This window comes from Thalassophryne amazonica, chromosome 16, assembly GCF_902500255.1.
Source record: "Thalassophryne amazonica chromosome 16, fThaAma1.1, whole genome shotgun sequence".
NCBI classification, from domain to species: domain Eukaryota; kingdom Metazoa; phylum Chordata; class Actinopteri; order Batrachoidiformes; family Batrachoididae; genus Thalassophryne; species Thalassophryne amazonica.
The window spans coordinates 5,166,638-5,238,726 of NC_047118.1; the positions used below are offsets into that span (position 1 = coordinate 5,166,638).

The 72,089-nt window shown below is 40.5% G+C and overlaps 1 protein-coding gene across 1 annotated transcript; it reads right to left on the bottom strand.

Annotated features, from left to right (window-relative positions):
- Positions 1-24,006: 24,006 nt before the first annotated feature.
- On the bottom strand, positions 24,007-39,765 carry LOC117528621 (metalloproteinase inhibitor 2-like). The gene is made up of 5 exons (XM_034191244.1): positions 39,534-39,765; positions 26,178-26,269; positions 25,981-26,077; positions 25,071-25,195; positions 24,007-24,976 (listed from the first exon to the last, which is right to left on the bottom strand). The coding sequence occupies exons 1-5, from the start codon at positions 39,661-39,663 to the stop codon at positions 24,791-24,793; spliced, it is 630 nt and encodes a 209-aa protein (XP_034047135.1). The 5' UTR covers positions 39,664-39,765; the 3' UTR covers positions 24,007-24,790.
- Between the last annotated feature and the right edge of the window lie 32,324 nt (positions 39,766-72,089).

A 72,089-nucleotide genomic window follows, 5' to 3' on the forward strand; every position in this document is an offset into this window, starting at 1 on the left:
GACTTGGGTTATTGTATTATCGAAACTTTGTAAGAGGTCAAGAATCTAGATTTAAGACCCAGCTCTGAATCACATGTGCACAACAGTGTGCAGCCAACATCCCTCATTATCACATCAAACAGCAGGGGAGGAGCTGTCTAATACACAGTGGTGCTGAAATCAAAAATCATTTTTTTTTTTTTTTTTTTGCAAAGTCAAGAGTGGATGATAAACCTTATGTCAAGAAGAGATGATAATAAACTGAAGCCTATCACATGACAAGATAAAAGAGAGATTTAACTGTTTTGTTTTGTTTTCTTGACACTTTATTTAAAGATCTTCTGACCAAACAGCAACCGTGTAACATGAAAAAACACAGACCTCTTGTGAAACTGGTGCACAGCGGTGATCAAACAGGGAAGGGGAGTGGCAACCCACCACAATCAGGTTATTAAGATACCCCAAGTTCCCTGAAACATATTTGGCTCAGTTGAAGTTCATCTTGTGAGTCTTGTGGTGGGAAAAGTCCTCTATAACATCCCCAATGTCCAACACTCTGGCTGTTGAGTTTTCACTGGAGAGGAACGCTAAGCCACTCAGTCGCTCCTGCCCCACGGAGCTGCTCAGGTAAGTCTGGATCATTTTTAATTTGGAAAACGATTTCTCAGCTGATGCCACTGTCAACGGCAATATCAGACACAAGAGGAACAACCCAGATCCGGACACGTCGGTGGGCTGCTGCCGCTGGCTAAAGACCGTGCTGGAAAATCCAAAACTGTCAAATTTCATCAGCTTTGCTCTCTTCTTTTCTGTCCTTTCTTTATTATTACTGTTCATGCGTGTAGGAAGACGGTTTTCTGCAAGGTCTTTGGTTTCGTTACCTGTCATAAATCTAGCGACGTCATTTGTTGACATGGAGGCAGCGTATAGTTTACCCAGCATACATCACTACAGAGCAATTTATGAAATACTCCAACAGACATTACGCTATTCTTTTAACTGAGTTTTTTTTTTTTGTTTGTTTGGTTAATTGTAAATTTAGCCATTTTGGATTATATTGCGCTTCAGTATTTCACCAACTGGGAAACCATGACAGAGAGGTTTGCTTCAAGGCTACAAGGTAATAAATCAGCTGTGTAACATGCATCGTGTGCCTGAAAGTGCGATTCACTATGATAATGTAAATTAGTCTAAACAAATTCACAGGTCCCTGTATGTCTCAGGCCACAGAGCAATGGCACGGAGAAGTGGTCAGTAATCCCAGCTTCTGACAACACCACAGAGGAGAAGGCCGCCTCTGCACCTGATGATGTCCCCGAGGACAAATCTGTTCCCCAGCTTTGCCTCATTGAATGGTAAATTCTGACTTTCACCTCATGAAATATTCATACCACTGAACTCAAACATTCATTATTTGTATACAATGCAGCAGCTGACTCAATAATGCAATAATGGACATCAAATTGAAGAATGTGAATGACTGCTCAGCTGATCAGAAGCTCAGCAGCACTGTAATCTTTGATAAACTGTCATCAGAGTTCCAGTGATCTCAAATTACATTTTAAGACCATGTATTCCAGTAAAGTATCCATTCTAAAATCATCAGATCTTTTTCTTTTTCTTTTTTTTTCTGTGGAGTGATGTCTTCTAAAAGCAGATTGCAGTGGCTCAAAAAGGTCATTTGTTATGGTCTGGACACGGGTTGAGGAGCGATCCAGCGTCTGATTGAACCCAGCGCTAAATAACCAGAAGCAGTTCCAAAAGAAACAAATTTTATTTCTTCCCCCTGTGCTGTACATGAAATACTAAATAATTAAAGTCTGGTGAGGTGAAGAGGCGGCGCGCTCTCTCAGCGCCTCAACAGATCAGAGCCCGAACGTTCTGGACTCAGGAGTTCCGCCGACACCCACCCAGGTGGCTTTTCCCAAGACTGTACTCTGTGAAGGAGGAAAAGAGGTGAGGTTATTCAATACTGTTACCAAGAATTACTATTTAGAGGCACACTTATCAGCTACACGTTCAGGTCTGATTTCGGACTTAATTCAAAAGGACAGCTGCTCACAGCTAGTGGAGGATCATCAATCCGCACGCCACAGCCGTGAGGAGCAAACGAGACAATTTTCTTCAATACTTAAATTTAGCTGCGCAAAAACGCCACATTATATTCACAGATGAGCTTTTAAGAATAATCACCTCTGACGTGTGCTGACAGCGCTTGCCTCTCACCCTCGTTCTCCTTCACAGGCGCAATGTCAGAATCTGGAGCGGCCCTCAGCGTCCCCAAACGGTCATCACAAGGTCGTATTCTCCGGCAGTTAAGCCCAGATCACTGCTGGCTTAAATGCAGTTCTTCATCTCTTCATTGGTACCAGCTGAGAGTCCTTAGAACTGCAGGTGAATATCACAGGTGTCGTAGATCGTCCTGATTAGAGAGCCGCACGTGAGTGCAACAGGTGCAGCAGATCACCGTGACAGAGGTGAGAGACTCTTCTGCAGCACATTCTCCCCAGAGATCAGCCCCAAACCACCTGGGAAGGAAAACAAACACAAAAACCGCAAAACAGTGTCCAGCCAAGCCCCCCAACACACAACATCATTCTCAGTAAGATAGTCCCCAGCTGCCGTGAAACCACCTTTTCCAGAATTTTAGAGCAGAATGATAGATTTGATATCGGCCTATAATTTTTCAATTCACCAGGATCAAGATTAGATTTCTTGAGTAGTGGTTTAACCACGGCATATTTAAAACAATTTGGAACAGATGCAGAGTTTAAAGAAAGGTTAACAATTTCCAGCGCAGTCGGCCCAAGAATGGGCCAAAGATCCTTAAACAATTTTGTTGGTATAGGATCAAATAAACAAGTTGTGCTTCTAGTAGACATCATGAGTTTCGTCAGCACACCTTGTGAGATACTGTTAAATTCCGTGAATCTAGGTAGCACCTCAGTGGTAGTCCCCAGCTCAGTAGCTGAATACAATGACTGGACCAAAGTATGCTGAGATGTGCTCAACCTAATATCTTCTATTTTCTTTTCGAAAATTCCAGAAAGTCCTTTGAGAACTTTGAGTTATGCTTGTTTTTGTTGATCAATTTAGAGTAATAGGCCTGCTTCACGCCACACAAGGTGGAACACCTTTAGTTTGGAACTACGCCATTTCCGTTCCAACCCTCTAGCCTTCTGCCTAAGGTCATGCAAATAACTGTTGAACCAGGGTGTCTGTGCTTTGGGAAGACATGGCTTTAATAGAGGAGGCGCAATCTTATCAAGTGTGGTTTTTAGCACTAAATTCAGGCTATCCGCAAGACTGTCTACCGACTGAAATTTCATCAAGCTTGAAGTTAGGATTTCAGGTAGTCTCGCTTCGAGTTCAGTCAAAGTTGAAGGTTTAATTTGTCGCCGCAATGATAGGCAAGGTTGTTGCTCCACTAAATGCGGCAGCGTAACTGTAAACCTAATAAGCGAGTGGTCAGAGACCGCTGATGCAAGAGGCAGGATGTCGATATTTGTGACAGCAAGGCCACGTGCAAGAACCAAATCCAGAGTATTACCACTGATGTGCGTTGAACCATGAATGAACTGCCGAAATCCTATTGCATCCATGATTTCCATAAATGATTTACTGAGGGGATCAGAGGGCTTATTTATATGAATGTTAAAGTCACCAATAATCAAAATGTTGTCTACACTAGTTGAAAGACTAGAGATGAACGTGCCAAATTCATCTAAAAAATCAGAATATGGGCCAGGAGGCCTATAGACAGTGACAATATAACATAGCTGATTTCCAGTTTTATGACCTTGAGAGTACTTAGCATCATGGGCATAAAGGAGAATCAGATGCTCAAAAGACCTCTTGTGAAACTGGTGCACAGCGGTGATCAAACAGGGAAGGGGAGTGGCAACCCACCACAATCAGGTTATTAAGATACCCCAAGTTCCCTGAAACATATTTGGCTCAGTTGAAGTTCATCTTGTGAATCTTGTGGTGGGAAAAGTCCTCTATAACATCCCTAATATCCAACGCTCTGGCTGTTGAGTTTTCACTGGAGAGGAACGCTAAGCCACTCAGTTTTTTTTTTTTTTTTTTTTTTTTTTTTTTTTTTTTTTTTTGGAGCACTTTTAAAACAGCAGGTGGGCAAAAGGTATAATATAAAAAGATAATATATTATAAGAATTATTAAAGAGGAAAAGAAACCGAAACATTTGAGATACAAAAGACAAGGACATCCTGTACTGTTGGACAGTGATCAGATACAGACCAGCAGACCTGTGTGAGCTTACTAAAGTGTTTGGACTAATTCAGTCAGTAAGGTCACTACAGTGTGGTACAAGTCTTTGTTAAAACATTGAAGGTCAACAGGGGAACCTTAAAATTTATCCTAAACTGACAGTGGAGGGTGGGTACTGGAGTGATGTGGTCTCATTTTGTTGTCCCTCTTGTCATGTGGACACATTCTGATCATGTGTAACCAATGAAAATATTTGACTCCTGTTTCCTTTATGTCAGTGTGGGTTGATGCAGCCTTCCATCAGTCTGCTCATTTGTTTTCAAGAAATTTCACATATTTTGTCGACAGCATCTCTGGTCATTCATTGATTTTGTATGATTCCAAAATCAACTGAATCTGTCCATCTTCTAATCACAGATGTCTCTACGCTCAATCAAAGTTGCATGAACAAACCTGCATTTGTTATCACTTCTTGTGAAGAGCTGCACCTTTTTTCATGAAATGTTCACATAAAACCTCTACCTCTTATAAAAAAAATTGCCTGCCCTCAGAGTATTAATTCACTGTGTCAGTTCCACTGAACAGTCACACCTTTTTATACAAGAAAAATATCTTGTGTTTTATAGGACTGTGCTATAAAATGAGCAACACCATCTGTTAAAAAAAAAAAATCTTTATTTGCTGTAACATCAGGACAGAGACTTCGCTGGAATAGATGACGCCATCATTCATAGTTTGACTCGAGTGTATAAAAGGGCCCGTCCAGGCTGCCCCACATGATTGATTCAATTGGAAGGGCAGGGTCAGCTCAGTCGGCGGGTGTTAACCGCACGTTGGAATCCATCTCGGGGAGAATGGCTGCACTGGAAAACCACTTTGATCGTCAGTAATGACCACATCTCTTCTCCTCTATTCAGATGTATTTGGGAGCCACTCTGAAGTTCAGACAGTGGAATCTTTCAGGCATCTGTTAATCTGGATATCTATTTGGTTTCCAAATACCAGCTGCCCTTCAAGGCCGCTGGGATAAAATCCTCCCCCCGAGGAACACTCCTGATGCCTCGCTCCTCGTCTACCCCTGCCTCTCTGTCTTTTCCCTCCCAGTCCTGAGATGTTGACTGGGGGACCTTGATACTCTGGTGGACTGATTCAGGCCAAACACTTCCTGGATTGACACACGAGATCCCATGGAATCTCGTGGGAACTCAGTGGCAAGGTCACACTCAAACTGGAAGTGTCAAATTAGCAGTCACTGTGAAACAGGAAATGTTCAAATGTCAAACTCTTCCTGGCATGGGTGGAGCCAGAGCGGAGGCCGGGGTTTCACTGGACTCCCCTGAAATCTGATTGGACACAGATCAGAATCAGAATCACCTTTATTGTCATTGCACAGCGATCAACACAACAAAATTTGCTTGTGCATCCTCAAAAACAATGACCACCCTCCAACACACTCACCCATACACATACTTCAATAAATATTGGAAAAACATCAGGAGATTTGGGGGGGGGGGGGCAAACTCGGAGACAAACATAACTCGTATTGCACTGATGCCACATTGTCATTATCCCATATTACACTTATCCCATGCTGCACATGTCCCATATTGCACATATCCCTCTAAAACATCAGTTAACAGTAAAACATACCCAACTTAATAAATCCCTTAAATAGCTTAAAAACAGTAATAAATATACGTAAAATTAAAAATAGTTAAAAACAATTATTGCACATGTCCATCCTTATTTTAATTAGAAAATGATTGACATGTCACGGTACCACATGTCTGGTTGAAAGACCTGCATTTTCCTCCTGTCCAGTAGTTTGTGCTGTGTACCACAAAAAGTTCTAATCCACCTTACTAGAAGAAGAAAAATGTTTGCTCTACATTTTAACTGAACATGTCGTTTGAACTATGGACTTCTAATCACACCAAACTTATATTGGTGAGTAAACTACCATATTTTATGTCATAAATGAGGTCCAGGTTGTTAAAAGCAGCATTTCTCCTTTAATTCAGGTTGGCTTATATACACATTTAAACCATAGATTAAAGTTCTCCACAGGGTCGGACTGGGAACAAATTTCGGCCCTGGCATTTTTCCTCTGGACCAGCCCACTATTGGCCCGACGACTCCACCCCCAAACACGCACACCCACCCGTCCATACGGAACCCCCAATGAACAAATACTATTAATTTAATTTTTAATTTAATAAGCTTATAATGCGCCAAATCACAGCAAAAGCCGTCTCAAGGCGCCTTACATAAAACAAGTCAACATAAAATTGAATAAATAATTAAAAATGAATAAAACAAAATTCACATACATAAATAAAAACAGAAATAAAAGAACAAAACAAATAAAAATAAAAACTATCCATAAGAAAGAGAATAAAAATAGGTTTTCAGCCTTGACTTAAAAATGTCCAGATCCAGGGTATTTCCACTAATGTGCGTCGAATGCATTGGCGAAATCCTAATGCATCCACAATTTCCATAAATGATTTGTAGAGGGGAACAGAAGGCTTATTTATAAGACACCCTCTCTACTTTTAAGATTAGGCTTAAAACTTTCCTTTTTGCTAAAGCTTATAGTTAGGGCTGGATCAGGTGACCCTGAACCATCCCTTAGTTATGCTGCTATAGACGTAGACTGCTGGGGGGTTCCCAAGATGCATTGTTTCTTTCTCTTTTTGCTCTGTATGCACCACTCTGCATTTAATCATTAGTGATCGATCTCTGCTCCCCTCCACAGCATGTCTTTTTCCTGGTTCTCTCCCTCAGCCCCAACCAGTCCCAGCAGAGGACTGCCCCTCCCTGGGCCTGGTTCTGCTGGGGGTTTCTTCCTGTTAAGAGGGAGTTTTTCCTTCCCACTGTAGCCAAGTGCTTGCTCACAGGGGGTCGTTTTGACCGTTGGGGTTTTACATAATTATTGTATGGCCTTGCCTTACAATATAAAGCGCCTTGGGGCAACTGTTTGTTGTGATTTGGCGCTATATAAAAAAATTGATTGATTGATTGATATGAACGTTAAAGTCACCAATGATCAGAATGTTATCTGCTCTCGTTGACAAGTTAGAAATGAACGCACCAAATTCATCTAAGAATTCAGAATATGGGCCAGGAGGCCTATATACAGTGACAAAGTAATATGGCTGATTTTTATTCTTCTGACCTTGGCAATGTGTAATATCCTGAGCGGAGCGGAGAATCAGATGCTCAAACGAGTTATATTTGTGACCCCCAACCGCTAATAAGCTAAACCTAGATTTATAAATAAGAGCTACATCCCCGCCTTGCTTCGCATCACGAGGGACGTGACTAAATGTATATGCTGGTGGGCAGGCCTCATTTAAGGGGAGGACAGCTGTAGGTTTAAGCCAGGTTTCACATAACCCAATCATATCTAAGTGATGATCAATAATTAAATCATTAATCAACAATGATTTTGAGGACAATCTTATGTTAATGAGACCCAGTCTAAGGACCTCAGTGGGGTTGACAGTTGAGCTGTTTGGGTTTAGGGGTGGTTCCAGAGTGGCAAATATAAGATGCCTAGAAGTAGGTTTAGGTTTGAGACATTCCACACGCGTTGTAGGTAGCAGACATGAAATCTTTGATATTGCTGGAACAACCATTGGGCCATCCTCAATGTCAACATGATCCAATATAGTGATGGGTATTAAGTTTGCAAAGCATATCCCTCTATGATTTTTATGGACACGTCTACGGGAGCAGGCCACAGTCTCAACTTGTTGAAATTCCCTCCCTGGCAGATAAACTGCACTATCACCATAGTGGATTTTCTGCACTAATTTCCCCACTAAACTAATGGATTCCACACCCACATTTGTCATAAGCCTTGCAGGGTCTCTAATCACCTGCTCCGTGGCCTGCTGTAGATTCCTAATGTTACCCTCCCTGTAGAGCTCTATCTATGTTCGCAGACAAGATGGTGGCGCCTTCCCCAGTAGGGTGGAGGCCGTCCGGCATCAGCAGGCCCAGAACGAAGGCCAGTTATCAATAAAGCTAAAGGGACTGGGAACAAATTTCGGCCCTGGCATTTTTCCTCTGGACCAGCCCACTATTGGCCCAATGAATCCACCCCCAAACATGCACACCCACCCGTCCATACCGAACCCCCAATGGACAAATACTATTAATTTAATTTTTAATTTAATAAGCTTATAATGTGCCAAATCACACCAAAAGCTGTCTCAAGGCACCTTACATAAAACAAGTCAACATAAAATTGAATAAATAATTAAAAATGAATAAAACAAAATTCAAATAAATAAATAAAAACATAAATAAAAGAATAAAACAAATAAAAATAAAAACTATCCATAAGAAAGAGAATAAAAATAGGTTTTGAGTCTTGACTTAAAAATGTCCACGGACTCAGACTGCCTCACGGTCACAGGAAGACTGTTCCACAGGGTGGGTGCATCGATAAGAAAAGGCTCTTTGACCTGCTGACTTCTTCTTCACCCTGGGAACACAGAGAGGTCCCACATCCTGCGACCGCAAAGCCCGGGCCGGCACGTAGAGTTCCACCAGATCAGCCAGATAAGATGATGCCAGTTCATGAACAACCTTATAAGTCAACAGCAAAACCTTAAAATCTGCTCTCACAGAGACAGGGAACCAGTGCAAAGACACCAAAATGGGTGTGATATGTTCAGACCTTCTGCTACGTGTCAGAAGTCTGGCAGCAGTGCTCTGAACCAGCTGAAGACCCCTAATGCTTGGGGCAACTGTTTGTTGTGATTTGGCGCTATATAAAAAAAATTGATTGAAATTGATTGAATGCTGGACTGTAGTAACCCTGAAAATAGAACATTACAATAATCTAGTCTAAACAAAAGCATGAATCAGGGTCTCAGAATCAGCCATGGACAGGATTGGGCGGATCTTCGCTATATTTCTCAAATGGAAAAAAAGCAGTCCTAGTAACATCCCTGATGTGGAAGTCAAAAGACAATGTGGGATCAAAAATTACCCCAAGGTTCCTCATTTTGTCCATATGATGTATGACACAGGAACCCAGGCTGAGCGCCAGCTGGTCAAACTGATGCTGATGTCTCGCTGGACCAAGAACCATCATTTCAGTCTTATCAAAGTTGAAAAGTAGGAAGTTACTAGACATCCACTATACACCTAAACACCAAAAATCACTCTCAAAGATCATTTGTAATATTCCGCTTTTTTAATAAGATTGTTTTCAGGTCATAATAATAATAATAAAAATATTAACCCTCAAAGATCATATGTAATATTCCGCTTTTTAATAAGATTGTTTTCAGGTCATAATAATAATAATAAAAATATTAACCCTCAAAGATCATATGTAATATTTCGCTTTTTAATAAGATTGTTTTCAGACAGTGGTGGGCACAGATAATCAAAAAATTAACTTCGATAACATAATAAGATAACTGATAAAGATAAACCAATAAACCACCCAAAAATGTATCGGAAGTTACAGATAATCGATAACTGATAAATTCGGGTGTTGTCTCCGGTACATTTGCAATTAATAAGAAGCTGAAATTGATTTTTAACAGGATTGCTTTTGAAAGCATCAAAAGTGACAAAAGACCCAAAGAATGAGCCAGAGTATTTGACTATGCTGCCCCCTGTAGGAAACAGCACAGACAAATCTTGAGAGCACCCACGAAATTAGTCTCTACTAATCATAATCATAATCATAATCATTTTTCTTTCAACATTCTGCCCCGGCTTGAAGCTCTTGTTTACTACAACGTTCTCAGCTCTCTATCAATTCAGCACTCCGGTGAGGCTGTGGTCTTGAAAAATAAAGTCATCCTAACTTATGGTTTTGTGAAAATACTGATAGAATAACTCCATTAATGTCAATTCTGTCATTTGTACAAAGTTAAAATATAACATATATCTTTTAATGTTGAATAAGGCACTAATTCTGAGGTTTTGTAACAAACACAGACCGCAAAGCATTCTGGGTAACAGTGTCTCTGCTAAACACTGATTGGTTCAGTCATTCATTATGCAAACCAACACGTTAATGTGACGTGTGTCGTGTGTTGGTTTAAAGATAAATCTGCTTTTGTAAAACATTCCATTTTATTTGTAAACCAGGCATTTTTACGGAGCCCTGGAAGTGTCATCGCAAAATGTTTTGCATGTGGAGAGAATGCCGTGCGATGATGTGTGCATGTTATGATGTTGTAAAACGTGCACTCAATATTAGTAAGTAAGTAAGTAAATTTATTTATATAGTGCCTTTCACAGACATAAGTCACAAAGCACTTCACAGGTTAAAATGCAATAATAAATAATGAAAACAGATAAAACAAAGGACAAGGTTAACAATTGGTCAGTTCTGAAAAGCCTTATCTTGACACATAAATGTTGGCTTTACACTGTGCGTGTTTTGGCCATTTTTCAGATGATTTTTCATTCGTGCGAGAATTTTTTGGACCGAGTTTCAGGTTAATCGCGCGTCCTGCATCGTGTCGTGGAGTAACAAGCTTTAACATCTCACGACCACCTCCTGCTGCTAAAAGCTACAAGCATCCAACCGCAGAGCTGTCTTGTAATGTTTTTCTGTTGTTGTTTTGTTTTTAAACTTAAATTGTAAATAAAAAAATACTTGGGGCAAATACTGCCATGAACACTCCTGCCCAGTAGATGGCAGTAGCGGCCTTGAAAACTTGTCAAACAAAATTCCAGATAATCCGTGTCTGCTACATTTAAGATGCATGGAATTTAACAACCGCAAATACACTAACGTCTATAAACCCAGAGAATATATTCAGGAGAGTTTTAGGCACTAGAGTTTAATGCTGTTGTCCGTGGAGCCTGAACAGAGTGTTTGAAATGCATTTGTCCTGTCGTGAACGTCTGAGATTACCTTATGCTACCCATAATGCATTGCTGCCTGGAACAGCATGTGCTCACAAAACCTTAAAAATTAGCACATTACTTTAAAACGAAAACATATATCTGATATTTTCACTTTATAAACTTCAGACATGACAATAATTTTAAATAACTTGTCCAAAATTAGTTGGATACATTTGAACTATAAGTTAAAAATGTATGTCTCTGAGTGACTTGGTGATTTGCGATTATATCAGTACAGTGTTAATGGAAATTTTTTTTTTTGTCACTAGTTCTCCTTTGTTTACAGAGGATAGAGTGGTTTCTGTTTGCAGAGGGTATAACAACATACCTATTAGGAAACTTTTAACAGGTGGGTCTCAACTGCTTTTAGAGTTTTAAAAATGTTTTTCACTGTTCAGCTTAGTTTATTACGTTATCGGTCTAAAAGTTATCGGATGGCAATTCATCAGAAGATAATTCGTCTGATGATGGTTTTTAAATTTATCTAAAAAGATAATCCGATAATGAAAACATTATCTTTGATAATTATCTGTTATCCGATTATCGGAAGTGTGCCCACCACTGTTTTCAGGTCATAATAATAAAAATATTAACCCTCAAAGATCATATGTAATATTCCGCTTTTTAATAAGCTTGTTTTCAGGTCATAATAATAATAATAATAAAAATATTAACCCTCAAAGATCATATGTAATATTTTGCTTTTTAATAAGATTGTTTTCAGGTCATAATAATAATAAAAATATTAATCCTCAAAGATCATATGTAATATTTCGCTTTTTAATAAGATTGTTTTCAGGTCATAATAATAATAATAAAAATATTAACCCTCAAAGATCATATGTAATATTTTGCTTTTTAATAAGATTGTTTTCAGATCATAATGATAATAATAAAAATATTAACCCTCAAAGATCATATGTAATATTTTGCTTTTTAATAAGATTGTTTTCAGGTCATAATACTAATAATAATAATAAAAATATTAACCCTCAAAGATCATATGTAATATTTCGCTTTTTAATACGATTGTTTTCAGGTCATAATAATAATAATAAAAATATTAACCCTCAAAGATCATATGTAATATTTTGCTTTTTAATAAGATTGTTTTCAGGTCATAATAATAATAATAAAAATATTAACCCTCAAAGATCATATTTAATATTTAGCTTTTTAATAAGATTGTTTTCAGGTCATAATAATAATAATAATAATAATAATAATAATATTAACCCTCAAAGATCATATGTAATATTTCACTTTTTAATAAGATTGTTTTCAGGTCATAATAATAATAATAATAATAAAAATATTAACCCTCAAAGACCATTTGTAATATTTCGCTTTTTCATAAGATTGTTTTCAGGTCATAATAATAATAATAAAAATATTAACCCTCAAAGATCATATGTAATATTCTGCTTTTTAATAAGATTGTTTTCAGGTCATAATAATAATAATAAAAATATTAACCCTCAAAGATCATTTGTAATATTCTGCTTTTTAATAAGATTGTTTTCAGGTCATAATAATAATAATAAAAATAATATTAACCCTCAAAGACCATTTGTAATATTCTGCTTTTTAATAAGATTGTTTTCAGGTCATAATAATAATAATAATATTAACTCTCAAAGATCATTTGTAATATTTCGCTTTTTAATAAGATTTTCAGGTCATAATAATAATAATAATAAATATTAACTCTCAAAGACCATTTGTAATAGTATTTCACTTTTTAATAAGATTGTTTTCAGGTCATAATAATAATAATAAAATAATAATAATAATAAAAATATTAACCCTCAAAGATCATATGTAATATTCCGCTTTTTAATAAGATTGTTTTCAGGTCATAATAATAATAATTGTTGTGTGGGCCGCTGAAGAGGAGGTACTGCTGGCCCACCACCAGAGGGCGCCCTGCCTGAAGTGCGGGCTTCAGGCACAAGAGGGCGCTGCCGCCTCACAGGAGCAGCCGGGAGTGACAGCTGTTGTGCACATTCACAACAGTAAACTGTTATCTTTTGGCTCATCCATTGTCCGTTCATTTCACCCCCTGTTGTGGGTCCGTGTCACTACACTTTCCCAACAAATAATAATAATAATAATAATAATAATGAACCGGGCTGAGGCGGTTCGGTAACTTTCGGGCCGGGCACCGAGCCGCAGCACGGCAGCCCCCCGCCAGCCTGCTGCACGTGCAGCTGGCCGTAGTAGTAGCCGTTATATCCGATGGCGGTGCCGCCCAGAGGCTGGACCCCAGTGGCGGAGGGGCCGCACGTGGACGAGTAGAGTCCACTGTAGTCGGCGTACAGAGAGTCCGTGAGGCTGGCGGGCAGAACCACCGGGCTGCTCCGGTGCAGCAGCAGTGGCTGAACTTGGGAGGGCTGGCCCACGCACGTCTAAATGTGCAGCGGCCCACCAGGCAAATGCCCAAAATCACAAATTACCAGTCCAAGCTTGCTGGCCATGCATGCCTTCCAGAAAACAACATACAATACAACAAAAAAGAAGACCAAAATCATCATTCTTGTCCAGGTCTCAAATGCAGTGCGCAGTTTTATTCAGCATGAGCAAGCATTCCAAATGCTATGTTGTTCCACACACAATACATTATTTCTCACTACAAACGCCACATTTCTGTATTTAATCAGTTTTTCACAAATCTTCCAAACTAGAGAAAGTAAGGGTCACTGGCCTGTAACTACCTGCTTCTTGGTTCCATATGCTTGACAATTTTCCATGATCCAAAGATTGTCTCAATATGTAGTCTAAAGAAAAATATATTTGATGAGCAGTTTCCTTTAACACTCTTGGGTGTACAGTATCAGGGCCCTTTGCCTTTTTTTTTTGCGGGGGGTCCAGTAGACAAAAAATTGCAAACCTTCTCAGGTGTGAAAAATCTATTATCAATACATCTATACGTAATACACAAATACACACTCTACAAAGTTATTAAACTATATATTTGACCTCTTCCTTCACATATAGCAACCTGAAGAAATTTTTCAACTCGTATCACTCTCAAAATCGTTACTAGTTTGGAATGCATTATTATCATTACATTTTAACTTTGACGCTGAAGACACCTTCCCTTAACATATTAGTAAAATGATTTAACATTCTTCTTCACACAAATTTCTTTCATATTCTCCATGAGGAGTTTGAATTTCTTTCTTATTTCGATTTAACCTTTATTTAACCAGGTAAGTCATTAAGAAAAAAAATTCTTATTTACAATAACGACCTGGTTATATTTTGATATATTCATAATATCGTGCATCTGGTCTCTGAACCTTTTCCATGTGAAACATTTTCTATGGACAAATCTCTTTGCTGCAGCGTTAAACCACGGCAGCTGAACTTGCCTTCCTGTAGTTTTAATTCTGACTGATGGTCCACATTCACATATCCAAGTCAAGTCTGGGAGCATGTGCTGATGCTACACTTTGCTGCAGCGACAACACCACAGAACCACCTTGTGTTCTGGATGGCAACCACCCAGGCAGACAACCCATCCATTCCCACATCTCTAAAATTACCATCTATCTGCTGCAGCCAGGTGAAACATGGATGTCCCCTTGATCTTCTCCAGCTACTGGGGTCCTCAACACTCAGGCACCTGCGTGATGGATTATGTACAGAGAAACGGGCCACATGGCCAAAATGTCGAAGCTGATGTTCCCTCAGAATTCAAGTGATTCTCCTCAAACTATTTTCTGCTCATTTGATACAAAGTCATTCCAGCAGTATCAAGAATCCTCTGAAAAGACCAAGTACCAAAGACATCCAGTCGTGGCCTTAGGTCAGTGGTCATCATCCAAGTCTCACAACCATACAGTAAGTTTGGCAGAACCAGGATCCAAACGACTTGGACCTTTGTTTGCCTGCAAAGATATCAGCATCGCAAAACACCTCTGTCCAGTGACCTCATGACTCCACAAGCGCCTCTCGATCTCAAAGGCCCAGAGACACGTACAAGGGTAGGCTGAAAAGTTCTAAGGCTCACCAAGAAGGAGAAATGCCATTTCAATAAAACCTGGCATGCATTAAGTTCAACTCTTCTGATGACTAACTGTGTTATTTTCTTCCAGGTTGTGAGGTAGTTTGTGGTTCATAGCCAAGTTTGAAAGTTCGTGGTAGAGTGAAACAGCAAAAATGGACAAAATCTGGCATCGCGGTGTGATTAAGTACCTGCATAAGAAGAAGGGGTTAAAGCCCAAGGACATTCATGCGGATATGGTTGCTACATCAGGGGATGAAACTCCCTCCATATCTACAGTGCAGAAGTGGGCAGCTGAATTTAAGAGGGGCAGAGAGAGCCTTGAAGACAACCCAAGGTCTGGGCGGCCTGCAACAGCCACAACCCAGAAAAACATTGACCTTGTTCATGAAATGGTGATGGACGACAGACGATCAACGATTAATCAGCTAGCAGATGCTGTGGGAATATCCCGTGAGAGAATTGAACACATTCTGCATGAAGAACTTGGAATGTCAAAGGTGTCAGCTCGGTGGATGCCACGTCTTCTGACGCCTGATCAGAAACACACCAGGCTAGTCATGTCGAAGGCAAACTTGGTGCAATTTGAAGAGGATCCAGCCAATTACATGGAACGTTTTCTTACCCAGGATGAGTGTTGGGTTCACCACATTGAACCAGAGACAAAAAACAATCAATGTAGTGGAAACACCCAAGGTCACCACCTCCATAGAAGGCCAAGGTCGTTTCGTATGCGGGGAAGGTCATGGTTTCAGTTTTCTGGGATGCCAAGGGCATTGTGTTCGTGGACTGCCTTGAAAAGGGACAAACCATAAATGGACAGTACTATTCTAACCTACTGAGACAGTTACGTGAGGCTATCAAAAAGAAGCGACCAGGAAAGCTGATGAAAGGGGTGCTGTTCCATCAAGACAATGCCCCAGCTCACAAGTCAACAGTGGCCATGGCCACTATCCACGAGTGTGGATTCGAACTGGTAGATCACCCACCATACTCCCCTGACTTGGCACCCTCGGACTTCCATCTGTTCCCAAACCTGAAAAAAAACTTGGCTGGGAAACACTATCGGAGCAATGATGAGGTGATGGCTGCTGTTGAGGACTATTTTGACTCTCAAGATGAAAGTTTCTATGCCAAGGGAATCGAAGCAACCAAGCATCGCTGGAAGAAGTGTGTGGAGTTACAGGGAGACTATGTAGAAAAATAACCCTGAATTTGTTCAGTTCGACAACTGCATCATAGTCAGTCTTAGAACTTTTCAGCCTACCCCCATATGTCACTGCCAAGATAAGTAATGAAGTTCAATTCTTTCACCACTTACAGAAACATTTCTGATGGCCGAATCCAGGAAGTCGCTTAAAACCTGAATCTTAGTCGTGATCCAGGACAATCTCAAACCCAGACACTCTTATTCCTCACTCAGCTTCTCAAGTGCTGCAATCATGATATCTACTGATTCAGCAAAGATCACAGCACCGTCTGCAAAGACGTATTGCTCCAAAAAAATACTTATGTAAATTCTTCCATGCAACACTGACATCCTGGGTGGTTGTCATCATACTCAAGTCAAACTGGCCAAGTAAACTTCATGTTTCACCAAATCCATAAAGATTCTTTTGCATTCATATTGTCGACTCGTAGTAAAATTCCTCCAGGCAAGTGCACGGCCTTAACCTTACCCTTTACATAACTAATAACTCCTCATCATTGCCAACTCTAAAACAGTAATAAGCTCGACCGTTTACCAGAGAATCAAACACATTAGGTTTTAACCATGTTTCAGTTCCTAATATATTATTTTGGTAAATGTGAGTGGAAATGCTAAAAACAAACAATTGTTAAACATTTCAGTGTTTCAAAATGCTCAATGAAACTGTTACTGCAGAAAATGAATCACTGTTTTAAAAAGTTTAAAAAATTAAATGAAACAACTGTTTCATGACTGAGTGTTTGGAAATATTCACAACACTAAAAACTGAAATGGCTCATTGTTGTTGGTGCTCAAAACACTAAAAACAGTTGCTTTAGAAAATAAATCGTTGTTGGTGCTCAAAACACGACATGAAACATTTGATTCTGATGAGGGCTCAGTCATTTGAAATGTTTGCAACAATTTTTCCAAAATATTCTTATTTATTTTAGCTGTTGTGTTTCTTAACTTTAAATTCCATGTTTATCTTTCGAGTATCTAATTTGATAAATAATTGGTTTTGGAATAAATTAGTAATGTGTTAGTTATTAGTAATGCCAACCACTAGGTGGCAGCAGATAGCAAAAAATAGAACATTTGTCAGTCATGTACATAATTTAAGTTAAAAGCTGAAATATGAAATCATCAGGTCCCTCCTTGTTGTTCTGGGATTTTTGCTCACGGATTATGATAGGTCTTGACTTCCTGTTCCGGAGCACAGCGGTGTTCTGCTGTATCTGTTAGCTGTTTGAACTGAGCTGTTTGAGTTCTTTGAATTAACAGTCTTTTTCAAGACTTTTTTACTTTTTTACTTTTTTTTACTTTTTCACCGTGCTCCAACGCCTAAAGAAGACCTCTAACGGTCGAAGCATCGCGACGGAGCACTTTTATCAGCTAACCTTCATCAGCGTTGGCAAGCTAACTAGCTTGCTAACGCTTTCGTTTTTATTTTTATTTTATTTTTTAGCACTGTTGTCGTGCTGCTCCACAGCCTGCCTAGTGGATTTTTATTTTATTTTAGCGCTGTTGTCGTGCGTTACCTGTGCTGCTCCACAGCCTGCCTAGTGGATTTTTATTTTATTTTAGCGCTGTTGTCGTGTGTTACCTGTGCTGCTCCACAGCCTGCCTAGTGGATTTTTATTTTATTTTAGCACTGTTGTCGTGCGTTACCTGTGCTGCTCCACAGCCTGTCCAGTGGATTTTTATTTTATTTTTTAGCACTGTTGTCGTGCGTTACCTGTGCTGCTCCACAGCCTGTTCAGTGGATTTTTATTTTGTTTTTTGGCACTGTTGTCGTGTGTTACCTGTGCTGCTCCACAGCCTGTTCTGTGGATTTTTATTTTATTTTTTAGCACTGTTGTCGTGCGTTACCTGTGCTGCTCCACAGCCTGTTCAGTGGATTTTTATTTTGTTTTTTGGCACTGTTGTCGTGTGTTACCTGTGCTGCTCCACAGCCTGTTCTGTGGATTTTTATTTTATTTTTTAGCACTGTTGTCGTGTGTTACCTGTGTTGCTCCACAGCCTGTTCTGTGGATTTTTATTTTATTTTTTAGCACTGTTGTCGTGTGTTACCTGTGCTGCTCCACAGCCTGTTCTGTGGATTTTTATTTTATTTTTTAGCACTGTTGTCGTGTGTTACCTGTGCTGCTCCACAGCCTGTCCAGTGGATTTTTTTATTTTTTAGCACTGTTGTCGTGTGTTACCTGTGCTGCTCCACAGCCTGTTCAGTGGATTTTTTTATTTTTTAGCACTGTTGTCGTGCGTTACCTGTGCTGCTCCACAGCCTGTTCTGTGGATTTTTATTTTATTTTTTAGCACTGTTGTCGTGTGTTACCTGTGCTGCTCCACAGCCTGTTCAGTGGATTTTTATTTTATTTTTTAGCACTGTTGTCGTGTGTTACCTGTGCTGCTCCACAGCCTGTTCTGTGGATTTTTATTTTATTTTTTAGCACTGTTGTCGTGTGTTACCTGTGCTGCTCCACAGCCTGTTCAGTGGATTTTTTTATTTTTTAGCACTGTTGTCGTGCGTTACCTGTGCTGCTCCACAGCCTGTTCTGTGGATTTTTATTTTATTTTTTAGCACTGTTGTCGTGTGTTACCTGTGCTGCTCCACAGCCTGTTCAGTGGATTTTTATTTTATTTTTTAGCACTGTTGTCGTGTGTTACCTGTGCTGCTCCACAGCCTGTCCAGTGGTTTTTTGTTTTGTTTTGGCACTGTTGTCGTGCGTTACCTGTGCTGCTCCACAGCCTGTCCAGTGGATTTTTATTTTTATTTTATTTTTTAGCACTGTTGTTGTGCGTTACCTGTGCTGCTCCACAGTCTGTCTAGTGGATTTTTATTTTATTTTAGCACTGTTGTCGTGCGTTACCTGTGCTGCTCCACAGCCTGTCTAGTGTCGGATTCCCTGTTTGGGAATCCGCTAGCTTAGCGTAGCTACTAGCTCTTAGCCGTTTTAGCATGGCGGCTTCTCCTGTCTCTCCCCTACTTTTCTGCTCTGGGTGTGAAATGTTTAGTTATTCCTCGGCCTCTTTTAGCAGTAACGGTACTTGTAATAAGTGCAGCTTATTCGTAGCTTTGGAGGCCAGGCTGGGCGAATTGGAGGCTCGGCTCCGCACCGTGGAAAATTCTACAGCTAGCCAGGCCCCTGTAGTCGGTGCGGACCAAGGTAGCTTAGCCGCCGTTAGTTCCCCCCTGGCAGACCCCGTGCAGTCGGGAAGGCAGGCTGACTGGGTGACTGTGAGGAGGAAGCGTAGCCCTAAACAGAAGCCCCGTGTACACCGTCAACCCGTTCACATCTCTAACCGTTTTTCCCCACTCGACGATACACTCGCCGAGGATCAAACTCTGGTTATTGGCGGCTCTGTTTTGAGAAATGTGAAGTTAGCGACACCAGCAACCATTGTCAATTGTCTTCCGGGGGCCAGAGCAGGCGACATCGAAGAACATTTGAAATTGCTGGCTAAGGCTAAGCGTAAATTTGGTAAGATTGTAATTCACGTCGGCAGTAATGACACTCGGTTACGCCAATCGGAGGTCACTAAAATTAACATTGAATCGGTGTGTAACTTTGCAAAAACAATGTCGGACTCTGTTGTTTTCTCTGGGCCCCTCCCCAATCAGACCGGGAGTGACATGTTTAGCCGCATGTTCTCCTTGAATTGCTGGCTGTCTGAGTGGTGTCCAAAAAATGAGGTGGGCTTCATTGATAATTGGCAAAGCTTCTGGGGAAAACCTGGTCTTGTTAGGAGAGACGGCATCCATCCCACTTTAGAGGGAGCAGCTCTCATTTCTAGAAATCTGGCCAATTTTTTGGGATCCTCCAAACTGTGACTGTCTAGCGTTGGGACCAGGAAGCAGAGTTGTAGTCTTACACACCTCTCTGCAGCTTCTCTCCCCCTGCCATCCCCTTATTACCCCATCCCCGTAGAGACGGTGCCTGCTCCCAGACCACCAATAACTAGCAAAAATCTATTTAAGCATAAAAATTCAAAAAGAAAAAATAATATAGCACCTTCAATTGCACCACAGACTAAAACAGTTAAATGTGGTCTATTAAACATTAGGTCTCTTTCTTCTAAGTCCCTGTTGGTAAATGATATAATAATTGATCAACGTATTGATTTATTCTGCCTAACAGAAACTTGGTTACAGCAGGATGAATATGTTAGTTTAAATGAGTCAACACCCCCGAGTCACACTAACTGTCAGAATGCTCGTAGCACGGGCCGGGCGGAGGATTAGCAGCAATCTTCCATTCCAGCTTATTAATTAATCAAAAACCTAGACAGAGCTTTAATTCATTTGAAAGCTTGTCTCTTAGTCTTGTCCATCCAAATTGGAAGTCCCAAAAACCAGTTTTATTTGTTATTATCTATCGTCCACCTGGTCGTTACTGTGAGTTTCTCTGTGAATTTTCAGACCTTTTGTCTGACTTAGTGCTTAGCTCAGATAAGATAATTATAGTGGGCGATTTTAACATCCACACAGATGCTGAGAATGACAGCCTCAACACTGCATTTAATCTATTATTAGACTCTATCGGCTTTGCTCAAAAAGTAAATGAGTCCACCCACCACTTTAATCATATTTTAGATCTTGTTCTGACTTATGGTATGGAAATAGAAGACTTAACAGTATTCCCTGAAAACTCCCTTTTGTCTGATCATTTTTTAATAACATTTACATTTACCCTGATGGACTACCCTGCAGTGGGGAATAAGTTTCATTACACTAGAAGTCTTTCAGAAAGCGCTGTAACTAGGTTTAAGGATATGATTCCTTCTTTATGTTCTCTAATGTCATATACCAACACAGAGCAGAGTAGCTACCTAAACTCTGTAAGGGAGCTAGAGTATCTTGTCAATAGTTTTACATCCTCATTGAAGACAACTTTGGATGCTGTAGCTCCTCTGAAAAAGAGAGCTTTAAATCAGAAGTGTCTGACTCCGTGGTATAACTCACAAACTCGTAGCTTAAAGCAGATAACCCGTAAGTTGGAGAGGAAATGGCGTCTCACTAATTTAGAAGATCTTCACTTAGCCTGGAAAAAGAGTTTGTTGCTCTATAAGAAAGCCCTTCGTGAAGCTAGGACATCTTTCTACTCATCACTAATTGAAGAAAATAAGAACAACCCCAGGTTTCTTTTCAGCACTGTAGCCAGGCTGACAAAGAGTCAGAGCTCTATTGAGCTGAGTATTCCATTAACTTTAACTAGTAATGACTTCATGACTTTCTTTGCTAACAAAATTTTGACTATTAGAGAAAAAATTACTCATAACCATCCCAAAGATGTATCGTTATCTTTGGCTGCTTTCAGTGATGCCGGTATTTGGTTAGACTCTTTCTCTCCGATTGTTCTGTCTGAGTTATTTTCATTAGTTACTTCATCCAAACCATCAACATGCTTATTAGACCCCATTCCTGCCAGGCTGCTCAAGGAAGTCCTACCATTATTTAATGCTTCAATCTTAAATATGATCAATCTATCTTTGTTAGTTGGTTATGTACCACAGGCCTTTAAGGTGGCAGTAATTAAACCATTACTTAAAAAGCCATCACTTGACCCAGCTATCTTAGCTAATTATAGGCCAATCTCCAACCTTCCTTTTCTCTCAAAGATTCTTGAGAGGGTAGTTGTAAAACAGCTAACTGATCACCTGCAGAGGAATGGTCTATTTGAAGAGTTTCAGTCAGGTTTTAGAATTCATCATAGTACAGAAACAGCATTAGTGAAGGTTACAAATGATCTTCTTATGGCTTCGGACAGTGGACTTATCTCTGTGCTTGTTCTGTTGGACCTCAGTGCTGCTTTTGATACTGTTGACCATAAAATTTTATTACAGAGATTAGAGCATGTCATAGGTATTAAAGGAATTGCGCTGCGGTGGTTTGAATCATATTTGTCTAATAGATTACAGTTTGTTCATGTAAATGGGGAATCTTCTTCACAGACTAAAGTTAATTATGGAGTTCCACAAGGTTCTGTGCTAGGACCAATTTTATTCACTTTATACATGCTTCCCTTGGGCAGTATTATTAGACGGTATTGCTTAAATTTTCATTGTTACGCAGATGATACCCAGCTTTATCTATCCATGAAGCCAGAGGATACACACCAATTAGCTAAACTGCAGGATTGTCTTACAGACATAAAGACATGGATGACCTCTAATTTCCTGCTTTTAAACTCAGATAAAACTGAAGTTATTGTACTTGGCCCCACAAATCTTAGAAGCATGGTGTCTAACCAGATCGTTACTCTGGATGGCATTTCCCTGATCTCTAGTAATACTGTGAGAAATCTTGGAGTTATTTTTGATCAGGATATGTCATTCAAAGCGCATATTAAACAAATATGTAGGACTGCCTTTTTGCATTTACGCAATATCTCTAAAATCAGAAAGGTCTTGTCTCAGAGTGATGCTGAAAAACTAATTCATGCATTTATTTCCTCTAGGCTGGACTATTGTAATTCATTATTATCAGGTTGTCCTAAAAGTTCCCTTAAAAGCCTTCAGTTGGTTCAGAAGGCTGCAGCTAGAGTACTGACGGGGACTAGCAGGAGAGAGTATATCTCACCCGTGTTGGCCTCCCTTCATTGGCTTCCTGTTAATGCTAGAATAGAATTTAAAATTCTTCTTCTTACTTATAAGGTTTTGAATAATCAGGTCCCATCTTATCTTAGGGACCTCGTAGTACCATATTACCCCATTAGAGCGCTTCGCTCTCAGACTGCGGGCTTACTTGTAGTTCCTAGGGTTTGTAAGAGTAGAATGGGAGGCAGAGCCTTCAGCTTTCAGGCTCCTCTCCTGTGGAACCAGCTCCCAATTCAGATCAGGGAGACAGATACCCTCTCTACTTTTAAGATTAGGCTTAAAACTTTCCTTTTCGCTAAGGCTTATAGTTAGGGCTGGATCGGGTGACCCTGGACCATCCCTTGGTTATGTTGCTTTAGACGTAGACTGTGGGGGGGTTCCCATGATGCACTGTTTCTTTCTCTTTTTGCTCCGTATGCATCACTCTGCATTTAATCATTAGCGATCGATCTCTTTTTCCTGGTTCTCTCCCTCAGCCCCAACCAGTCTCAGCAGAAGACTGCCCCTCCCTGAGCCTGGTTCTGCTGGAGGTTTCTTCCTGTTAAAAGGGAGTTTTTCCTTCCCACTGTGGCCAAGTGCTTGCTCATAGGGGGTCGTTTTGACCGTTGGGGTTTTTCATAATTATTGTATGGCCTTGCCTTGCAATGTGGAGCGCCTTGGGGCAACTGTTTGTTGTGATTTGGCGCTATATAAGAAAAAAGTTGATTGATTGATTGATTGAAACGCATTTTAATGTTTTACACAGTTTTATATGCAATCAGCTGTAAATCTGATTAAGCTGATGGACTAAATTGGGCTCCAAGTAAATGTGCACAAATCCAACAAATAACTTATATTTTAGTCTAAGATTTGCCCAGTACACATTCACAAAAAGTAATGTAAAAGTTACCACATCAAGGCAGAGTTTGACATTAATGCCGTAGTCGGATGAACAGGATTGTTACTTCTGAGCACACATTTAAAAATCTGACTTTTCTTAAAGTCTCATGTGAAAGCAGCTGAAGAATAACTACAATTTTGATAACACATTCATGTTTTTACAAATGTGGGAAACTGAAACAAATCTCAATAAGGCACATGATATTTCCTTGACACACACACACACTTTAATTTATTTGATATTTACTTCACATAAACATCTGTATTTTGTTGCAATGGTAGCAACATTTACTAATATCCCATTCTGCAAAAATAGCTTTTCTTCAATAGAATGCAATGAATTACCTGTTTCAATTAAACATGCTGTTATCATCAAGCAGAAAGATATGAATCATTAAAGAGAAATAAAACATGAGAAGATTCAAACCCCCTTTTTAAAAGAAAAGTTTCATCATAGCAAAAATTATTGCTGTGATATTTGTGTTCAAACTGCATCCTTGGCTGTTCAAGAATTTAAAAAAAATTAACTAAAACAAGAAGTACTGACTGTTTACATTATGATGTGACTCTTGCACTCGAATGTTTAACACACCACAAACACATACATAAATAATAATATAGAACCAGTACATTCTGTTGCACACACAGGTAATGAAAGTGTTCTGGATCCATATCAATAATGTCTGAAAAAAGTAATTGAAGGGTAGCACGGAACTGTGAAAATTCACAGTGTCAGTTAAAGACGTGGCTTATGAGTAAGTGCTTGGGATTTGGGGGTTTTGAAGGAAAAAAAAAATGCAATGTTTGAAAGCAAATTTTGCTTTTGGGGGGGGGTGAGGGGTGGGGGCACTACAATTCAAAAGATTTTCATTTTGTTTGTTGCAACAGCCTCACCATGGAGTACACACCCCCCCCCCCAAAAAAAAATAAAATAAAAATAAAACTCAATTTTAGAATCTGATTGTTGGATTTGAATTTCTACTAGAGTATATTTAAACAAAGATGTTTAAGACTCTTAATTTTTGGAGATGTGTGGTTTTATCCTGCTCTGCCAGCTGCAGGAGCCGTCAGGCCTCTTGACGCAAATAGAACATTTTTCCTGTGAGCATTTTCTGCCGTTATGGTTCTGAACCAAGTAGTCCGTCCACAGGCACTCCATGTTGTGGCTGATCCCACACGGGGTGGAATTGCACAAAGTGATCTGAGAACAAGAGAAGACGTTGAGAGCAGCGGTTGAACTAATCGGACGGTTTAAAGTTCTGATTTTGGTCTTATGGCACATTTGAAGTATTTACCTTGCAGTCGCAGTTCTTTGAATATTGCCCACACAGGCCTTGTTTTTGGACAACAGTAATGCTGTCCCAGAGCACCATGAAGCCACAAAATGAGACATGCAGTCTCCCGTTTGATTCCAGGTTGCCTGACAATGAGGGGAACAGACATGAACACATACTGTCAGAATAATCCTAAACAAGGAAATCAGTTTGCCAAGAAGATGTCTTTGTATCATTTTTATTTCAGGCTCCAAAACTACAGGCGTGAGGGTATAAACTGGACACAGTGTCAGTCTATCGCAGGGCCACTTATGGACAGAAACACACCCACAACTACAGTCACTTTAAAGTTTCCAATTCACCTAACCTGCCTGTCTTTGGACGTGGAGGCCGGAGTGAGCCCACGCAAACACAGGGAGACGAACATGCAGAGCCACCAGACCAGGTGGGAAGAGATCGCAAGTCAAGTTATTTTGATTGTATCAAGTGGAAGAATGCATATAATTTTATGTCCACTGGCTGAGCATATAGGGACGTTATTATTATTATTTTGAATGAATTGGTCAAAATTTAGAAAAATTTAACATTTTACTTTGTCAGATCTCAAGAATCTGGAAATAGAAATATGAATACAAATATTAAAATGATTCTTAATCCCAATGCAAAAATTTCAGACTGTAGTTCTGCATGATGCAATTCATTGTGAGATTTTATTTCCCCATCATTACATCTGCCATGGATGTAATAAACTCATTGGCGTTCATTTATCTGTCACTCCATTATATTTTCACTACTATTGTAGGCACTCCATTATATTTTGGAGGTGATCCAGATCGACGGATGTCAGAAATCACTGATTGCTCTTGTCTTTGCATGTTTTCTTATCTACATTTTGCATGTGATTGTGTTTGTAATGTGGTCACAGTTTTACCTGAAATGACATAATCGCCTTCAGCTGGAGTCACTCCACACACAATAGAAGAGTAGAAGGCTGTGAATACCTGGTTCAGGTTAGGAGCTTTGAACAGCTGTCAATTAAAAACAAAAAATACATTTAAAGGAAAATGCTGTTTATGCACGTATCAAATCATTTCAAACTGATAAGATATGCAACATTCAGGAATGTACCTGGATCTGTGTAATACTGTACTTCTTCAGGTTGATTCCGAATGTGCTGTTTTCGTCTGGAACCTCTTGCTTACCCACAGTCGCCCTGATAACTGAAAAGAGAGACAACAAACCACAATGACTAACAGTCACTGCATCAATACAGAAATATCTCTATCTAATGTAGGCCCTGTGTCTCTATCTAAACATCCAACACCATCAGCAGCAGCATGGGGGCACCACAGGGGACGTCCTGTCGTCCTTCCTGTTCTCACTCTACACCTCAGACTTCAGATGCTGGTCAGAGTCCTGTCACCTGCAGAAGTTTTCGGACGACTCTGCCATTGTGGTCTGCGTCGGCACTGACCAGCACGCCGAGTACAGGAGTGTGGTGGACAGGTTTGTGGGGTGGTGTGGACTCAACCACCTGCAGCTCAACATATCAGAGATGAAGGAGCTGGTGGTGGACTTCAGAAGATGGAAGACCCGTCCAAATCCAGTTACCATCAACGGAACAGAGGTGGACATTGTGGATTACTACAAGTACCTGGGTGTCCACATAATAAAATGGACTGGACTGTAAACACGAATGCTCTATAAGAAGGATCAATGCCAACTGTACGTCCTCAGGAAGCTCAGATCTTTCAATGTTTGAAGAACCAAGCTGCAGATGTTTTATCATTCGGTGGTCTCCAGCGTCATCTTCTACACTGTAGTGTGCTCAGGCAGTGGGATGAAATCAGCAGACATGAACACACTCAATGAGTTCATCAAGAGAGCTGGCCCTGTCCTGGGGGTTGAGCTGAAATATGCAGTGGAGGTGTCAGAGAGGAGGATGCTGAGGAAACTGCTCAGCATCCTGGACAACACCTCTCACACCCTAGATGCCACACTGATGTCCTCCCAGAGCACCTTCAGTCATAGACTGAGACCACCGAGGTGCACCACAGAACACCACAGATTGTCTTTCCTACCTGTGGCAATCAGACTGTATAATTCCTCCCCCTTCTGCAGGACGGTTACGTAACAAACAGAGTTATTCATCTTATGTGCAATATTATCAAACATTTTTGTGCAATATATCTTCAGGTAATTTAGCTTGAATTTTATTTTATTATTTTAGACACTACACTTGCTTTTTGTACTTGTATTCTAGTTCACTTTTTATTTATTTATTTATTTATTAGTTTTTGATTTTTTTTTTTTAACTACTAACACTTTCTGTAATTGTGTATATTGAACTAAACATTGTTTATTGCTTCTGTACTCTGGCAAAGTAATTTTCTTGGGATAAATAAAGTTGATTTTTATTTTTAGACCATCACCTCCCCTCCCTCCACATTGAGTGGAATGTATGCAGCGGGGGCACGAAGATTTCTCAGGTGGGAAGGTAAATTGTTGATTAATCCATAGGTTGGTGAGTTTGATCATTATGCAACTAAAAGTGAAATGCTTGTTGATCTTTTCCAGCAGTACTCTTGGACCGTCAAGTAATTTATGACAGCATCATACAAAAAATGACCCGTGCGGTTGCCGAGCAACTCAACTGTCCAACTTCTCAGCTCCAAACTGGATTCCAGCTAATCTACTTTACTTTAGTGTAAAGACTGGACTACATGTGGACAAAGAACAGCTAGTCAAATAAACAGTGTGCATGATTTTAGGTTAATAAAAAAAATAAGTCTTGATATCATAAATACACACACACACACACACTTAAATTGTTGACAGTGTAGATTATACAGTAGATGTTTTTTTGCATTATAATATGCATTATTCACAGAGGAAATGATGGTTTACTGGTGACAGACTGACCAGAACCTGTAAAATCATAAGTTTCATAAATGAAGTAAAGAGTGCAATTTTGTAACTGCTCACGTAATAAACGTGAGATTTTGCAATCTGGATTATGGTGCTTGAAAAACAAAGAGAAAAGAGGAAGAAAACAAACACATATGTAATTGCAGAGCAATGTACAACCAGCTTCCTCCTCCAGAAGCCACAAAGTGGTCAAAGGTCAAAAATGGAAAAAAAAGAAAAAAAAGTAGATTTCTTCGGTCCCCCAGATAAAACCATTTGAATGTTGCCTCTCCTTTTTTTGGGACCGTATGTTGTATTGTGTTACAGGCAATTCCTTTTTTTATTATTATTATTAACTACGGCAAAGTTAACTCTGTCATTTCAGTTCACAAAACACGAAGCTGCTGGACAGACAAATTATGAACCATCTCTCTCCAACAGAATAAGAATCGATGCACACAGCGACGTGTGAAAGAAGTTCCTGTGAGCACTTACATACGCTTGTTTCAGCTCAGAAAAGGTAAATCTGGACCTCTGACTGCTATCGCAAGAGCAATGGGAAAATAGTAAAATCCCAAAGCATTCAAGTTACTTAAAACATAATAGATTTTTTTTCATCAGCGAGAGGCAGGATCTTCTTTCCACCCAAATGTCTTCTCGTGCCAACACATTAAAGCTTCTGTCAGCAAGATGCTGCACAAATTGACAAATATTTAGCCATTTCATCTTCCAAAGCTAATCCAGTGGAAAAAGAGAAGTTTTTGAATACGTCAGCTCCTCCTGAATACATCAGCTACTCACCCCACAGGAACCTGAGCAAAGAGCAGTTTAAGCAGTTGGACAAACTGGTGACTTTTGAGACTCGTTAGCTTAAGACCTGCATTGAACACAGCAACAAATAGTGTTTTTTGGGAGATAAAATAACTTTGTTGTGGCCTCTGACAAAGAATTGACTTGTGATTTATTAAAGAAGTCAAGAAATCTCTTCATTGGTCACACACAGGGGCATAACCCAGGAGTGCACTACATCACCCCTCATCCCCACCTCAATTAACGGTTATACCTGTATATATACGAGGTCTCTTAGATAATAAACCGACCCTTTTATTTTTTTTTTTTTAACTATATGGATTTTAATGACATGCGATTACACCAATCATGCTTGAACCCTCGTGCGCATGCGTGAGTTTTTTCACGCGTGTCGGTGACGTCATTTCCCTGTGGGCAGGCCTTGAGTGAGATGTGGTCCCGCCCTCTCGGCTGAATTCCTTTGTTTCACACGCTGCTCGAGATGGCGCGCGTTGCTTTATCAAAATTTTTTCTGGACCTGTGAGGAATATCCGAGTGGACACTATTCGAGAAATTAAGATGGTTTTCTGTGAAAAGTTTAACGGCTGATGAGAGATTATGGGGTGTTTCTGTCGGTGTAAGGACTTCCCACGGAGCGGGACGTCCTGCAGCGCTTCCAGGCGCTGTCGTCGGCCTGTTTCGAGCTGAAAACATCCTAATTTAAGGCTTAATTCACCCAGGACATCGTGAGAGAACAGAGAAGATTCAGACGAGGCCGGCATGAGGAATTTATGCGGACATTCCACTGTTTAAGGACATTTTTTTAATGAAAGACGTACGCGCAAATTCGCCGAGTCGTTTCCGTGACGACTCGGCAAATCTGTGTGCGCCGCGACAGGAAAAACACCTCCGTGTTGAAAACCATTTGTAGAATTCAGGCGGCTTTTAATGGCTTTCAACAAGTGAGTAACTGAGAAATTGTTTAACAGCTTGGGCATGTTCCAACTTGCCCATTAAGATTTCCAACGGAGGTGTTTTTCCTGCCGCGACCCCCCGCGGTCGGGTCCAGCCCGACATGCGACTCTGCCCGCACGTTCTTTCATTACAAAATGACCGTTAACAATGGAATGTCCGAATAAACTCCTTCTGAAAGTTCTCTGTTCTCTGACGACTTACTGCGTCAACAGAGCCTGAAATGTGGAAGTTTTCAACTTGAAACGGCGAGACGCTGCCGCCTCGAAGCGCAGATCGCCGTCAGGCGCCGTGGACCGTCCTTAAAGCGACACTACCAGACCAAAATCTCTCATCAGCCGTTAAAATTTTTACCGAAAACCAGCTGAATTTATTGAATGGTGTCCACTCAGTTGTGCCTTACAGTTTTGAAAAAATTTTTATCAAACAAAGCAACAGTCTCTGAGCCATTCCTAAACAATGAAAAAAATCGACGAGCGGGTGGACGACTCCTCACTCAAAGACTGCCCACAGGCGAATGACGTAACCGACAGGCGTGAAAAAACTCTCGCATGCCCACGAGGGTTCAAGCATGTCTGATGTAATCACACGTGATTCAAATCCATATGGTTTTTGAAAAAATAATAAGGTCGGATACTTTTCTAATAGACCTCGTATATATATATATATATATATATATATATATATATATTCAAAGGACGTAATCCTGTCCTGAGATGTCAACTCCACCAAGGCAGTGCTTATTAATGTGCACTTTTTTTTACAAAATGCTCCTATCCCAAGGTATCTTCCAATCGGTGTTTACATGTTACTCTGTGGATACAGAAGATACCCTTCAGCATTTGCATTGACCTGTAGAAAATGGCAATGGCATGATTTATAATTAAGGTTATGATTAGAGATCATTTTAAGAAGATTCACAATCCTTTGAAATTCACCTACTGCATCCTTATAGCTGTAAGGTAAAAAGATTGAGTTGAGCAGTTATACTAATTGCCATCCAAAGCCGACCAGAACCGTCCAGAACAGACCAGAGCAGTCCACACAATAATGGTTATTAATATAGTAATAAAAAAATGCAATTTTTTGCCATCAGTTAAAGTAATCTTTATTTTCAACATCACTTTAATAGGCAGGAAATAAAATTATGTTAGCAGGGCCTTGAAGCTCACCTGGTTGAATAAAATATATGGGAGAGTGAAAAAAAATTAAGAAATTTTCAAAATTTTCCCTATAAAATTAATTCATGTTTACCTAATCTTAGTATAATCCCTTACAGTGTCAGAGAACTCCGGGGATTATCCCTATCAAAGGAGGTGTGAAGTGTTCAGTCTAGAGCAGAGTTCAAGTTACACAAAGGTGTGAATGACTAATATTGATTTATACTGGGGTATACTGGGGTATATTAGGAGATCAAGATCAGACCAGAGCCGTCCAGAGCAGAAGGATATTATTATAATTTCGGTGCCGTATATATAAACCAGACAGGAAATATTGCCCTCTGGTCGGCCTCATATGTAGTGTGCTCTGTGCTCCAAATGTTGTGTTATTATTATTGTATTGTAACCTGATGAGATTTTTCCTGCCTGCTTACACTACAATATTATCCTCTGGTGTGCTCCATGCTCCTAAAATAGGTCATAGTTGGTGAATTTGTTGTGTGGGCCGCTGAAGAGGAGGTACCGCTGGCCCAACACCAGAGGGCGCCCTGCCTGATGGCGGGCTTCAGGCACCAGAGGGCGAAGTGGCCTCGCAGGAGCAGCCTGGTACACCGGTAGTGACAGCTGTCACTCATCCTCACATCAACCAACCAACCCATAAAAGCCGGACAGCGACTCCACCTCCCTGCCGAGAAATCAGCTTACCCGACAGCTGTAACAGGGACTAGAAGGAGAGAGCATATCTCACCCATATTGGCCTCTCTTCATTGGCTTCCTGTTAATTCTAGAATAGAATTTAAAATTCTTCTTCTTACTTATAAGGTTTTGAATAATCAGGTCCCATCTTATCTTAGGGACCTCATAGTACCATATCACCCCAATAGAGCGCTTCGCTCTCAGACTGCAGGCTTACTTGTAGTTCCTAGGGTTTGTAAGAGTAGAATGGGAGGCAGAGCCTTCAGCTTTCAGGCTCCTCTCCTGTGGAACCAGCTCCCAATTCAGATCAGGGAGACAGACACCCTCTCTACTTTTAAGATTAGGCTTAAAACTTTCCTTTTTGCTAAAGCTTATAGTTAGGGCTGGATCAGGTGACCCTGAACCATCCCTTAGTTATGCTGCTATAGACTTATAGACTATAGACTGCTGGGGGGTTCCCATGATGCACTGAGTGTTTCTTTCTCTTTTTGCTCTGTATGCACCACTCTGCATTTAATCATTAGTGATTGATCTCTGCTCCCCTCCACAGCATGTCTTTTTCCTGGTTCTCTCCCTCAGCCCCAACCAGTCCCAGCAGAAGACTGCCCCTCCCTGAGCCTGGTTCTGCTGGAGGTTTCTTCCTGTTAAAAGGGAGTTTTTCCTTCCCACTGTTGCCAAGTGCTTGCTCACAGGGGGTCATTTTGACAGTTGGGGTTTTTCTGTAATTATTGTATGGCTTTGCCTTGCAATATGAAGCGCCTTGGGGCAACTGTTTGTTGTGATTTGGCGCTATATAAATAAAACTGATTGATTGATTGATTTCTAGACATCCACTATACACCTAAATACCAAAGATCACTCTCAAAGATCATTTGTAATATTCCACTTTTTAATAAGATTGTTTTCAGGTCATAATAATAATAATAATAAAATATTAACCCTCAAAGATCATATGTAATATTCTGCTTTTTAATAAGATTGTTTTCAGGTCATAATAATAATAATAATAAAATATTAACCCTCAAAGATCATATGTAATATTCCGCTTTTTAATAAGATTGTTTTCAGGTCATAATAATAATAATAATAATAATAAAAAAAATATTAACCCTCAAAGATCATATGTAATATTCCGCTTTTTAATAAGATTGTTTTCAGGTCATAATAATAATCATTATAAAATATTAACCCTCAAAGATCATATGTAATATTCCGCTTTTTAATAAGATTGTTTTCAGGTCATAATAATAATAATTATAAAATATTAACCCTCAAAGATCATATGTAATATTCCGCTTTTTAATAAGATTGTTTTCAGGTCATAATAATAATAATTATAAAATATTAACCCTCAAAGATCATATGTAATATTCTGCTTTTTAATAAGATTGTTTTCAGGTCATAATAATAATAAAAAAAATATTAACCCTCAAAGATCATATGTAATATTCTGCTTTTTAATAAGATTGTTTTCAGGTCATAATAATAATAATAATAATAATAAAATATTAACCCTCAAAGATCATATGTAATATTCCGCTTTTTAATAAGATTGTTTTCAGGTCATAATAATAATAATAATAATAATAATAATAAAAATATTAACCCTCAAAGATCATATGTAATATTCCGCTTTTTAATAAGATTGTTTTCAGGTCATAATAATAATAATAATAATAAAAATATTAACCCTCAAAGATCATATGTAATATTCCGCTTTTTAATAAGATTGTTTTCAGGTCATAATAATAATAATAATAATAAAAATATTAACCCTCAAAGATCATATGTAATATTCCGCTTTTTAATAAGATTGTTTTCAGGTCATAATAATAATAATTATAAAATATTAACCCTCAAAGATCATATGTAATATTCCGCTTTTTAATAAGATTGTTTTCAGGTCATAATAATAATAATTATAAAATATTAACCCTCAAAGATCATATGTAATATTCTGCTTTTTAATAAGATTGTTTTCAGGTCATAATAATAATAATAATCATAATGAACCGGGCTGAGGCGGTTTGGTAACTTTCAGCCGGGCACCGAGCCGCAGCACAGCGGCCCCCCGCCCGCCTGCTGCACACGAAGCTGGTCGTAGTAGTAGCCGTTATATCCGATGGTGGTGCCGCCCAGAGGCTGGACCCCGGCGGCGGAGGGGCCACACGTGGACGAGTAGAGTCCGCTGTAGTCGGCGTACAGAGAGTCCGTGAGGCCGGCGGGCAGAACCACCGGGCCGCTCCGGTGCAGCAGCAGCGGCTGAACTTGGGAGGGCCGGCCCACGCACGTCTAAATGTTAAGCGGCCCACCGGGCAAATGCCCAAAATCACAGATTACCAGTCCGAGCCTGATACCAATTGTTGTTATTGCTGCCATGCGTATTTGAAGATGTTCTTTAAATGATAATAACTGAGGTCAGAAGGGGTACAGACCAGATGCCAATTTCAACACTATCAAGATCAAGGGACGATGACGTCATCAGCGTGCGACACCTTTTGCTAAAACGCAGAGCCGGGTTGATCAACAAATACCATGATTTTTACGTGATCCACTCACCTTTTCTTTTTTTTTTTTCTCTACTGTGGACTTAAAGGCGTCCGGATTCCCCTCGCTATATTTTTGGCGGGTGCTTGCTGCAATTAGCCCATTATTCGAAGTACCTTTTCACTTCGACTACTACAAGCAAACTCACTCTCATCATGCAGCGGGACAAGCGCACCTCGGGGGAATCTAAACAATCGGCGTCTGGTGATAATATCAAAGACACAGTAAGCAAGCAGATGGATGTACTTTTCCAAGACAGTGACTTCATTGGCAAAATCACAAAAATATTGGTGGATTCCCTGATCGAACCAATCAAGAGAGCCATCACCGACTCCATTATAGAGTCGGTTAGAGACTCTCTGAAATATGAATTGCAAAACACGGTCGATAAACTGGATAATTTAGCAAAAAATACAGTGACATTGAGGACACCCTGGATGAGCAAGAACAGTATTCGAGGCGAAACTGTCTTGTAGTGTTCGGGGTCCCGGAAAATGACTGTAAAAACGTAAACGAAGTTGTCATGAGTGTCCTGAAAAACAACCTCAACATAGCAGTGCAACCTGACGATACTGATAGAACCCATCGCCTCGGACCCAGAAACATCAAACGGGATAAACCACGAGGAATCATCGTCAAGTTCGCCCACTATAACCTCTGAGACAAAGTTTACAGGGCGAAGAAACAGTTGAAGGGGAAAAGCCCGAAGATGCACATTCTGGAGAGTTTGACTGCTAAGCGGTCAAAACTTCTGGGTGACTTACGCAAAAAGTACAAGGATGAACTTGCCGCGAGCTGGACGCAGGATGGGCGTCTGTACTTGCTCATGAATACAAACCAGCGGCATGTCATCAACAAGTTATTGGATGGTAAGAAGCTGTGCTTTCACTGATCCTTGGCAAGAGACTACTTTTGGAAAGTACCATTTATGGACCATATGTACGACCTCGTGAGTAATTGATCCATTGAATATATTCATAAATTAACTGTATAGAAGTTGATCCTTGATCCTGCGTTTGTTGTGGTTTTTATTTGACTGTTTTCACATTAATTGTTCTGAGTGTAACTGTCTGTTCGTGTGCGCGCGCCCCCCCTTCTCTCTTGCGCACACTCTATTTTAGTGAAATAGTCGTTGATTTTTAGTTTAGATTAGAATAGACTAGATTTAGATTTGATAAATAATGGCACAAATAGATAGTATTATTTTACAAATGTACACATCATTTTCTTGTATTATGTATTAATTTTTAGTCTATGGGTTTCGATGACATAATAACAAATAAAATTGATTGTGAAGTACTTGACCAGCTTTGTTTTGAAAAAATAAACTGTAAAAGATTTGCACCTGATGAACTAAAAGATATAACCATTAACCAAAATCATGCTTTTTCATTACTACTTTTAAACACGAGAAGCCTAAGTAGGCACTATGATGATCTGCAGTCTTTGTTGGCCAGCCTTGATCATAAGCCTGATATCATAGCATGTAGTGAAACATGGCTCAATCATAAAATATGTACAGACATCCTCAACCTTGATGGATATGCTCTTTTTTAACAAAAACAGAGTTGGCAGAACTGGTGGAGGTGCTTGTTTATATGTAAATCTTGTTCACTCAGTGAGTACTCGTGATGATCTATTTATTAATGATGGTCACTCAGATTCCCTTTTTCTTGAACTTAATATCAAAAATTGCAAAAATATAATCGTAGGAGTGATCTATCGTCCCCCAGACTCTGACTTAAACAAATTTATGGGAAATTTAGATGAATTATTAAATTGTATTAATGATTATAACAAAAACTGTTTTATTCTTGGAGATTACAATATAAATTTAGCTAAAGGCAGTTCAGAGAAAAATGATTTCTTAAATACATTATATTCTGCCTCTTTTTATCCCACAATAAATATATATACTAGAGAAAAAGACTCTAGTAAGTCTATTATTGACAATATCATCACTAATATTCATAACACTAATTTTATTTCAGGAGTAATTCTCTCTGATATTACTGATCATTTTCCAATCATTCTTTTTATAGATCTTAAAATTAGTAAAAAACAAACCTCTTAGTAAAATAAAAGCAAAGGTATTAACTAACAAAAATTTATGTAAACTGTCAGAGCACCTAAAAGGTAAATCATGGGACATGGTGTATCAGTGTAATTGTCCTGATGCTGCGTATAATATTTTAATTCAGGAATTATCTAGCAGTATTAATTTGTGCATACCTGATAAAATAATAAAACGACATTCAAATGAAAAAAAAATCTGGCTTACAAAAGGAATAATGACTTCAATTAAAAAGAAAAATATTTTGTATAAGAAATACATAAAAGATTCAACTGCAGAAAACAAAAACATATACACAAAGTATAGAAATAAACTGACTAAATTAATTCGAAAGAGTAAACATAATCACTACACTGAGCTTATCAAGGCTTCTCGTGGAGATCAGAAGCAAAGCTGGAAAGTGCTCAATGAAGTCCTCAGCCGTGGTCATAAAACAAACATCCTCCCTGACACCACAGTCTTGCAAAATCCAATCAATGTTTCCAGTGATTGTCACCTTGCTAATTGTTTTAATGATTACTTTAGTACTATAGGTGAGTCCTTGTCTAAAAAAAATTAGCCCACAAGGGGGCAGTATCTACCAGCAGTATCTAAATGGGAACTATCCCAACTCTTTTTTCCTTTCACCAACTGACAAATCCGAAGTTGCCAAAATTATGTGTATGAAAAGCTCCCAAACTGTAGGAGTAGACAATGTATGTAGTAAAATTTTAAAATTCATAGTCAATTACATTGTAGATCCATTAGTATACTGCATTAATCTATCACTTTTGAATGGAGTGGTACCAAAAATGACAAAAATAGCTAAAATTATACCAATTTTCAAATCTGGTGACAAAAATGATCTTCAAAATTACTGCCCCATTTCAATTCTGCCAACAATTTCAAAAATTTTGGAAAAAAATGTGCATAAAAGACTTAGTGACTACTTAAATAAATATAATATACTCTCCATCACAATATGGTTTTAGGAAGGAAAGTACTACTTGTATGGCAATCCTGGATCTCATTGAAAAAATAAATGACGCTATTGATAAAGGTGAGTGTGGAACTGGTGTCTTCCTCAATTTGTCAAAAGCATTTGATACGATTGATTTTAATATTCTACTTGGTAAATTGGAACATTATGGTGTTAGGGGTTTAGCACATCATTGGTTCAGAAGTTATTTAAATGAAAGAGAGCAATATGTGAACATAAATGATAAACTATCAAAACGAAAACCTATACAATGTGGGATACCTCAAGGCTCAATTTTGGATCCACTTCTCTTTATTATTTATGTAAATGATTTCCCAAATTCTTCATTCTCCATAAAGTATTATTTGCAGATGACACGACCTTATTTTTATCTCATAAAGACCCGCAATACCTTCAAAATCAACTAAATTATGAATTGGCAAGAGTTGATAATTGGTTTAAATGTAATAAATTGTCATTAAATACGAACAAAACAAAATGTATTATATTTCGTTCTTGTAGAAATCGTAAATGTTTTAAAAAATGTACAAATTAATATAAATAATAAAGTGATTGAAAGAGTTGAATCAATCAAAATTCTTGGAATCCAAATTGATGAATTTTTAAATTTCAGTAAACATTTAAATTACTTGATTAAGACATTATCTAAATATGTTGGACTATTCTTTAAGGTGAGGTATTTCATCCCCTTTGAGGCTCTTCTGACTCTATACAGGTCCTTATTTGAACCTCATCTAAAATTATTGCAATATTATTTGGTGTAATACTTACCCGAGTTACCTTTTAAAACTACAAACTTTACAAAAGAAAGTTATAAGTGTGTGTTATGTGTGTTAGTGTGTTATGTGTTTTGTTTGTTATGGGTCGGTGTTGGTTTGCTCAGCCCTGCTGTTGACCAAGGCAGGGATGTACATCTGGAGCTGGTCCCCGGGCGCCTAATGGCGACCTCTGCTCCTACTGGCAAATAGGATGGGTTAAATGCAGTAGCCACATTTCATTGTGCAGGAAAGTTCTTCCGTTCTGTGCATATGACAATAAAATTTCCTTGATTCCTTGATTGATTGATTCCTTGATTATAAGAGCCATTTCTTGGGCCAAATATAATTCTCAAACTGATTCTCTCTTTTATGAATATCGACTTCTGAAGCTCACAGAGTGCAACTTATTTCACAATGCCTGTACCATGTACACTGTGGTGCACAGACTTAATGATCGACTCTGTCAGCTCATTCCCATTTCAACTTCCTCTCATCATTATAACACCAGAGGAAAATTACACCTAAAGGGTAAAAGTAGGAAGTTAAAAAGTACTAGTTTTAGTGTGGCATGTAAGGGTTCACAAATTTGGAATGACCTGAGTGAGAATACTCAAAAGTCTCTGTCTTTACATATTTTCAAAAAGAAACTTAAACTAGAGTTACTTGCAAAATATAATTAAAATTCAACCAGGTGACGACTTCTTTATATCTACTGAAATACCCACGGGCCTATATGTCTGAATTTATTACATTGATGTGTCATAATACTTTTAAAATTCTGTCATTTAAGAAATGTGAAAATTATTGTCTTAGTCTGTTGTAGATATTGAAACAGAGTAGGTTAGTTATGATAGGTAAAAGTAGGTTTAGATTTGTATTTATTGTACATTTGTTGTTTTTAAATATTAATGGGCCCCACTCATAGGGTGTCCCAATTACAAGATGTATTTATTAATCTGTATGAAACTGTATGGAATGTTTTAATGTTTTCTTTGAATTTTGTAATAAAGCTGCCCTCTGGTTGGTCATTGTATCAAATATTACCTTCTGCTCGGCCTCATTTGTAGTGTGCTCTGTGCTCCAAATGTTGTGAAAAGTTATTATTGTAACTTGTTATTTTATAATGATAATTTCCACATTATCAAGATGAGATTTTTCTGCCCGCTTACACTCCAATATTATCCTCTGGTCTGCCTCATTTGTAGTGTGCTCTGTGCTCCTAATGTGATAATAATAAAATATGTAATGCCCACACTCCAGCTGGTCATAGTTGGTGAATTTCGCTCCACTGGTCGGTCTTTGTACTAATTATCAGCTCTAACTGGTACAATGATGCTTCTGGTCGGCAATTAGGACCCGAGTTCATCCCTTTGGGATCAAACTGAATCTGCAATTCAAATTTTTGCCTTCGTCTTTTTCTGAGCTGACCAGCATCAAAAAGCCAAACTTCTAGTTACACCTCTGGTGCACTTCCTGAGTTTAGGATGAAGAGAATGTTTTCGAAGATTATAGCATTTTGAATGTGAAACTCTGGTTCCCATGAAACATAATGACAACTTTCTCTCTCCCTGTAATGAGCTGAGTTATATTTGTGTTTCTTACCTACGTCTGCGTCACAAAAGTGTTTCTGGGGATGTGCTACTACGCAGGAGCAGGCTTCAGCCACCTCTCCGTCCCTCCAAAGAAACAGGACGATCAGGGTCACGAAACACGTCTTCACCGTCCACGGCATTTTTTATAACTATACTGAATTAAGACAGACAGGTAGCAAAGAAAAGTTCAACACTAGGAGAATAAAAAAATGAACAAAAATTGTACAAGGTTTCAGTAGGAAGGAAAACAAAAAAAGATGAGTTTAAGAGACAAAGTTAAAGAAGGTTGAAATTTGCTGTTTTCGGCTGCAGATAGATCACTTTAAAAGAGCAGCCAGGGGGCGGGGTTATCCAGCTCAGCCAATCAGAGCGGCGCTGTGTAGGTCCGCATGACTGTTACCGATGACATAACTCGGGGCATTTATTGATCACATTAGTCACTGTCATCCCGCTACTTAAAAAAAAAAAATGTTTCTGCAATACTCAAAGAAATGATGCATTTAATCATAAAATAATGCTAAATAAACGAAAACACTTTTGAATGGAAGTCAATGTTCATCACAGGAATTATTAATTTTAATCAATCATTTAAATTGACCGTGTTTTCCCTTAAAGGACCATATTGTCCATTTTGTTGTTTATGCCCATCCTCTAATTCATTTTCACACTCTAATCCTATTGGTGACAGGAGACGACACAACAGCTTTTTCCACTGTATATTCATTGAGGCAGGTTGGGCAGCATGGTGGACAAGTGGTCAGTGTACTTGCTTCCAAAATCAGAAGGGTCCCAGGTGGTCAAGGTCACCCGTGACCATTCTCCATGTAATGTGGAGTTGGGTCATGAAGGGCATCCAGCGTAAAACTTGTGCAAGCACATCGGATCTGCTGTGGTAACCCCAAGTGAAAAGGGAGAAGCCGAAAGAACTTATTGTTCAGCGAGGCAGGTAAGTGGTTTGCATTACTTTTAACAATTTTTTGAACTGCAAAAATAATAAAGGAGGAGTTTTCCAATATTTTTTCTGGTGCAACATTAAGATGAACTTTTCTAATCTTTTTCTGAAGGTTTCTTCAGTGAGAAAATACAGGACAGCAGACAACTGTTAGGATCCAGTTTTTCCCCACATGAAGAACATAAACTGCTTCCTTGGTGATGACAGATTGGAAATGAAACACAGAAGGACAAACAGTTATCCAGCAGAAATAATCTATGTTTTTTTTTTCTAGGATAACGTGCTGAACCTTCAAGACTGATTATTTTTTTAATCATCTCAGCAATGACGTTCATGTCACTGAGTCCTCAGCCTTTGAGATTGAGAGACACTTGAGAACAGCTAGATACCTTTGCAAGACAACAAAGTTCCAAATATTCAGAGTCCTGATGTTTTTTTGTGTGGTGCTGAGACTTGGACACTAGCCCCTGAGCTAAAGCAATGACTGGATGTCTTTGGTGTCCAAGGATCCTCCAAAGAAATGGAGACCCAAGTGGCACCAGCTAGTATAATGTCAGATAAGACATTATGGGCTTGACGACCGCAACTACTGGAAAAGGACAAGAGGACACCAACTTAACACCAGACTGTCTGTGAAAGATAGATGGCTACTTACTGGAAGTGGGAATAGACTGGTTGTCAGCCTGTGTGGTTGTCATCCAGGATCCAAAGTGGTTCCATTGTGTGGTGGATGCAATGACACATGGTACCAGGCAGACCTAACCTGACCTGAGCCATATTTATGAATAATGTATTATTATTATCACAAGCAATATTAACCCCTTAACGCCCATCGTCACATATATGCTACAATCTCTGACTCAAATAGGCAACTTACCAAATTGACCTGTATGCCCATTGTCGCAAATTTGCAACATACCATCATTATTATTATAACATTATAACATAAAGTCATTACCAGAATACCCAATATTACTATCTAGTTTTTGTGCAAAAGTGAAATGAATAATCTCAACATTATTTACCATCTACTTAAAGGCAAAAACACACACAAAACATTTTTTATATACAGCTATATAAATTCGGGCATTAAGGGGTTAAATTTGCACATCAAAAATACTTATTTTCCAACTAAAAACCAAAAACTTGATTTTTTGATGAAGTGGTGAAAAGCTAGATTACATTTTCATAGCACTTGCAGGAGATCAGCAAAAACATGATGAATTTTAAAATGTAAAACACATTTAAAAACACATGTTGAATTATGAATCACTTGTTTTAATAATTACTGTATGAAATGGATTGTTAGAAGATGTATGATTTGGTTTTTATTCTTATAAAGTCACCTTTTGTTTCTTATAATGTGTGACCATCATAAACCGAGTAACAAACTAATCAGCTAAATTAATAAATGGGAGATTTTTAGCAGCTTAATATTATTCTTCAAATCAATAAGCAAAGCAAATGTGTCAACCTAGAAATCATAATATTTGCACCAAGTTGCTATGATGATAATAATAATAATAATCATCATTATCATCATCATCATCATAGATATGGTGTTTTCAAGATAAAAAAATTACAGTGCTGTCCATTTTAAACAAAGTTAATTAAAAATATAAAGTTACACCCAGTAAGCCATATCATCACACAATAACAATAACAACAACAAACACTGCTATAAATATTTAAGAATCTCATGTCTGTATTCATCTGACTTCACCTACTGGGGCCTGTACTACAAAGCGGGGTTACTGGCTTATCAGGGTAACTTCGGGAGTAAGTTGATGACGTGTGGAGTAACTTCCCAGTTAACCCATACTACGAAAGGTGGATAGGTTTCGATCGAGGCATGCTGCCACAGCAACTTACGCTGTGCGCCAACCTGCTCCGAGCAGGTTATGTTCCAGGATTAGCGTGAGGTTCTCACTTAACCACACCCTTTATAAGTACCGTCCATCCTCTCCAAAGACAATGCCGGCCTACCTGGATGATCCGTGTGATAGTGGAGCACAAATTGTGAGGGGCTCACTTTGCAGGGCGAGGGTTTTTAAAGACCGCCGGAATCTGCTGACATACCCGGACGATATTCTCTATGACAGATATACACTCAACAAAAATATAAACGCAACACTTTTGGTTTTGCTCCCATTTTGTATGAGATGAACTCAAAGATCTAAAACTTTTTCCACATACACAATATCACCATTTCTCCTCAAATATTGTTCACAAACCAGTCTAAATCTGTGATAGTGAGCACTTCTCCTTTGCTGAGATAATCCATCCCACCTCACAGGTGTGCCATATCAAGATGCTGACTAGACACCATGATTAGTGCACAGGTGTGCCTTAGACTGCCCACAATAAAAGGCCACTCTGAAAGGTGCAGTTTTATCACAGCACAATGCCACAGATGTCGCAAGATTTGAAGGAGCGTGCAATTGGCATGCTGACAGCAGGAATGTCAACCAGAGCTGTTGCTCGTGTATTGAATGTTCATCTCTCTACCATAAGCCGTCTCCGAAGGCGTTTCAGAGAATTTGGCAGTACATCCAACCAGCCTCACAACCGCAGACTACGTGTAACCACACCAGCCCAGGACCTCCACATCCAGCATGTTCACCTCCAAGACACCAGATACTGACTGGTATCCCCCCCCCCCCCCCCCAATAAAATGCACCTTTCAGAGTGGCCTTTTATTGTGGGCAGTCTAAGGCACATCTGTGCACTAATCATGGTGTCTAATCAGCATCTTGATATGGCACACCTGTGAGGTGGGATGGATTATCTCAGCAAAGGAGAAGTGCTCACTATCACAGATTTAGACTGGTTTGTGAACAATATTTGAGGGAAATGGTGATATTGTGTATGTGGAAAAAGTTTTAGATTTTTGAGTTCATCTCATACAAAATGGGAGCAAAACCAAAAGTGTTGCGTTTATATTTTAGTTGAATGTAGATCCTCAGCCGAGGGAATTTGTTATCTTTGTCAGCTGCTCGGGCCAGAAGTCTGTAACATCATCCATCGTACACTGTAATAAAAGACTGTTGTTTTTACAGGAAAACACTGGCAGCTGTGGTTACCAGGGAATTCCTGTAAAAAATACAGCGGTTAAATGTACAAAAAAAGAGAGCTCTTGTTTGTAGATTTAACAGTTCCTTTAATGTGAGTCAGCCGTGGTTCATTCCCTGTAAATCCATATACATATTATGTCTGTAATGTTATCTACTGTGCTGCTGTATGTTTTACAGGAATTCCCTGGTAACCACAGATGCCAGCATTTTCCTGTAAAAACAAGTCATTTTTTACAGTGTAGCAATGCCCCGACGATCGAGCAGATAATGTGCCTTGTGCCTATTTTGCCAGTGGACAGTTTATGTATTCCATCGGTGATGCTGAACATCTGAGCAAGAATACTGTATGTCGTATGATTCACAAGGTAGTACTTGCTCTATCTAAACTGTTGGATGCATTTGTCGTTTTCCCTGGTCATTTATCCGCAATGCAAATCAAAGAAGGGTTTTATGCAATCGCGGGTAATTACTAATATTAAAATAGGTCTAATGCATGTCCATTAATTAGGCGAAGTGGGGCTTATCAAGCTATGAATATAAACCTACCGTTCTGAAGGATGTTTTTATATTTCATCTTCACCTGCTGCCAGGTGCGTTTGGCACTGCTATTACATCTGACATATTGACAGGATTAGGAATAGCAATCATAAAGTCAAGGTAGCCTATTTAGGAAACATTAAATTAACCTAACATTTATTAGTAGGCCTATGCCCACGTCTGAATCGTGTTGCATCTGGACGTAATTAATGGAAGAAGGTCATTTTTTCACACATATCAGACATTCCACAGGTTAATCATCTGTAACGGATTTGGAGAACAATTACGCATTTACCCGATCAGCAATACGTTGCCAACAAGCCTGTCATGCTTTATTGGCAGACGATGTGTTCGATTTCCCCCTTAACATTAATTTAAATTCCTCGTAGCTCCGCATAATAATCGTGCATTCTTCTTCGGTAAAGTAAGGTGACCGCGCCATCATTGAAAAAATGGTGACGTGTGCTGCAACCCGCCCCTTTTATGTGAACGCGCACAAACTCCACTTAGGTTATCACAGGTTCAACAAATCAACATCTTATTCAGCGTCGTAGTACCGATTAACACCACTTATCATCTGTTACGCAGATGATACCCAGCTTTATCTATCCATGAAGCCAGAGGACACACACCAATTAGCTAAACTGCAGGATTGTCTTACAGACATAAAGACATGGATGACCTCTAATTTCCTGCTTTTAAACTCAGATAAAACTGAAGTTATTGTACTTGGCCCCACAAATCTTAGAAACATGGTGTCTAACCAGATCCTTACTCTGGATGGCATTACCCTGACCTCTAGTAATACTGTGAGAAATCTTGGAGTCATTTTTGATCAGGATATGTCATTCAAAGCGCATATTAAACAAATATGTAGGACTGCTTTTTTGCATTTACGCAATATCTCTAAAATCAGAAAGGTCTTGTCTCAGAGTGATGCTGAAAAACTAATTCATGCATTTATTTCCTCTAGGCTGGACTATTGTAATTCATTATTATCAGGTTGTCCTAAAAGTTCCCTAAAAAGCCTTCAGTTAATTCAAAATGCTGCAGCTAGAGTACTGACAGGGACTAGAAGGAGAGAGCATATCTCACCCATATTGGCCTCTCTTCATTGGCTTCCTGTTAATTCTAGAATAGAATTTAAAATTCTTCTTCTTACTTATAAGGTTTTGAATAATGAGGTCCCATCTTATCTTAGGGACCTCGTAGTACCATATCACCCCAATAGAGCGCTTCGCTCTCAGACTGCAGGCTTACTTGTAGTTCCTAGGGTTTGTAAGAGTAGAATGGGAGGCAGAGCCTTCAGCTTTCAGGCTCCTCTCCTGTGGAACCAGCTCCCAATTCAGATCAGGGAGACAGACACCCTCTCTACTTTTAAGATTAGGCTTAAAACTTTCCTTTTTGCTAAAGCTTATAGTTAGGGCTGGATCAGGTGACCCTGAACCATCCCTTAGTTATGCTGCTATAGACGTAGACTGCTGGGGGGTTCCCATGATGCACTGTTTCTTTCTCTTTTTGCTCTGTATGCACCACTCTGCATTTAATCATTAGTGATCGATCTCTGCTCCCCTCCACAGCATGTCTTTTTCCTGGTTCTCTCCCTCAGCCCCAACCAGTCCCAGCAGAAGACTGCCCCTCCCTGAGCCTGGTTCTGCTAGAGGTTTCTTCCTGTTAAAAGGGAGTTTTTCCTTCCCACTGTAGCCAAGTGCTTGCTCACAGGGGGTCGTTTTGACCGTTGGGGTTTTACATAATTATTGTATGGCCTTGCCTTACAATATAAAGCGCCTTGGGGCAACTGTTTGTTGTGATTTGGGGCTATATAAAAAAAATTGATTGATTGATTGACTTAAGGAAACCAGGTTTTGTCAACCCCGGTTTAAGAGGTTGACCCTGGGTTACATCTGAGTAAGTTAACCCTGCTTCGTAGTACAGGCCCCTGGACTCCAACATGTCATATGCAGAAATATTCTGATGACACAGCTATGGTGGCCTGTGTGAGGGGAGGGGACGAGACAGAGTACAGGGCAGTTATCAGGGAGTTCACCAACTGGAGTAGGTGCAACGGGCTGGTATTGAACACCAGCAAAACAAAGGAAATGATAGTTGACTTTGGCAAGAGGAAAGCATAACACCTACCAGTCAGTATAGACAATGTGGGCATTGAGGTGGTCTCCACATACAAGTACCTCTGTGTCCACATTGACAATAGATTGGACTGGTCGGTGCAGGTAAATGCAGCGTATAAAAGGGGACAGAGCAGATTGTTCTTCCTCAGAAGACTGAAATCTGTTGATGTTTGTAGCGATATGCTTTTCCTTTTTTATCAATCTGTTGTGGTCAGCGCTCTATTATTTGCTGTTGTGTGTTGGGGGAACAGCCTGTCTGTTAAGGACAGTAACAGACTGGACAAATTTGTCAGGAAGTGTGTCAGTGATGGGGAGGGAGGTGGCCTCTGTGTGTGAACTGGTAGAGTGTAGGTTCAGGTGTATTATGAATTACGTTATTAACAACAAATCTCATCCTTTACACGACACTGTGGTGCACAGAAAAGCAACCGCAGTGACAGATTCCTCTCCATGAGATGCAGGACTGAGAGGTATAGAAGATCATTTGTCCCGGCCACCATGAGATTGTTTAACGCTTCTTGTTAATGTACTTTTACTTCCATGTGTTTTTATATTTGTCTTATTTATTGGTATTTTATTGTATGGATGAATTGTGTATGTATGCTCTCGGGCAGATGAATTTCCCCTTACAGGGGATGAATAAAGTATCTATCTATCTATCTATCTATCTATCTATCTATCTATCTATCTATCTATCTATCTATCTATCTATCTATCTATCTATCTATCTATCTATCTATCTATCTATCTATCTATCTATCTATCTATCTATCTATCTATCTATCCATCCATCCATCCATCCATCCATCCATCCATCCATCCATCCATCCATCCATCCATCCATCCATCCATCCATCCATCCATAATAAATGAACAACTTTATAGGCAGTCGAGTCCATGGACATTTTTAAATCAAGACTTACAAACCAGTTTTATTCTCTTTCTTATGAACAGTCTTTATTTTTTATCTGTTTTATTCTTTTACTTGTGTTTTTAATAATGTATTTGAATTTTTGTATTCATTTTTAATTATTGATTTCATTTTTATGTTGAATTGTTCTGTGTGAGGTGCCTTGAGACGGCTTTTGTTGTGATCTGGTGCATTATAAGCTGATTAAATTGAACTGAAATTGAATAAATCTGAATTTTGTGTTTGTATTTTTCTCACTATATTTCTTCTGTATCTCAGAAATTTTGTCCTGTTGGTTTGATTAGAGGTCAGAAGATAACTATAAACATCATAATGTGGTTCTCTGTGGATGTTTAATATTCATATAATTTCAGCTGTAAAAGTATGTTGACATCTTAAGTGGTTTCACATTGTGAATTCCTATATTCTGTTTCAGACATTTATTTACTGTTTTCACCCAGTTAATACGTGTTCTACTGGAGTATTTATTTTACTGAGTTGTAATTTTTTTAAAAATATTTAATTACTGTTCTCTTTACTGGAGCACCTACTGATGCTGGTCTTTCTGACGTATTAGTTTGCTCATTGTTTGTGGCTTTAATTTCATGAGAGTGTTGATGCATGGATGTAAGTTATAGTAATTACTACATGTCAACAGGAAGAAATGCACAAGCAGAGGCGGAGTGGACAGAAGTGACGTTATCACTTTATCAGGTTTGACAGGTAAGACGGGCTGGACACAAATGCAGGATGCAGGTACACAGCTCAGTGGAGTTAAGGCGTTTGCTCGGTAAACAGGCTGGAGTCGGTACACAGAAAGGCAGTCCAAGAAGAGCAACAGTAACAAAAACATCAGGCTTAGGCGTGGTCGAGGTACACAGGCAGGCAGTCAAAAAACACGATGAGGCAGACGAAGCAAGGCAAGAAAATACAAGAAACACAGCTGGAAAGAGACACAAGGCGCTACAATCTGGCGAGGGAGTAAGGCACAATGGGGAGCTTAAATACACCCAGGTGATGAGGTGCAGCTAGAGAACAGGTGTGCATGGAACACACCAGAAGGAGGGCGTGGCCAGACAGAGGGAAACACCCACCACCAAGAGCCAGCAGAGACAGACAGGAAAGAACAGGACAGACAGACCCAAACAGAAAAACCCCAGCAAGAGAATAAACAAAATGTAACTGAAAAACACAAAGCCAAGAAATAAAAGCTGGCAAAACCCCAAATCCTGATAGCACCCCCCCCAAAGGCCGGCCCCCAACGGCCCAGGCGTGGCAGGGTGAGAGGCATGAAAATCCCAAATGAGAGAGGGGTCCAGGATAAAGCAGGAGGGAATCCAAGACCGCTCCTCAAGGCCGTACCCCTCCCAGTCCACCAAATACTGGAAACCGTGGCCCCTCTGACGCGAAGCCAGAAGCCGACACACAGAGAAGAAACTGCAGGCCCCCCGGTCGGAGACGATATCCTGGGGAAAACCATGGAGACGAAACACATGAGTTAACATAATCTCAGCAGTTCCATTGGCAGTAGGCAAACTGGGTAACAGCACAAAATGACACATCTTGGATAATCTGTCTACTACAGGCAAGATCACAGTGTTGCCACGTGAGGGGGGAAGACCAGTTACAAAGTCCATTGTAATGTGTGTCCAAGGCTGTTTGGGAATGGACAGAGGTAGTAACGAGCTCACAGGTGGGCATGATGAGGACTTATGCATAGCACAAATATGACAGGCATTAACATATTCAGTAACATCCACAACCATATGCGGCCACCAAAAATGTTGTTGCACTACATGAACCATCTTTTGATTCCAGGATGACACGAAAATAGGCTATTGTGGGCCCACTCGATTACCTCCACCCCCCACCCCACCCCCAAGGGCGTCAGGTACAAATAACTTGCACGGTGGACAATTAGAAGGCACGCAAACATTGTGGAGGGCTTCCTTTACCCGTGATTCCACCTCCCACGTAATGGCCGAGATAAAACATGCCGCTGGGAGGATATTGCAGAGGTCAGAAGGTGTATCGGCTTTATCGTATTGCCTGGACAACGTGTCGGGCTCCCCATTTTTCGAACCGGGTCGATACGAGATAACAAATTTGAATGGGCTGAAAAAGATTGCCCAATGGGCCTGACAAGCATTTAAGTGCTTCACAGTGCGAAGATAAGTGAGGTTTTATGATCTGTGTACACTAAAAATGGCAATTGTGTCCCCTCAAGCCAGTGACACCACTCCTCCAAGGCCACTTTTACTGCCAGCAGTTTGTGGTCACCGATGGAGTAATTTTGTTCTGCAACAGTCAACTTACAGGACAGATAGGTGCATGGATGCAATTTCTTATGTTTGGGACTCATTTGCGACAGAATCGCTCCCACATCGATATCGGAACCATCAACCTCGACCACGAACTGCCGTGCTGGGTCAGGAAGGTGTAGCACGGTGGCAGCAGTAAAGCGTTGCTTTTGGACCCGGAATGCCTCGTCACATTCAGGCGTCCACTTGGATGCCTGAAGGGACGAGGTTGCATTATGGAGATGGCAGCGATGGTACTGAAGTTCCTAATAAATTTCCGATAAAAGTTAGCAAATCCCAAGAATCTTTGTACATCCTTCTGATTGCTTGCAACTGCCCACTCACGCACTGCCGCCACCTTGTTTGGGTCCATTGGAATCTCTCCCTCTGAGATGACGAATCCCAGAAACAATACTGTGGACCTACAGAATTCGCATTTTTCTGCCTTGACGAAGAGGTTGTTCTGTAATAAGATCTGCAGGACAGAACGGACATGCTGAGTATGAGTGTGGAGATTGGGAGGGAAGATCACGATGTCATCCAGGTATTCAAAAACAAATTTATTTACGTATTCTCATAACACGTCATTTACCAAATTCTGGAAGACTGCTGGGGCATTTGTGAGCCCAAAAGGCATCACCAGGTACTCATAGTGCCCAGTTGGGGTGTTAAAAGCAATCTTCCATTCATCTCCCTGCTTAATTCTGACTAAATGGTAGGCATTACGAAGATCTAATTTTGTGAACACTTTAGCACCCTCTAACAGCTCAAATGCTGACGAAATCAGTGGCAGAGGTTAGCGATTTTTAAGTGTGATTTCATTTAAACTCCAATAGTCAATACAAGGACGATGTGACTTATCCTTCTTTTCAATGAAGAAGAACCCAGCTCCAGCAGGGGATGACGAAGGACGAATCAACCCAGCATCCAGTGACTCCTGGATGTACAAATTCATTGCTGCTTGTTCAGAAGCTGAAAGAGAAAACAATTTTCCCAGGGGAGGAGTCGCCCTGGGGAGAAGATCGATGGCACAGTCGTAATCCCGATGCGGAGGTAGAGACTTAGCCTTAGCTTTGCTAAAGACTAGTGCTAGATCATGGTAACAAGTGGGTATGCCCTCTAGATCAGAGTTACTAACATTAGTCGGAACCTCAGGTGCAGACAGGCAAGACTTTTTGCAAGAAGATCCCCATGCTTCAATTTTACCCTGACTCCAGTCTAGACTAGGTTTATGGTGTTGCATCCAAGGGTGCCCCAGAATCACAGAGTGAGTCATATTGTCAAATACGTGAAAACTAATTTCTTCAGAATGATTGTGTGACCACAGGACCTTTGTTGCCTGGACGGCGGTGGGATCGAACCCAGACAGCTCGCACTAAAGACCATTCCTCTACCAGGTCAGCCAAAGGGGAAATCCCCATTAGCCAAGCTAGCGGGAACGTCTTTTCAATCAGGACCCGGGACCTTCATACCGCTACATATCTCCCCACCATTTTTGACTTTGTCTCGAAGTCACGAACCTACCCACATCCTGTTCGTGACTTTGGGACAAAGTCAAAAATGGTTCCCGCTAGCTTGGCTAATGGGGAATTCCCCTATGGCTGACCTGGTAGAGGAATGGTCAATAGTGCGAACCATCCGGGTTCGATCCCACCGCTGTCTCGGCCACAAAAAATCCTGCGGTCACAATTGCCGGAAATTGTCATGCAGACAGATTGGGTGCGGTGCACAATTTGGCCTGTTTCACGGCCGTCCACCGCACAGACACAGACCACACAGAATGGGCATGAAAGCAGATAAATTTTCAGATGGAGGGACCTGGCAACAGAGGATAACATGAGATTAGAATCAACCCCTGAATCAATGAATACAAGACATTCTATGGTGGTATGGTCAGACGAAAAAGTGGCAATGAAATCATTCTGAGAGGACGTATTAATTGAACTTTGACTCACCTGCACTACTGTTCTCGGCTGCACTGGGGCACCCTTTACTGGACAGAGGGTTGCAACATGACCTGACTGACCACAATAAAAACAAAGTTCTTCCGATCGACGCCGCTCACACTCCGCCAGGGAAAGGCATGTCCGTCCCACTCGCATGGGCTTCTCTGCAGCGCTGGGCTGCTGCCAGAGTGGCTGGAAGTGGATGGTTGATCCAACGACGAAAGGACTTGCTGGGCGGAATGATGGCTGTTTCGGGGTGTTTTATTCATTTTTAATTATTGATTTAATTTTTATGTTGAATTGTTCTGTGTGAGGCGCCTTGTGATCTGGCGCATTATAAGCTGATTACATTGAATTGAAATTGAATAAATCTGAATTTTGTGTTTGTATTTTTCTCAGTATATTTCTTCTGTATCTCAGAAATTTTGTCCTGTTGGTTGATTAGAGGTCAGAAGATAACTATAAACATCATAATGTGGTTCTCTGTGGATGTTTAATATTCATATAATTTCAGCTGTAAAACTATGTTGACATCTTAAGTGGTTTCACATTGTGAATTCCTATATTCTGTTTATTATTCAGACATTTATTTACTGTTTTCACCCAGTTAACACGTGTTCTACTGGAGTATTTATTTTGTTGAGTTGTTGGATCTCAGTGCTGCGTTTGACACAGTTGATCATCATATTCTACTTGATAGGCTAGAAAACTGTTTCGGGATTACTGGAACTGCTCTTGCATGGCTGACGTCTTATCTGTCTGGTCGTTCCCATTGTGTTTTATGCAATGACACTACCTCTGACTTTAAGGGCATGAAGTTTGGGGTTCTGCAGGGATCCGTTCTGGGTCGCCTGCTTTTTTCCCTGTATATGGCACCCCTTGGGAACATTTTGCGGCATTTCGGGGTTGCTTTTCATTGTTATGCTGATGATACTCAGTTGTATATGCCGATAGCTGCTGGAAATCCTGTCCACATAAAATCTTTACAGGACTGTCTTGCAGCAGTGAGAAGTTGGATGTCTAGCAACTTTCCACTTTTGAACTCTGATAAGATGAATTGATGGTTCTTGGTCCAGCAAGACATCGGCATCAATTTGATCAGCTGGCGCTTAGCCTAGGTTCATGTGTTATACATCATACTGACAAAGTGAGGAACCTTGGGGTAATTTTTGATCCTACGTTGTCCTTTGACTTCCACATTAGGGACATTACAGGACTGCTTTCTTTCATCTGAGAAATATAGCAAAGATTCGCCCCATCCTGTCTATGGCTGATGCTGAGACTCTGATTCATGCGTTTGTGTCTTCTAGATTGGATTATTGTAATGCTTTATTTTCTGGCCTGCCACAGTCTAGCATTCGAGGACTTCAGTTGGTACATAATGCTGCTGCCAGACTATTGACACAAAGTAGAAGGTTTGACCACATTACTCCCATTCTGGCATCCCTTCATTGGCTACCGGTCTCTGCCAGATCGGATTTTAAAGTTTTATTGTTGGTTTATAAAATTGTTCATGGACTGGCACCTTCCTACCTGGCGGATTTGGTTAAGCTCTACGTGCCTGCGAGGCCTTTGCATTCGCAGGGCGCAGGGCTTCTGTGTGTTCCGAGGATGAACAAAAAGTCTGTGGGTTATAGAGCCTTCTCCTACCGTGGTGCAACTCTTTGGAACGATCTACCTGCTGTTATTCGGCAGTCTGACACGGTGGAGATTTTTAAATCAAGACTGAAGACCCACTTTTTTACACTGTCTTATCATTAATTTTTTAATCTGTTTGTGGTTGCTTTGCAATTTCTTTTTATTCTTCTGTGTTTTATCTTTTTACTGTGCTTTTCTTGCTTTTAATTTTGATTTTAGATTCATTTGTGTTGTTGTGAATTATGGGAAGCGCCTTGGGGCGACTTTGTCATGATTTGGCGCTATATAAATGAATAAATTGAAAATTAATAAATTGAACAGAGGAGAAGGAGCACTGGATCTGCTCCCTGACACCATATTTGGCCACCAACTCTAAGTCTATGCAGTTTCCATTCTTTTTCCACAGTTAGGCATTTTTGCATAGTTACTTTTCCACAAGTGTCGATCTGAAAAGAGGCAGAGACAAGAAAGGAAAAGGATGAGTTATGTGCAGTTACTAACTTTGAAAGCCAGGCAGATAAGGAAAATTCCCAAAGTGTTAGACATACAGTGCACCCGGAAAGTACTCACAGCGCTTCACATTTTCCACATTTTGTTATTTTGCAGCCTTATTCCATAATGGAGTGAATTCATTTTTTTCCCTCAAAATTCTACTCACAACACCCCATAATGATAAAGTATTCATACCCGTTGCTCAATACTTTGTTGATGCACCTTTGGCAGCAATTACAGCCTCAAGTCTTCTTGAATATGATGCCACAAGCTTGGTGCGCCTATCTTTGGACAGTCTTGTCCATTCCGCTTTGCAGCACCTCTCAAGCTCCATCAGGTTGGATGGGGAGCATTGGTGCACAGTCATTTTCAGATCTCTCCAGAGATGTTCAATCAGATTCAGGTCTGGGCTCTGGCTGGGCCACTCAAGGACATTCACAGAGTTGTCCTGAAGCCACTCCTTTGATATCTTGGCTGTGTGCTTAGGGTCATTGTCCTGCTGAAAGATGAACCGTCGCCCCACTCTGAGGTCAAGAGCGCTCTGGAGCAGGTTTTCAGCCAGGATGTCTCTGTATATTGCTGCATTCATCTTTTCCTCAAACCTGATGCTGTCACACCATGCTTCACTGTAGGGATAATACCTGGTTTTCTCCAAACATGACGCCTGACATTCACGCCAAAGAGTTCAATCTTTGTCTCATCAGACCACAGAATTTTGTTTCTCATGGTCTGAGAGTCCTTTGGCTGCCTTTTGGGAACCTCCAGGTGGGCTGCCATGTGCATTTTACTAAGGAGAGGCTTCCATCTGGCCTCTCTACCATACAGGACAGGCCTGATCGGTGGATTGCTGCAGGGATGGTTGTCTTTCTGGAAGGTTCTCCTCTCTCCACAGAGGAATGGTGGAGCTCTGACAGAGTGACCATCAGGCTCTTGGTCACCTCCTTGACTAAGACCCTTCTCCTTTGATCACTCAGTTTAGACAGGCAACCAGTTCTAGGAAGAGTCCTGGTGGTTCCAAACTTCTTCCATTTATGGGTGATGGAGGCCACTGTGCTCATTGGGACCTTCAAAGTAGCAGAAACGTTTCTGTACTCTTCCTCAAATATGTGTCTCGAGACAATCCTGTCTCAAAGACAGACAATTTGACTTGATGCTTGGTTTGTGCTCTGACATGCACTGTCAACCGTGGGACCTTATATGTAGACAGGTGTGGGCCTTCCCAAATTATGTCCAATCAACTGAATTTACCCCAGGTGGACTCTTATTAAGCTATAGAAACATCTTAAGGATGATCACTGGAAACAGGATGCACCTGAGCTTCATTTTGAGTTTCATGGCAAAGGCTGTGAATATGTACATGTGATTTCTAAATTTGTTATTTTTAATATATTTGCAAAAGATCTAAAAACAAAAAACAACAACAACAAAAAAAGCTTTTTTACATTGTCATTATGGGGTCTTGTGTGTAGAATTTTGAGGAAAGAAATTAATTAAATCCATTTTGGAATCAGGCTGTAACTTAACAAAATGTAGAAAAAGGGAAGCGCTGTGAATACTTTCTGGGTGCACTGTATATTACAGGGGACCTACTCATGATGGAGCAGAGTGGAAGTTAATGGGTGCAGCGGATCTGGAAACCTGCGATTGCACTGCCCATTATTGCATCAACCACACTACAGAACCACTTTAGGCCCTGGATAGCAACCACTCAGACAGACAACCAATCCCTTCTCACCTCTCAAAAGTCACCATCTGTCTCCTGCAGCCTCATGAAACGTATGGATCCCCTTGGCCTTTTCCAGCCTCTGGGGTCCTCAGCACTGAGATCATGCTCAGAGAAATGCACCATATAGCCAAAATGTTACAGCTGATGCTTCCTTTCAAGGCAAGTGATACTCCTCATCTTAGTCTCCCTAAGTAACCGTTCATTTTACACAAAGTCATTCCAGTGGTACTCAAGGATTCTCTGAAGAGACATCTTGTTTAAGGTGTGATGACTGTAAGAAGTGGTGTCAAAGGGGAGACAGAAAATGACAGTTCAACATCAAACTGGGGAGGAATTTAGTGCCCTTTGCATAGTTTATCAAAGCTGTCAGAAAAACAGAGGATGCTTCCTTCTCTTGTCCAGACAGCAGGCCTCCATTAACACCAGGAGGATAACCAATACTGTGGGCTCTGCTCCCGAGCTTCCATAAACGTAAGTATAACATCTGGATTGTTCTCTCAACATTTGGTTTTAATTTGGCGGAAGAGGTGGGATTTGACAAAGAAGTCCAGTGTCAGCACAACCCACTACAAAGACAAAGAGGGGACAAGGACTGGCTGAACCATTAGATCTTAAATTACAGACTTGTTAGAACAGAAATAGCCTCAAAGGGATGTGACTGCTGGAAAAGAGGGTCTCATTGCAGTAACTGGTGTGTGCTGCTGTGGCGTTGATCCACATTCTCTGACTCCCACTCTCTATCCATGACGGTACAGTGTGACCTGTGGACTGACCACCGCTTAGATTTTCTGCCTCTTTTTCTTATCTTCCGATTGATGCTTCCCAAACATGTCCACTAGGCAGCTCCCTCAGTTTTCCATTCATCACATTGGTTATGAATTTTAACTGGCAGCAGTGAATCACTTAGTTATTTCAGTTGAGAGACAACGAGAATGAGGGAAATATGTGTGGAAATAGGGAGAAAAAAACCTTGTCATTTGGCCATCAGTGTGTGTGGGGGTCAAAGGTGGTGCACTGCTGTCTGTGTGACATCCTGATGTGCCAGTGAATCACTGCTTCAGGAGCATCCTCAGTGGCCGAGGTCAGTGCTGTGAATAATTCACTGGAACTTTCACTTTTACACAACATGGGTTTACTGGTACCAATAAGTGGTCAAAGTAATTTCTCCTGGAGAACAATTAGTTTACTGCAACATACAAACTGGGAAATCCCTAAAAATGACACACTCATGAGACAACAGGCGAGTTTTTTTTATTATTTACTTCTTCAGGTCAAAGACTTCTCAGAGTCTGACTCAGTAACGTGGGTCAGGTCAGGTTAGGTCTGCCTCATGTGTCACTGCATCCACCACAAAATTGAACCACCTTGGATCCTGGATGACAACCACTTGACAGACTTGACAATCTGTCACAGTCGGGTGATAAGTTGGTGTCCCTGTGGCCTTTTCCAGTAGCTGGGGTCCTCAAGCCCATAATGTCTTATTTGAGATTTTACTAGTTGGTTCCACTTGGTACTAGGCTATTTTGGAGGATCCTTCAACACCAAAGACATCCAGTCATTGCTTTAGCTCAGGGGCTAGTGTCCAAGTCTCACCAACACACAAAAGTTATCAGGACTCTGAATTTTTTGGAACTTTGTTCTCTTGTAAAGGTATCTTTTTCTCCAAACACCTCCATCCAGAGACCTCACGAGACCATGAGCTGTTCTCACACGTCTCTCCATCTCAAAGGCTGAGGACTCAGTGACATGAACGTCATTGCTGAGATGATTAAAAAATAATCAGTCTTGAAGGTTCAGCACATGTTATCCTAGAAAAAAAACATAGATTATTTCTGCTGGATAACTGTTTGTCCTTCTGTGTTTCATTTCCAATCTGTCATCACCAAGGAAGCAGTTTATGTTCTTCATGTGGGGAAAAACTGGATCCTAACAGTTGTCTTGTCTGCTGTCCTGTATTTTCTCACTGAAGAAACCTTCAGAAAAAGATTAGAAAAGTTCATCTTAATGTTGCACCAGAAAAAATATTGGAAAACTCCTCCTTTATTATTTTTGCAGTTCAAAAATTTGTTAAACGTAATGCAAACCACTTACCTGCCTCGCTGAACAATAAGTTCTTTCGGCTTCTCCCTTTTCACTTGGGGTTACCACAGCAGATCCGATGTGCTTGCACAAGTTTTACGCTGGATGCCCTTCATGACCCAACTCCACATTACATGGAGAATGGTCACGGGTGACCTTGACCACCTGGGACCCTTCTGTTTTTGGAAGCAAGTACACTGACCACTTGTCCACCATGCTGCCCAACCTGCCTCAATGAATATACAGTGGAAAAGGGTGTTATGTCGTCTTCTCTCAGCTCTCTTGTGTCCTCACTGCGGTATTGTATCACTTCCTGTTCCGGAGCACAGCGGTGTTTTTCTGTATCTGTTAGCTGTTTAATCTGCGCAATTAGATTGATCTAGTTACCTAGATAACGATTTGTTTCCCAGTGTAATCTTCACGTGCCTTAACTAAAGCACTCCTTCTGCTGAATCACCTCTAAATTATTTACACATTATTCACTTTGCGTGTTTTTAGGAATCCGCTAGCTTAGCGCAGCTACTAGCTCTTAGCTGATTTAGCATGGCGGCTTCTCCTGTCTCTCCCGCACTTTTCTGCTCTGGGTGTGAAATGTTTAGTTATTCCTCGGCCTCCTTTAGCAGTAACGGTACTTGTAATAAGTGTAGCTTATTCATAGCTTTGGAGGCCAGGCTGGGCGAATTGGAGACTCGGCTCCGCACCGTGGAAAATTCTACAGCTAGCCAGGCCCCTGTAGTCAGTGCGGACCAAGGTAGCTTAGCCGCTGTTAGTTCCCCTCTGGCAGATCCCGAGCAGCCGGGAAAGCAGGCCGACTGGGTGACTGTGAGGAGGAAGCGTAGTTCTAAACAGAAGCCCCGTGTACACCGCCAACCCCTTCACATTTCTAACCGTTTTTCCCCACTCGATGACACACCCGCCGAGGATCAAACTCTGGTTATTGGCGACTCTGTTTTGAGAAATGTGAAGTTAGCGACACCAGCAACCATAGTCAATTGTCTTCCGGGGGCCAGAGCAGGCGACATTGAAGGAAATTTGAAACTACTGGCTAAGGCTAAGCATAAATTTGGTAAGATTGTAATTCACGTCGGCAGTAATGACACCCGGTTACACCAATCGGAGGTCACTAAAATTAACATTAAATCGGTGTGTAAATTTGCAAAAACAATGTCGCACTCTGTAGTTTTCTCTGGGCCCCTCCCCAACCGGACCGGGAGTGACATGTTTAGCCGCATGTTCTCCTTGAATTGCTGGCTGTCTGAGTGGTGTCCAAAAAATGAGGTGGGCTTCATAGATAATTGGCAAAGCTTCTGGGGAAAACCTGGTCTTGTTAGGAGAGACGGCATCCATCCCACTTTGGATGGAGCAGCTCTCATTTCTAGAAATCTGGCCAATTTTCTTAAATCCTCCAAACCGTGACTATCCAGGGTTGAGACCAGGAAGCAGAGTTGTAGTCTTACACACCTCTCTGCAGCTTCTCTCCCCCTGCCATCCCCTCATTACCCCATCCCCGTAGAGACGGTGCCTGCTCCCAGACCACCAATAACAAGCAAAAATCTATTTAAGCATAAAAATTCAAAAAAAAATAATAATATAGCACCTTCAACTGCACCACAGACTAAAACAGTTAAATGTGGTCTATTAAACATTAGGTCTCTCTCTTCTAAGTCCCTGTTGGTAAGTGATATAATAATTGATCAACATATTGATTTATTCTGCCTAACAGAAACCTGGTTACAGCAGGATGAATATGTTAGTTTAAATGAGTCAACACCCCCGAGTCACACTAACTGTCAGAATGCTCGTAGCACGGGCCGGGGCGGAGGATTAGCAGCAATCTTCCATTCCAGCTTATTAATTAATCAAAAACCCAGACAGAGCTTTAATTCATTTGAAAGGTTGACTCTTAGTCTTGTCCATCCAAATTGGAAGTCCCAAAAACCAGTTTTATTTGTTATTATCTATCGTCCACCTGGTCGTTACTGTGAGTTTCTCTGTGAATTTTCAGACCTTTTGTTGTGAAAGTGTAGGAACACGGACCCCCAACAGGGGGCGCAATGAACGGACAATGGAGAAGGTAAATAACAAGGTTTACTATTGTGAAACGAGCACCATAAATACAACAATCACAATTTGGGGTCGAATCCGCTGGTGTCGTGTGGGCAGGCTCGAAGGTAGGAGACGTCCGTCTCAGTCGAACCGGAACCACCCAGATCTCCTCTGCCACCGAACCCTAGAAATACTGGAACCGCCAAGTCCCGAATCCCCAGGTGGCCACTGCCTCCGCTCGTCGGATCCGGTACTGCTGGCGGGAGAGAGCAACAACACACAGGTGTGGATGCGACCGCACCCAGTAACGGAGAGGGGAGAAGCCGCCTCCACCTCTTGTCAAAGTACAGCAGGAAGGTGAGTACTTATCCAAGCAATGAAGCTATCAGTAGTCAACAGTCCTGAAAAGGTTTAACAAGTTTAGCTGGTTGTTCAGAATATAAATGCAGAGAATATTACCTCAGTCTTAGGCGATATCTCGGCACTGAGGTGGAGACGCCGTCCTCCTGATATACCTCTGTGCTGAGTGGAACAGCTGTGTCTGGTGATGGGTGACAGCTGTCACCCAGGCTACTCCCATAAGGCGGCAGCGCCCTCTGGTGCCTGGAGCCCGCACTCCAGGCAGGGCGCCCTCTGGTGGTGGTGGGCCAGCAGTACCTCCTCTTCAGCGGCCCACACAACACCTTTTGTCTGACTTAGTGCTTAGCTCAGATAAGATAATTATAGTGGGCGATTTTAACATCCACACTGATGCTGAGAATGACAGCCTCAACACTGCATTTAATCTGTTATTAGACTCTATTGGCTTTGCTCAAAATGTAAATGAGTCCACCCACCACTTTAATCATATCTTAGATCTTGTTCTGACTTATGGTATGGAAATAGAGGACTTAACAGTATTCCCTGAAAACTCCCTTCTGTCTGATCATTTCTTAATAACATTTACATTTACTCTGATGGACTACCCAGCAGTGGGGAATAAGTTTCATTACACTAGAAGTCTTTCAGAAAGCGCTGTAACTAGGTTTAAGGATATGATTCCTTAAACCACAGTTATATACTGTGAGAAATCTTGGAGTCATTTTTGATCAGGATATGTCATTCAAAGCGCATATTAAACAAATATGTAGGACTGCTTTTTTGCATTTATGCAATATCTCTAAAATTAGAAAGGTCTTGTCTCAGAGTGATGCTGAAAAACTAATTCATGCATTTATTTCCTCTAGGCTGGACTATTGTAATTCATTATTATCAGGTTGTCCTAAAAGTTCCCTAAAAAGCCTTCAGTTAATTCAAAATGCTGCAGCTAGAGTACTGACGGGGACTAGAAGGAGAGAGCATATCTCACCCATATTGGCCTCTCTTCATTGGCTTCCTGTTAATTCTAGGATAGAATTTAAAATTCTTCTTCTTACTTATAAGGTTTTGAATAATCAGGTCCCATCTTATCTTAGGGACCTCGTAGTACCATATCACCCCAATAGAGCGCTTCGCTCTCAGACTGCAGGCTTACTTGTAGTTCCTAGGTTTTGTAAGAGTAGAATGGGAGGCAGAGCCTTCAGCTTTCAGGCTCCTCTCCTGTGGAACCAGCTCCCAATTCAGATCAGGGAGACAGACACCCTCTCTACTTTTAAGATTAGGCTTAAAACTTTCCTTTTTGCTAAAGCTTATAGTTAGGGCTGGATCAGGTGACCCTGAACCATCCCTTAGTTATGCTGCTATAGATGTAGACTGCTGAGGGGTTCCCATGATGCACTGTTTCTTTCTTTTTTTTGCTCCGTATGCATCACTCTGCATTTAATCATTAGTGATCGATTTCTGCTCCCCTCCACAGCATGTCTTTTTCCTGGTTCTCTCCCTCAGCCCCAACCAGTCCCAGCAGAACACTGCCCCTCCCTGAGCCTGGTTCTGCTGGAGGTTTCTTCCTGTTAAAAGGGAGTTTTTCCTTCCCACTGTAGCCAAGTGCTTGCTCACAGGGGGTCGTTTTGACCATTGGGGTTTTACATAATTATTGTATGGCCTTGCCTTACAATATAAAGCGCCTTGGGGCAACTGTTTGTTGTGATTTGGTGCTTTATAAAAAAAAATTGATTGATTAATTGATTGATTCTGTCACCAATAGGATTAGAGCGTGAAAACGGATTAGAGGATGGGCATAAACAACAAAATGGACAATACGGTCCTTTCATATAATTTACATGTGTTAGCCACCACATCTTTTGAAAGTTAGAAGCAAATATATATTTTTAAATGATTGTTTTGGGGACCTCAGAGAAAACTGCAGAGCCGGTGGCTCTGTGGATTAGGAGTTGGACTCCCAAAATATAGACCAGGGATTTGATTCCTGATCTGTGCTTCTGGTATATGTTTGTACAAAACACATAATCTGCATTGTCCCAGTCCATCCAGCTGTCATGGGTACTGGCCTCAGCTGGGAATCTAACTTGCCATAAATTGGTGCTCCACCCCCCACCCCCGCAACCTGACCCTGCCTAAGTAAAGGGGCAGCAGTACTACAGGGGTCCTACCAGATGTCAGAACTCCTTACTTTGTCCTTAAAAAAAAAACCTGATTGCAATAAATATCAGAAGGAAAGTCATTCCGCAGTCTCATTGTCTGTGGTGATTTTCCAGCAGTTGTAAGCAAGTGTGAAGATAAGAACTCTCCTGGCAGACAGGTGGCACCAGGTTACATGAGGTACGTCAAGAAATGGGATATACATGAAGTAGCACAAGTGATGACTAGAGAGTTGGAAAAAGTGAAATATTGGTTTGATATAAACAGATTGTCACTTAATCTTAATAAAACAAATTTCATATTGTTTAATGACAGAGTTAAAAAAAATGATGTGTCATTAAAAATAGATGGAATGGACATTCAAAGGGTAAAAGAAACAAAATTTTTAGGAGTTATGATTGATTAAGATTTTACATGGAAGTCACACATAAATTACATAAAAGGAAAGAATGCGAAAGCCATTGCTGTTTTGCATAAAGTTAAATATTCATTAAATAGTTATGGATTATTAACATTGTACAAAAAAGTTGTAGTCTTACACACCTCTCTGCAGCTTCTCTCCCCCTGCCATCCCCTCATTACCCCATCCCCGTAGAGACGGTGCCTGCTCCCAGACCACCAACAACCAGTAAAAATCTATTTAAGCATAAAAATTCAAAAAGAAAAAATAATATAGCACCTTCAACTGCACCACAGACTAAAACAGTTAAATGTGGTCTATTAAACATTAGATCTCTCTCTTCTAAGTCCCTGTTAGTAAATGATATAATAATTGATCAACATATTGATTTATTCTGCCTTACAGAAACCTGGTTACAGCAGGATGAATATGTTAGTTTAAATGAGTCAACACCCCCGAGTCACACTAACTGCCAGAACGCTCGTAGCACAGGCCGAGGAGGAGGATTAGCAGCAATCTTCCACTCCAGCTTTATTTGTTATTATCTATCGTCCACCTGGTCGTTACTGTGAGTTTCTCTGTGAATTTTCGGACCTTTTGTTTGACTTAGTGCTTAGCTCAGATGAGATAATTATAGTGGGCGATTTTAACATCCACACAGATGCTGAGAATGACAGTCTCAACACTGCATTTAATCTATTGTTAGACTCAATTGGCTTTGCTCAAAATGTAAATGAGTCCACCCACCACTTTAATCATACCTTAGATCTTGATCTGACTTATGGTATGGAAATTGAAGACTTAACAGTATTCCCTGAAAACCCCCTTCTGTCTGATCATTTCTTAATAACATTTACCTTTACTCTGATGGACTACCCAGCAGTGGGGAATAAGTTTCATTACAGTGGAAGTCTTTCAGAAAGCGCTGTAACTAGGTTTAAGGATATGATTCCTTCTTTATGTTCTCCAATGCCATATACCAACACAGGGCAGAGTAGCTACCTAAACTCTGTGAGTGAGATAGATTATTAATCAATCAATCAACTTTTTTCTTGTATAGCGCCAAATCACAACAAACAGTTGCCCCAAGGCGCTCCACATTGCAAGGCAAGGCCATACAATAATTATGAAACACAGTCTACGTCTAAAGCAACATAACCAAGGGCTGGTCCAGGGTCACCCGATCCAGCCCTAACTATAAGCCTTAGCGAAAAGGAAAGTTTTAAGCCTAATCTTAAAAGTAGAGAGGGTATCTGTCTCCCTGATCTGAATTGGGAGCTGGTTCCACAGGAGAGGAGCCTGAAAGCTGAAGGCTCTGCCTCCCATTCTACTCTTACAAACCCTAGGAACTACAAGTAAGCCCGCAGTCTGAGAGCGAAGCGCTCTAATGGGGTAATATGGTACTATGAGGTCCCTAAGATAAGATGGGACCTGATTATTCAAAACCTTATAAGTAAGAAGAAGAATTTTAAATTCTATTCTAGCATTAACAGGAAGCCAATGAAGGGAGGCCAACACGGGTGAGATATGCTCTCTCCTGCTAGTCCCCGTCAGTACTCTAGCTGCAGCATTCTGAACCAACTGAAGGCTTTTTAGGGAACTTTTAGGACAACCTGATAATAATGAATTACAATAGTCCAGCCTAGAGGAAACAAATGCATGAATTAGTTTTTCAGCATCACTCTGAGACAAGACCTTTCTGATTTTAGAGATATTGCGTAAATGCAAAAAGGCAGTCCTACATATTTGTTTAATATGCGCTTTGAATGACATATCCTGATCAAAAATAACTCCAAGATTTCTCACAGTATTACCAGAGATCAGGGAAATGCCATCCAGAGTAACGATCTGGTTAGACACCATGCTTCTAAGATTTGTGGGGCCAAGTACAATAACTTCAGTTTTATCTGAGTTTAAAAGCAGGAAATTAGAGGTCATCCATGTCTTTATGTCTGTAAGACAATCCTGCAGTTTAGCTAATTGGTGCGTATCCTCTGGCTTCATGGATAGATAAAGCTGGGTATCATCTGCGTAACAATGAAAATTTAAGCAATACCGTCTAATAATACTGCCCAAGGGAAGCATGTATAAAGTGAATAAAATTGGTCCTAGCACAGAACCTTGTGGAACTCCATAATTAACTTTAGTCTGTGAAGAAGATTCCCCATTTACATGAACAAACTGTAATCTATTAGACAAATATGATTCAAACCACCGCAGCGCAATGCCTTTAATACCTATGACATGCTCTAATCTCTGTAATAAAATTTTATGGTCAACAGTATCAAAAGCAGCACTGAGGTCCAACAGAACAAGCACAGAGATAAGTCCACTGTCCGAAGCCATAAGAAGATCATTTGTAACCTTCACTAATGCTGTTTCTGTACTATGATGAATTCTAAAACCTGACTGAAACTCTTCAAATAGACCATTCCTCTGCAGGTGATCAGTTAGCTGTTTTACAACTACCCTCTCAAGAATCTTTGAGAGAAAAGGAAGGTTGGAGATTGGCCTATAATTAGCTAAGATAGCTGGGTCAAGTGATGGCTTTTTAAGTAATGGTTTAATTACTGCCACCTTAAAGGCCTGTGGTACATAACCAACTAACAAAGATAGATTGATCATATTTAAGATTGAAGCATTAAATAATGGTAGGACTTCCTTGAGCAGCCTGGCAGGAATGGGGTCTAATAAGCATGTTGATGGTTTGGATGAAGTAACTAATGAAAATAACTCAGACAGAACAATCGGAGAGAAAGAGTCTAACCAAATACCGGCATCACTGAAAGCAGCCAAAGATAACGATACATCTTTGGGATGGTTATGAGTAATTTTTTCTCTAATAGTCAAAATTTTGTTAGCAAAGAAAGTCATGAAGTCATTACTAGTTAAAGTTAATGGAATACTCAGCTCAATAGAGCTCTGACTCTTTGTCAGCCTGGCTACAGTGCTGAAAAGAAACCTGGGGTTGTTCTTATTTTCTTCAATTAGTGATGAGTAGAAAGATGTCCTAGCTTCACGAAGGGCTTTCTTATAGAGCAACAAACTCTTTTTCCAGGCTAAGTGAAGATCTTCTAAATTAGTGAGACGCCATTTCCTCTCCAACTTACGGGTTATCTGCTTTAAGCTACGAGTTTGTGAGTTATACCACGGAGTCAGACACTTCTGATTTAAAGCTCTCTTTTTCAGAGGAGCTACAGCATCCAAAGTTGTCTTCAATGAGGATGTAAAACTATTGACAAGATACTCTAACTCCCTTACAGAGTTTAGGTAGCTACTCTGCTCTGTGTTGGTATATGACATTAGAGAACATAAAGAAGGAATCATATCCTTAAACCTAGTTACAGCGCTTTCTGAAAGACTTCTAGTGTAATGAAACTTATTCCCCACTGCAGGGTAGTCCATCAGGGTAAATGTAAATGTTATTAAAAAATGATCAGACAAAAGGGAGTTTTCAGGGAATACTGTTAAGTCTTCTATTTCCATACCATAAGTCAGAACAAGATCTAAAATATGATTAAAGTGGTGGGTGGACTCATTTACTTTTTGAGCAAAGCCGATAGAGTCTAATAATAGATTAAATGCAGTGTTGAGGCTGTCATTCTCAGCATCTGTGTGGATGTTAAAGTCGCCCACTATAATTATCTTATCTGAGCTAAGCACTAAGTCAGACAAAAGGTCTGAAAATTCACAGAGAAACTCACAGTAACGACCAGGTGGACGATAGATAATAACAAATAAAACTGGTTTTTGGGACTTCCAATTTGGATGGACAAGACTAAGATACAAGCTTTCAAATGAATTAAAGCTCTGTCTAGGTTTTTGATTAATTAATAAGCTGGAATGGAATATTGCTGCTAATCCTCCGCCCCGGCCCGTGCTACGAGCATTCTGACAGTTAGTGTGACTCGGGGGTGTTGACTCATTTAAACTAACATATTCATCCTGCTGTAACCAAGTTTCTGTTAGGCAGAATAAATCAATACGTTGATCAATTATTATATCATTTACCAACAGGGACTTAGAAGAAAGAGACCTAATGTTTAATAGACCACATTTAACTGTTTTAGTCTGTGGTGCAATTGAAGGTGCTATATTATTTTTTCTTTTTGAATTTTTATGCTTAAATAGATTTTTGCTAGTTATTGGTGGTCTGGGAGCAGGCACCGTCTCTATGGGGATGGGGCAACGAGGGGATGGCAGGGGGAGAGAAGCTGCAGAGAGGTGTATAAGACCACAGCTCTGCCTCCTGGTCCCAACGCTAGACAGTCACAGTTTGGAGGAACCCAAAAAATTGGCCAGATTTCTAGAAATGAGAGCTGTTCCCTCTAAAGTGGGATGGATGCCGTCTCTCCTAACAAGACCAGGTTTTCCCCAGAAGCTTTGCCAATTATCAATGAAGCCCACCTCATTTTTTGGACACCACTCAGACAGCCAGCAATTCAAGGAGAACATGCGGCTAAACATGTCACTCCCGGTCTGATTGGGGAGGGGCCCAGAGAAAACAACAGAGTCCGACATTGTTTTTGCAAAGTTACACACCGATTCAATGTTAATTTTAGTGACCTCCGATTGGCGTAACCGAGTGTCATTACTGCCGACGTGAATTACAATCTTACCAAATTTACGCTTAGCCTTAGCCAGCAATTTCAAATGTCCTTCGATGTCGCCTGCTCTGGCCCCCGGAAGACAATTGACAATGGTTGCTGGTGTTGCTAACTTCACATTTCTCAAAACAGAGTCGCCAATAACCAGAGTTTGATCCTCGGCGAGTGTATCGTCGAGTGGGGAAAAACGGTTAGAGATGTGAACGGGTTGACGGTGTACACGGGGCTTCTGTTTAGGGCTACGCTTCCTCCTCACAGTCACCCAGTCAGCCTGCCTTCCCGACTGCACGGGGTCTGCCAGGGGGGAACTAACGGCGGCTAAGCTACCTTGGTCCGCACCGACTACAGGGGCCTGGCTAGCTGTAGAATTTTCCACGGTGCGGAGCCGAGCCTCCAATTCGCCCAGCCTGGCCTCCAAAGCTACGAATAAGCTGCACTTATTACAAGTACCGTTACTGCTAAAAGAGGCCGAGGAATAACTAAACATTTCACACCCAGAGCAGAAAAGTGCAGGAGAGACAGGAGAAGCCGCCATGCTAAAACGGCTAAGAGCTAGTAGCTATGCTAAGCTAGCGGATTCCCAAACAGGGAATCCGACACTAGACAGGCTGTGGAGCAGCACAGGTAACGCACAACAACAGTGCTAAAAAATAAAATAAAAATAAAAATCCACTGGACAGGCTGTGGAGCAGCACAGGCAACGCACGACAACAGTGCTAAAACAAAATAAAAATCCACTGGACAGGCTGTGGAGCAGCACAGGTAACGCACGACAACAGTGCTAAAATAAAATAAAAATCCACTAGACAGGCTGTGGAGCAGCACAGGTAACGCACAACAACAGTGCTAAAATAAAATAAAAATCAACTAGACAGGCTGTGGAGCAGCACAGGTAACGCACGACAACAGTGCTAAAATAAAATAAAAATCCACTAGACAGGCTGTGGAGCAGCACAGGTAACGCACAACAACAGTGCTAAAAAATAAAATAAATAAAAATAAAAATCCACTGGACAGGCTGTGGAGCAGCACAGGTAACGCACAACAACAGTGCTAAAAAATAAAATAAAAATAAAAATAAAAATCCACTAGACAGGCTGTGGAGCAGCACAGGTAACGCACGACAACAGTGCTAAAACAAAATAAAAATCCACTAGACAGGCTGTGGAGCAGCACAGGTAACGCACAACAACAGTGCTAAAACAAAATAAAAATCCACTGGACAGGCTGTGGAGCAGCACAGGTAACGCACAACAACAGTGCTAAAAAATAAAATAAAAATAAAAATCCACTGGACAGGCTGTGGAGCAGCACAGGCAACGCACGACAACAGTGCTAAAACAAAATAAAAATCCACTAGACAGGCTGTGGAGCAGCACAGGTAACGCACGACAACAGCGCTAAATAAAAATCCACTGGACAGGCTGTGGAGCAGCACAGGTAACGCACGACAACAGCGCCCAAAAAAATAAAATCAAAATCAAAATCCACTGGACAGGCTGTGGAGCAGCACAGGTAACACACGACAACAGTGGTAAAAAATAAAATAAAAATCCACTGGACAGGCTGTGGAGCAGCACAGGTAACACACGACAACAGTGGTAAAAAATAAAATAAAAATCCACTGGACAGGCTGTGGAGCAGCACAGGTAACGCACGACAACAGTGCTAAAAAATAAAATAAAAATCCACTGGACAGGCTGTGGAGCAGCACAGGTAACGCACGACAACAGTGCTAAAAAATAAAATAAAAATCCACTGGACAGGCTGTGGAGCAGCACAGGTAACACACGACAACAGTGCTAAAAAATAAAATAAAAATCCACTGGACAGGCTGTAGAGCAGCACAGGTAACACACGACAACAGTGGTAAAAAATAAAATAAAAATCCACTGAACAGGCTGTAGAGCAGCACAGGTAACGCACGACAACAGTGCTAAAAAATAAAATAAAAATCCACTGGACAGGCTGTGGAGCAGCACAGGTAACGCACGACAACAGTGCTAAAAAATAAAATAAAAATCCACTGGACAGGCTGTGGAGCAGCACAGGTAACACACGACAACAGTGGTAAAAAATAAAATAAAAATCCACTGGACAGGCTGTGGAGCAGCACAGGTAACACACGACAACAGTGGTAAAAAATAAAATAAAAATCCACTGGACAGGCTGTGGAGCAGCACAGGTAACGCACGACAACAGTGCTAAAAAATAAAATAAAAATCCACTGGACAGGCTGTGGAGCAGCACAGGTAACGCACGACAACAGTGCTAAAAAATAAAATAAAAATCCACTGGACAGGCTGTGGAGCAGCACAGGTAACACACGACAACAGTGCTAAAAAATAAAATAAAAATCCACTGGACAGGCTGTAGAGCAGCACAGGTAACACACGACAACAGTGGTAAAAAATAAAATAAAAATCCACTGAACAGGCTGTAGAGCAGCACAGGTAACACACGACAACAGTGGTAAAAAATAAAATAAAAATCCACTGAACAGGCTGTAGAGCAGCACAGGTAACGCACGACAACAGTGCTAAAAATAAAATAAAAATCCACTGGACAGGCTGTGGAGCAGCACAGGTAACACACGACAACAGTGGTAAAAAATAAAATAAAATAAAAAAAAAAAAATCCACTGAACAGGCTGTAGAGCAGCACAGGTAACACACGACAACAGTGGTAAAAAATAAAATAAAAAAAATAAAAAAAAATCCACTGAACAGGCTGTGGAGCAGCACAGGTAACACACGACAACAGTGGTAAAAAATAAAATAAAAAAAATAAAAAAAAATCCACTGAACAGGCTGTAGAGCAGCACAGGTAACGCACGACAACAGTGCTAAAAATAAAATAAAAATCCACTGGACAGGCTGTGGAGCAGCACAGGTAACACACGACAACAGTGCTAAAAATAAAATAAAAATCCACTGGACAGGCTGTGGAGCAGCACAGGTAACGCACGACAACAGTGCTAAAAATAAAATAAAAATCCACTGGACAGGCTGTGGAGCAGCACAGGTAACGCACGACAACAGTGCTAAAAATAAAATAAAAACCCACTGGACAGGCTGTGGAGCAGCACAGGTAACGCACGACAACAGTGCTAAAAATAAAATAAAAATCCACTGGACAGGCTGTGGAGCAGCACAGGTAACGCACGACAACAGTGCTAAAAATAAAATAAAAATCCACTGGACAGGCTGTGGAGCAGCACAGGTAACGCACGACAACAGTGCTAAAAATAAAATAAAAATCCACTGGACAGGCTGTGGAGCAGCACAGGTAACGCACGACAACAGTGCTAAAAATAAAATAAAAATCCACTGGACAGGCTGTGGAGCAGCACAGGTAACGCACGACAACAGTGCTAAAAATAAAATAAAAATCCACTGGACAGGCTGTAGAGCAGCACAGGTAACACACGACAACAGTGGTAAAAAATAAAATAAAAAAAATAAAAAAAAATCCACTGAACAGGCTGTAGAGCAGCACAGGTAACGCACGACAACAGTGCTAAAAATAAAATAAAAATCCACTGGACAGGCTGTGGAGCAGCACAGGTAACACACGACAACAGTGCTAAAAATAAAATAAAAATCCACTGGACAGGCTGTGGAGCAGCACAGGTAACACACGACAACAGTGCTAAAATAAAATAAAAATCCACTGAACAGGCTGTAGAGCAGCACAGGTAACGCACGACAACAGTGCTAAAATAAAATAAAAATCCACTAGGCAGGCTGTGGAGCAGCACGACAACAGTGCTAAAAAATAAAATAAAAATCCACTGAACAGGCTGTAGAGCAGCACAGGTAACACACGACAACAGTGCTAAAAAATAAAATAAAAATCCACTGAACAGGCTGTAGAGCAGCACAGGTAACGCACGACAACAGTGGTAAAAAATAAAATAAAAATCCACTGAACAGGCTGTAGAGCAGCACAGGTAACACACGACAACAGTGGTAAAAAATAAAATAAAAATCCACAGAACAGGCTGTAGAGCAGCACAGGTAACACACGACAACAGTGCTAAAAAATAAAATAAAAATCCACTGAACAGGCTGTAGAGCAGCACAGGTAACGCACGACAACAGTGCTAAAATAAAATAAAAATCCACTAGGCAGGCTGTGGAGCAGCACGACAACAGTGCTAAAAAATAAAATAAAAATAAAAACGAAAGCGTTAGCAAGCTAGTCAGCCCGCCAACGCCGATGAAGGTCAGCTGACAAAAGAGCTCCGTCGCGATGCTTCGACCGTTAGAGGTCTTCTTTAGGCGTTGGAGCACGGTGAAAAAGTAAAAAAAAAGTAAAAAAGTCTTGAAAAAGACTGTTAATTCAAAGAACTCAAACAGCTCAGTTCAAACAGCTAACAGATACAGCAGAACACCGCTGTGCTCCGGAACCAGAAACCCTGTGATATGCCTGTGACGTAATTGGTGTCACTGTCAAAAGTCAACAAAGTTATCTCGTCAGTAGTTTTATATCCTCATTGAGGACAACTTTGGATGCTGTAGCTCCTCTGAAAAAGAGAGCCTTAAATCAGAAGTGCCTGACTCCGTGGTATAACTCACAAACTCGCAGCTTAAAGCAGATAACCCGTAAGTTGGAGAGGAAATGGCATCTCACTAATTTAGAAGATATTCACTTAGCCTGGAAAAAGAGTCTGTTGCTATATCAAAAAGCCCTCCGTAAAGCTAGGACATCTTACTACTCATCACTAATTGAAGAAAATAAGAACAACCCCAGGTTTCTTTTCAGCACTGTAGCCAGGCTGACAAAGAGTCAGAGCTCTATTGAGCCGAGTATTCCTTTAACTTTAACTAGTAATGACTTCATGACTTTCTTTGCTAATAAAATTTTAACTATTAGAGAAAAAATTACTCATAACCATCCCAAAGATATATCGTTCTCTTTGGCTGCTTTCAGTGATGCCGGTATTTGGTTAGACTCTTTCTCTCCGATTGTTCTGTCTGAGTTATTTTCATTAGTTACTTCCTCCAAACCATCAACATGTCTATTAGACCCCATTCCTACCAGGCTGCTCAAGGAAGCCCTACCATTAATTAATGCTTCGATCTTAAATATGATCAATCTGTCTTTATTAGTTGGCTATGTACCACAGGATTTTAAGGTGGCAGTAATTAAACCATTACTTAAAAGCCATCACTTGATCCAGCTATCTTAGCTAATTATAGGCCAATCTC

Coding starts and splice junctions, on each gene's coding strand:
- LOC117528621 (XM_034191244.1), bottom strand. CDS start 39,663: ATGCCGTGGACGGTGAAGACGTGTTTCGTGACCCTGATCGTCCTGTTT. Junction 26,270..39,533: donor CTTTTGTGACGCAGACGTAG/GTAAGAAACACA, acceptor CTCTCTTTTCAG/TTATCAGGGCGACTGTGGGT. Junction 25,196..25,980: donor AGGCGATTATGTCATTTCAG/GTAAAACTGTGA, acceptor CCTCATTGTCAG/GCAACCTGGAATCAAACGGG.